At 35.6% G+C, this 72,089-nt stretch overlaps 7 protein-coding genes across 7 annotated transcripts; 5 read left to right on the forward strand and 2 right to left on the reverse strand.

Annotated features, from left to right (window-relative positions):
- The first annotated feature begins 4,848 nt into the window (after window positions 1-4,848).
- Window positions 4,849-5,990, forward strand: LOC110055890 (melanocortin receptor 5-like). Its single transcript, XM_020762314.2, has one exon. It carries the CDS (start codon window positions 4,927-4,929, stop codon window positions 5,824-5,826), a length of 900 nt encoding a protein of 299 aa, XP_020617973.2. The 5' UTR covers window positions 4,849-4,926; the 3' UTR covers window positions 5,827-5,990.
- A 22,555-nt stretch (window positions 5,991-28,545) lies between these two features.
- Window positions 28,546-29,910, reverse strand: LOC149096124 (melanocortin receptor 5-like). The gene is made up of 2 exons (XM_089281421.1): window positions 29,899-29,910; window positions 28,546-29,382 (listed from the first exon to the last, which is right to left on the reverse strand). Exons 1-2 carry the CDS (start codon window positions 29,908-29,910, stop codon window positions 28,546-28,548), a joined length of 849 nt encoding a protein of 282 aa, XP_089137547.1.
- Window positions 29,911-32,194: 2,284 nt separating this feature from the next.
- Window positions 32,195-35,062, forward strand: LOC149096125 (uncharacterized). Its single transcript, XM_089281422.1, has 3 exons — window positions 32,195-32,446; window positions 33,245-33,275; window positions 33,842-35,062. Exons 1-3 carry the CDS (start codon window positions 32,195-32,197, stop codon window positions 34,579-34,581), a joined length of 1,023 nt encoding a protein of 340 aa, XP_089137548.1. The 3' UTR covers window positions 34,582-35,062.
- Window positions 35,063-36,662: 1,600 nt separating this feature from the next.
- Window positions 36,663-38,045, reverse strand: LOC149096126 (calcium homeostasis modulator protein 6-like). The gene has a single exon (XM_089281666.1). It carries the CDS (start codon window positions 37,983-37,985, stop codon window positions 36,924-36,926), a length of 1,062 nt encoding a protein of 353 aa, XP_089137792.1. The 5' UTR covers window positions 37,986-38,045; the 3' UTR covers window positions 36,663-36,923.
- Window positions 38,046-43,369: 5,324 nt separating this feature from the next.
- On the forward strand, window positions 43,370-44,590 carry LOC149096127 (melanocortin receptor 5-like). Its single transcript, XM_089281600.1, has one exon. The coding sequence runs from the start codon at window positions 43,661-43,663 to the stop codon at window positions 44,588-44,590; it is 930 nt and encodes a 309-aa protein (XP_089137726.1). The 5' UTR covers window positions 43,370-43,660.
- A 2,450-nt stretch (window positions 44,591-47,040) lies between these two features.
- On the forward strand, window positions 47,041-50,379 carry LOC149096128 (uncharacterized). Its single transcript, XM_089281330.1, has 4 exons — window positions 47,041-47,249; window positions 47,589-47,680; window positions 48,629-48,816; window positions 49,583-50,379. Exons 1-4 carry the CDS (start codon window positions 47,229-47,231, stop codon window positions 50,137-50,139), a joined length of 858 nt encoding a protein of 285 aa, XP_089137456.1. The 5' UTR covers window positions 47,041-47,228; the 3' UTR covers window positions 50,140-50,379.
- A 14,336-nt stretch (window positions 50,380-64,715) lies between these two features.
- On the forward strand, window positions 64,716-67,645 carry LOC149096129 (tetratricopeptide repeat protein 28-like). Its single transcript, XM_089281506.1, has 2 exons — window positions 64,716-66,418; window positions 67,073-67,645. Exon 1 carries the CDS (start codon window positions 64,855-64,857, stop codon window positions 66,415-66,417), a length of 1,563 nt encoding a protein of 520 aa, XP_089137632.1. The 5' UTR covers window positions 64,716-64,854; the 3' UTR covers window position 66,418; window positions 67,073-67,645.
- Window positions 67,646-72,089: the final 4,444 nt, after the last annotated feature.

Genomic DNA, 72,089 nt, shown 5'->3' on the forward strand with positions numbered 1-72,089 from the left:
AATATGGCTTCAGCGAGACAATCTTCTTTGATCGCGAGTAGCGTAAGCAACAACACAAACGCAAGCCGAGCAAAATCTGCTCCTCCAATTATGGGCCGAAAATCACGAGCTGCTGTAGAGGGGAGAGTCGAGAATATGCAGCGTGGAGAAAATTCTGGAGTGTACTCTCACATGAAATCTAATAAAATACTTAATTGAGAAACAGAGATCTTGTGACGTATATTTCAATCAGTAACGTTTTGGTTCCAAAATGCTGGTCTAATGCGACTACTGCGAAAACTTGGATTTTTCGAAATTTTTTGCCAATTTGTTTTCCTCGCGAAAAATTGGAAACATCTGAATTCGCTCTAGTGCGACCCGAAAATTAAAAAGGAAATTTTTTTTGGAGTTGTTTCAGTTCTCGGCGTGGCGCCAGCAACATGTCACCTAGCGACGCGAGGTGAGAATTTCAAAATACGAAAGTTCTAAGCCAAAAGGCATCATATGCAAACATCTTACATCTGTTTTTACCAATAAATTAAATTCGAGGCCGCCAAATGCCCAAAATATTTTCGATTTCTCTAGCACTTTCTTAAATTCAACGACAGAATCAAAGACTATTTTGCGGGAGATCACTGACCCACAGGCAAAATTTTGTGGATCAAAGTTGGAGATAATTATCGCGGCGTGAAAGGTCAAAATGGCAGGCGACTCGTTTAAGTGTTCGAGACGCTCTCAAAGTTTTTTGTTTTATTTACCCAAGTTAGATTTGCGATAAAAACTTGGCAAACTAGAGGAATTGCCAGTGTACGTATCCGTGTGGAGAGAGTAGGGACTTTAAGATATGGTAGGGCTAGGCTGTAGTACGACGGCAGATAGTGAAGATCACTTCCGGTGACGTCATGACGCGCATTCCAGTACGGCCTTCCCGCCGTAGCCTTGCTTTCTACTACGGGAAAGTGCCTGGTTTCACGTACTCTACACTACGTGAGTATAAGCCTGCTGTTTACTTCTCATTTTAACGCTTTTTTCACTGTTTGAACAGCTTAGTTTGAAGATAAAGTTCTCAATCATAAAAATCAGTTCTAAGATCATTGTTTCTTTGTCATTCGTAAAGAAAAATTGAACGATTTTAACACCCACCGCGAGATGATAAATTCAGTCATATTAGTATCGGGCCGAACAGCCGCAGATAAGAAAGCTTCGTATGTACTAATCTGAGCTATAATTGTTTATAACTGTTCAAAATGTATTTTATTATAATCTAAAGTTTTGTATTGTTGGGCTTATCACGTAATCGTTGTACGAACAAACTGTCCGTGCTGAAATCGAGCTTTTTTTATATCAGAGTTTATTTTTTTTGTTTCGTGGTTGGAATTACAGGTGGTTCTATCAAGTTCTAAAAGGCAAATCTGAGTTCTGGGAGATGTAAGACGGATACAGGAGAAGGAAATCATTGTCATTAATCAAGCCTATTTCGTTTGAAAGTAGAATAATCTATGGTTTCCTTGAAAGTAGTCATTTTTGTAAAGACACTTAAGGCTGCCGCACATTAGCCGATTTTTTTTTGTCGTAGAACTGCAGATTTTTTGTCGGGGTCAAATCGGTTTAAAATTTGTCGGGCCATCAGCTTGTTGCACACTAGGAGAGTTTTTGTCGCGACTAACCGCGTAGACGCCTGGGGCCGAGTCATCCAAAATCAAGATGGCGTCTATTCCACTGACGTGTCTCTTAAGACATTTCCTAATTGGTTGAGGCGCGCGCGAGCCCCGACAAATTGTCTTGATCCACCGCACACTAGCCGACAAGGCCGGACAAGACGGTTGAGATCTAGCACTGTCAGATATCGCCCGACAAGCCCAGCTCTTGTGGCAGACTTGTTTGAACTCACCACACACTAGCCGACAAGCGAAGACTTTTTGTCGGCCGACAAAAATATCGGCTAGTGTGCGGCGGCCTTAACTGCACATACCGTTGCCGCATAGCAAAATCTTATAATCATTTGAGTTTGGCGGGTAAAACGTCGTTGTCAGCCTAGTGCCTCACGGCCAAAGTAGCCGTAGTATCACCTCCCCGTAGCTTATCTTAAAGTCCCTACTACTGACAGGATTGCTACGTGGCAAATACACCATTTTAGAGAGTACACTTCCAACCGATTTTCTAAGTTGCAACGCAAATAGATCTCCTGATTCGAAGGTCCAAATAATTGACCGTATTGTGTGGATTTGTTCAGCACTTGAGAATTTATGCCCTCCGATGGTACCTTTTGACTAATCTTGTAATATAATTTATAACTGACTGGAATAATTTATTGTTGTCCACAATGTAAAAGAACCAAAGCAAAACAAAGGCAGTTTCTCCAAGCGTAGCAATGATTGTTGAATACAGTAAAATCCCACCTAATAAGAACCAAAATCTTTCCAGGTCAGGCTAAATTATATTGTCTTATATATTTGATGCATAATATCATGAGGAAAAGTCTGTTTAGGCTATTCGATCAATAAGGGATTTATCCTGTCAAAATGGTGTAAGCCATGAGATTGTAAATACTGATGTATAACATAGATCTAAATGTTAGTTAAAACAATATTTGTGGATATAAGACAATCATGTTGTCATTGGCTGTTAGTTGTATTTACATGAGAGTATGAAAAAATATGTAAAATTCATGGTTAAATTACATGCAGATTTGACAACGCTAAATTACTGCTAAAAATGATAATTTAGCACTATGGGTTGTCTTTTCCAACCATGCCTATTATTTTGCCTTTCTAGCGCTTTTGGGTTATGAAGAATTCCTTGCTTCAAAATGGTTATCCGAGAGGCTTTATTAACTACAACGTTAATGATGTACTGAACAAACATAAGGACATGCCTTCAGAACCTACACTCACAGTCCCCAAGAAAGATGTAATCCTTGTTTTACCTTATTTAGGTTTCCATAGCGATACTATCACACGCCGAATAAAATCTTGTGTCAATAAGTTTTATGGTTTCGTCAACCTCAGGGACGAACATTAGAACCCATGTTTTTTGGACCTTTATTCCCGAGAATTTAAGGCCGCCATTAATTTTCCTTGTTCCAAGTCCTGGTTGAGAATTTGAGAAAATGACGTCATTTTCTCAAAAATACCACGCGGGTTGAAATTATAATGACAATTAGCAAAGCAACTCGCATAAAGAATAACAAAAACTTTGACTGATATATTCGTGCAATTTTCTACATTAATTGTTGTTATAATTTCAACCCGTGCGGTATTTTTGAGAAAATGACATCATTTTCTCCAATTCTCAACCAAGCTTTCGAACAAGGAAAATTAATGGCGGCCGTAATTCTCGGAAATAAAGGTCCAAAAACCGCGAGTTCTAATGTTCGTAATAGATTGAAATTTTGCAAGATATCTTGGAAATACCTATTTTGTACGAAAATGTAAAGAAGTGGATATCGAGAATTTCATCACAGTAGCACTTTAAATCTTCTCATATTTTGTAACCGTCACTTCTGAAGATGTATGTTGTAGCATACGAAACGTCAAGTTTAATATACAATGTGAAACCTGTTTTTTATGTCTGTAACCGCTGTTTGTTTTCTCTTTCACCTACAAGTTAATCATCAACTCACTTTAATTTATTAAAATGAAAATTAAGTTGTGCCGCTTTTTACACCAATAAAGATTCCGTATAAACAAAACGTGACATTCCCAACGCTTTATGCGTTACTTTAAGCGTTATGATTATCACACTTAAAACGCAGTTTGCGTCACTTACTCAGCCACACGCTCCATGTATGCGGAAATTAGCTTTCTTTCTTTTTATTGTATAGTTGCGGGGCAGGCGTGTTGCAATAGAGTTTACCGACCTGTGTTTCTTTCAAAACGGAAATAAAATGGTTTATTTTTAGCTCTAATTAACTCGCATCATAATAAGCATGGATTCTGCTATTTGAAGGTTTGGTTTCAAAACCACCGATCAAGATGGCACAGATATGAGTTGAAGAATGCAGGTTTCTTCCAATACGCGGCTTGTCTCATTGAACAAGCTTCAATTTTTTCGCTACGTTTTCACCAGACGCAAACTACCTTAACCACCTGCAGTTTTCCCGCCTCTGTCAGTCCCAGCGTTGCGACCGCTTTGGCGCTAAAATGCAAATCAAATGGTTGGTTGGTAATTTAAGCTATTTTCAATTGCAGGATAGGTTATTCCAAAGTCAGTTGTCCCTGGAGACACGAGTTTTATTCCCAGTGTTAAAAACAATATTTTACATGTTGTGCTTGTTTTAAAATACTGTTTTTAGTGGAGCTTCAGCCCCTACGTATACAACCCTGTATTCCTGTCGTCCTGATCAAGGTACATCTTAACTTCGACAAAACAAAACGTTTAATGCCCAAGAACAACTAAAAACAGTTTGATCGGATAACACGGAACATATTCCGGAAACCCAGATGGCTAATCAATCACTTTGGACTCAGCTCATACCTTATAACTTCCTGTGCCGCGGATCAAGTATTATCCAAGCATAGCATGGATTAATCCGTTAAAATAAGAAGAAAACCGATAAACACTCTTCCCATGGAAACGTTTTTCTCTAAGTGACCACATTATTACATCTTTGCAGCACTGAGAAACTTTGCTTCTGGGAAGTAAAAGAAGTGATTTGAATAGGTGACGAGTTATTTATTCCACTTTTGATTGTCATACAGCAGAAGTTTTGTAAATGAAGTCTTGTCTATGTCACTACGTTTTCATTAATTAAGACAGAACTGGGAAAATTCATTATTGTAGATTTGTCAGTTTTTACATGCACAAATACAAGCTGCCAGCTTAGAGCTGCCATACATCCACTCCGCTTCGCAAAAGACTCTTTTCCCCGGAACAAAATTAAAATTTGCCGTTTCGACGCACGAGCAGTGAAGAACTTGTCCGTAGAAGAAAAACTTCATAAGGGATATGAACCAAACAAGCATATCAAAATTACAAATAGGAAGAGTCGAATTTCTTTCAACCTTCAACATTTTTCTGTCCATCGCTGCATCACTGGGCAATGCTCTGATCCTTGTTGCTCTTCATAAAAAGACTTCTCTTCATCCACCGACAAAACGTTTGTTCCAATGTCTGGCGATCACCGATCTCTGTGTTGGAGTTATTTCGCAACCACTTTTTGCCGTTTTCCTTTTGTTGTCTGTAACAACTGGAATGAACGGGAGATTTATTTTCTACATCGATAAGCTATATAACGCCTCAAGCTTTGTTTTGTGTCAAGTATCGATCTTAACATCTGGTGCAATAAGCGTGGACAGACTTCAAGCCCTGTTATCTGGACTGAGATACAGACATGTTGTAACATTATCACGAGTTCGCGCAGTTATCATTTGCTTTTGGTTGATTGGTATATCATGTGGATCGATGTACTTTTGGAATGTTAATGCTGCCTTTACGGTTAGCTTTACTCTTAAAATAATTTCTCTAGCAACCTCTGTCTTCTCCTACTCGACGATTTATCTGAAGCTTCGACAACATCAACTTCAAGTGCACGCAGTCCTGCAAGGAAAACCTAGCGGCAGACAAGTGCCTCTGAACATAGCACGATACAAAAAGTCGGTTTCAAGCGCATTATGGGTGCAGTTATTGTTAGTTACATGCTATATCCCGTATATCGTTGTGCGGGTTATGCTCATAACATATGGCCAAATATCTGGAAGTAAATTTGAAATTGCTCGCTACGTTGCAGCAACTCTTATCTACCTAAATTCGTCTCTAAACCCGATCCTTTACTGCTGGAGGATCGGCGCGGTACGTCAAGCAGCTAAAGACACTATCAAACAACTGAACTGCTGTAAATCAGACTAGATCTTGCATTGAGCTGGGAGTCCTAGGAGTGGACTCGGTGAACAGCCGCGGAAGTTTTTACTTTGAACGTGATCAGTACAGATGGGGTGCATGTATTGCTCTATTGTTTCGAAAGGAGATCAGATTAAAAACACAGAAGGCATTTAAAGCCTTTGCTAAAACGTAACCAGTGCAAAACATCTATATATATCATTCAGCGCATCCGAAATCTTCTGACAAGTTGTTAATTGCTTTTTGCTTTGAATTTGCCGTTTGCGCAAAATTTCCACAAAATGCTTCCTAGGGATTAAACAGTATATATGGTTTATAAGTTCCTTAAATTTAAAAGTGAGTGTAGACCTAGCAAGCTCATATCTATACCTTTTGAACTGTAGCAACAAGCGAAAGTATTTGCATTAATTGTGTTGTGGACATGCAGGTAATAAACTATAACTTTAACATCAGTTTATTCTCTCATTTCATTTCATCCGCAATGTGTACTAGTCTCAGGGCTGCAATTTCAATTTCGCTGAATCAATATTTACTGAGAGAAGTGAGACAACATCGAAGTGACACTATTGTGGTTGTTCTGCAATTAAGTTAGGGTAGCTACTTGTGTTAGGAATAGGAATTTAGATACTATTTCAAAAACGAGTGCGATGGTTTCATCAGGTTTCCAAACGTGAGGAAACAATAAAACCACTCGGCCTGTGGCCTCGTGGTTCGTGTTTCCTCACGTTTGGAAACCTGATGAAACCCGAAGCACGAGTTTTTGAAATTACTTCTCCAAGGAAGAAAATTAGTTTAAATTATCATTTAGAAAAGGTTTCTCAATTCAAATATTATATTTGAGGCGTGAAATTGTGATTCTATCACTTAATTGCTGCTCTGTAACAATTTTTTCTATTCCGAGGCAACGTGTACGTCTAGTCTGTTAAATGCAGGCGTAGATAGTAAATTAGTACGCCTTAGAACTAGGAATTTCTGACGTTAGTACCATTTTAGGTCGGGAGTGTACAGCAAGGTTGAAAGCAAACCAAAATACGAGCTCGCCACCATTGAGCGAGAATTCATATTTAGAAAAAGAATGGCCCTTTCTGTTTTGGGGAGTTTAACAACTGTACCGTTACATTTAACTTCAGCGGTAAATATAAATTTAAGTTTAAAGTTGTTTTGTAAAATGTGTAATTAAATAGAGTTGTTTATCGTCATGTGTTTTTCTTGCTTTATCAATATGCAGATGGTTGGGTAAGAGCTCCATGGATAATTAATGAGTTTGAGAACTTTATTTAACGTTCAATATATACCCCCTTCAATAATGCGAGTAAGAAAAAAGTGCTGATTTTCAAATTAAAGCTCTTGATAAGTCAAGATTTATCAAGAGTTCATTACTACAATCGGTAAAGCTGAATCCGAAATTGTTGTCTTTGTCTCCGACTTTTCCAATCATCCCCAATCTGAAAACAGCCTGAAAAGTACCAGATGCCAATTCAAACTGATGGATGAAGTTGTTCAGTTCGATCTTGTTTCCCGGCCTACTGCATCTTATTAGCAGGGAATTTTCAGGCCTGGAAGGATGCGATTCCTCATAAATCATACGGCAATTAAAGTCATGTTAATTCAACAAATGATAATAATAATAATAATAGTAATAATAATAATAATAATAATAATAAAAATGTCTAGAAGACCCGCACCTGTAGGAAAAAAAAACTTTCCTCTCCTTTTGCCATCTGTTTATAGCATTTTCATATATTTTCATTTTTCTTTCAAAAATTTAGAGCTGGAGAGAAAAAATATATATATCACTATGGGTCATAGAAGTAGATTCAGATTTTTGCTTAAAACTGAGGGGGCTATAGTGTTGTCAGAAATGTTTAGATTGGTCAATGGTCGGGTCACATCAACCGATTTTTATATCCTGATTTTTATATCAATCGACACAAAAGACAAGAAAAGATAACTCTGTAAATAGAGTATTTGTTACATAGATGGTGTTAACTACTCCGGTTGGTTGGCAAAAAGTTTTATTCCTTGAACACACACACTAATAATGAATGAATGTCGAGCTAAACTCACAAGTTTTTATACTTATGTAAATCTTAGCGAGTTCCAGAAGTGTCTCTGCGTATATTTGGGTTTGCGGGACAATACAGACTAAATTATCGAACACTCTACTTTACGACTATACCTGATAGGCGACAGAATGAATAGAATTACATAAGCTGATTACGTAACAGATGGACATGGGTTAAGAGCTAAGAGGTGCATACTAGTATATACTCGGGACAATAGGGTAGTTTACACTAATAATAATAATCACAATCATTAATCATCATCATCATAATCATAATCATCATAATCATCGTAATCATCATAATCATCGTATTCGTCCTAATCATCGTAATCATCATAATCATCATAATCATCATAATCATCATAATCATCATAATCATCATAATCATCATACTCATCGTAATCATCATAATCATCATAATCATCATAATCATCGTAATCATCGTAATCATCGTAATCATCATAATCATCATAATCATCGTAATCATCATAATCATCATAATCATCGTAATCATCATAATCATCATAATCATCATAATCATCCTAATCATCATAATCATCGTAATCATCATAATCATCCTAATCATCATAATCATCATAATCATCGTAATCATCATAATCATCATAATCATCATAATCATCATAATCATCCTAATAATCATAATCATCGTAATCATCATAATCATCATAATCATCATAATTATCATAATCATCATAATCATCATAATCATAATCATCATAATCATCGTAATCATCATAATCATCATAATCATCATAATTATCATAATCATCATAATCATCATAATCATCATAATCATCATAATCATCATAATCATCATAATCATCATAATCATCGTAATCATCATAATCATCATAATCATCACAATCATCGTAATCATCATAATCATCATAATCATCGTAATCATCATAATCATCATAATCATCACAATCATCGTAATCATCATAATCATCATAATCATCCTAATAATCATAATCATCGTAATCATCATAATCATCATAATCATCATAACCATCATAATCATCATAATCATCGTAATCATCATAATCATCATAATCATCATAATCATCCTAATCATCATAATCATCATAATCATTATAATCATCATAATCATCATAATCATCATAATCATCGTAATCATCATAATCATCATAATCATCACAATCATCGTAATCATCATAATCACCATAATCATCATAATCATCCTAATAATCATAATCATCGTAATCATCATAATCATCGTAATCATCATAACCATCATAATCATCATAATCATCATAATCATCATAACCATCATAATCATCATAATCATCGTAATCATCATAATCATCGTAATCATCATAATCACCATAATCATCATAATCATCCTAATAATCATAATCATCGTAATCATCATAAACATCGTAATCATCATAACCATCAAAATCATCATAATCATCATAATCATCATAACCATCATAATCATAATAATCATCATAATCATCCTAATAATCATAATCATCATAATCATCATAATCATCATAATCATCATAATCATCATAATCATCATAATCATCGTAATCATCATAATCATCATAATCATCATAATCTTCATAATCATCATAATCATCGTAATCATCATAATCATCATAATCATCACAATCATCGTAATCATCATAATCACCATAATCATCATAATCATCCTAATAATCATAATCATCGTAATCATCATAATCATCATAATCATCATAATCATCATAATCATCATAATTATCATAATCATCATAATCATCATAATCATCATAATCATCATAATCATCATAATCATCATAATCATCACAATCATCGTAATCATCATAATCATCATAATCATCGTAATCATCATAATCATCATAATCATCACAATCATCGTAATCATCATAATCATCATAATCATCATAATCATCATAATCATCATAACCATCATAATCATCATAATCATCGTAATCATCATAATCATCGTAATCATCATAATCACCATAATCATCATAATCATCCTAATAATCATAATCATCGTAATCATCATAAACATCGTAATCATCATAACCATCAAAATCATCATAATCATCATAATCATCATAACCATCATAATCATAATAATCATCATAATCATCCTAATAATCATAATCATCATAATCATCATAATCATCATAATCATCATAATCATCATAATCATCATAATCATCGTAATCATCATAATCATCATAATCATCATAATCTTCATAATCATCATAATCATCGTAATCATCATAATCATCATAATCATCACAATCATCGTAATCATCATAATCACCATAATCATCATAATCATCCTAATAATCATAATCATCGTAATCATCATAATCATCATAATCATCATAATCATCATAATCATCATAATTATCATAATCATCATAATCATCATAATCATCATAATCATCATAATCATCATAATCATCATAATCATCACAATCATCGTAATCATCATAATCATCATAATCATCGTAATCATCATAATCATCATAATCATCACAATCATCGTAATCATCATAATCATCATAATCATCCTAATAATCATAATCATCGTAATCATCATAATCATCATAATCATCATAACCATCATAATCATCATAATCATCGTAATCATAATCATCATAATCATCATAATCATCATAATCATCATAATCATCATAATCATCATAATCATCATAATCATCATAATCATCGTAATCATCATAATCATCATAATCATCACAATCATCGTAATCATCATAATCACCATAATCATCATAATCATCCTAATAATCATAATCACCGTAATCATCATAATCATCGTAATCATCATAACCATCATAATCATCATAATCATCATAATCATCATAACCATCATAATCATCATAATCATCGTAATCATCATAATCATCATAATCATCATAATCATCATAATCATCCTAATAATCATAATCATCATAATCATCATAATCATCATAATCATCATAATCATCGTAATCATCATAATCATCATAATCATCATAATCTTCATAATCATCATAATCATCGTAATCATCATAATCATCATAATCATCACAATCATCGTAATCATCATAATCACCATAATCATCATAATCATCCTAATAATCATAATCATCGTAATCATCATAATCATCATAATCATCATAATCATCATAACCATCATAATCATCATAATCATCATAACCATCATAATCATCATAATCATCGTAATCATCGTAATCATCACAATCATCATAATCATCATAATCATCATAATCATCGTAATCATCATAATCATCGTAATCATCGTAATCATCGTAATCATCATAATCATCATAATCATCATAATCATCATAATCATCGTAATCATCGTAATCATCGTAATCATCGTAATCATCATAATCATCATAATCATCATAATCATCGTAATCATCATAATCATCCTAATCATCATAATCATGCTAATAATCATAATCATCATAATCATCATAATCATCATAATCATCGTAATCATCGTAATCATCATATTCATCATAATCATCATAATCATCATAATCATCATAATCATCATAATCATCATAATCATCGTAATCATCGTAATCATCGTAATCATCGTAATCATCATAATCATCATAATCATCATAATCACCATAATCATCATAATCATGGTAATCCACATAATCATCGTAATCATCATAATCATCCTAATCATCATAATCATCCTAATAATCATAATCACCATAATCATCATAATCATCCTAATAATCATAATCATCGTAATCATCATAACCATCATAATCATCATAATCATCATAACCATCATAATCATCATAATCATCGTAATCATCGTAATCATCACAATCATCATAATCATCATAATCATCATAATCATCGTAATCATCATAATCATCGTAATCATCGTAATCATCGTAATCATCATAATCATCATAATCATCATAATCATCATAATCATCATAATCATCGTAATCATCGTAATCATCGTAATCATCATAATCATCATAATCATCATAATCATCGTAATCATCATAATCATCCTAATCATCATAATCATCCTAATAATCATAATCATCATAATCATCATAATCATCATAATCATCGTAATCATCGTAATCATCATATTCATCATAATCATCATAATCATCATAATCATCATAATCATCATAATCATCATAATCATCGTAATCATCGTAATCATCGTAATCATCATAATCATCATAATCATCATAATCATCGTAATCATCATAATCATCCTAATCATCATAATCATCCTAATAATCATAATCATCATAATCATCATAATCATCATAATCATCGTAATCATCATAATCATCCTAATCATCATAATCATCCTAATAATCATAATCATCATAATCATCATAATCATCATAATCATCATAATCATCGTAATCATCATAATCATCATAATCATCATAATCATCATAATCATCGTAATCATCGTAATCATCATAATCATCATAATCATCACAATCATCGTAATCATCATAATCACCATAATCATCATAATCATCCTAATAATCATAATCATCGTAATCATCATAATCATCATAATCATCATAATCATCGTAATCATCATAATCATCATAACCATCATAATCATCATAATCATCGTAATCATCGTAACCATCATAATCATCATAATCATCGTAATCATCGTAATCATCATAATCATCATAATCATCGTAACCATCGTAATCATCGTAACCATCGTAATCATCGTAATCAGCGTAATCATCGTAATCATCGTAATCATCGTAATCATCGTAATCATCGTAATCATCGTAATCATCGTAATCATCGTAATCATCGTTATCATGGTAATCATGGTAATCATCGTAACCATCGTAATCATCGTAACCATCGTAATCATCGTAACCATCGTAATCATCGTAACCATCGTAATCATCGTAACCATCGTGATCATCGTAACCATCGTAATCATCGTAACCATCGTAATCATCGTAATCATCGTAATCATCGTAATCATCGTAATCATCGTAATCATCGTAATCATCCTAATCATCATAATCATCATAATCATCATAATCATCCTAATAATCATAATCATCATAATCATCATAATCATCATAATCATCATAATCATCGTAATCATCATAATCATCGTAATCATCATAATCATCATAATCATCGTAATCATCATAATCATCATAATCATCATAATCATCGTAATCATCATAATCATCGTAATCATCGTAATCATCGTAATCATCATAAGCATCATAATCATCCTAATGATCATAATCATCATAATCATCATAATCATCATAATCATCATAATCATCATAATCATCATAATCATCGTAATCATCCTAATAATCATAATCATCATAATCATCATAATCATCATAATCATCATAATCATCGTAATCATCATAATCATCATAATCATCGTAATCATCATAATCATCATAATCACCATAATCATCGTAATCATCGTAATCATCATAATCATCACAATCATCGTAATCATCATAATCATCATAATCATCCTAATAATCATAAACATCGTAATCATCATAAACATCGTAATCATCATAATCATCATAATCATCATAATCATCGTAATCATCATAATCATCATAATCATCACAATCATCGTAATCATCATAATCACCATAATCATCATAACCATCATAATCATCATAATCATCATAACCATCATAATCATCATAATCATCGTAATCATCATAATCATCATAATCATCATAATCATCCTAATAATCATAATCATCATAATCATCATAATCATCATAAGCATCGTAATCATCATAATCATCATAATCATCGTAATCATCATAATTATCATAATCATCATAATCATCATAATCATCGTAATCATCGTAATCATCATAATCATCACAATCATCGTAATCATCATAATCATCAAAATCATCCTAATAATCATAATCATCGTAATCATCATAATCATCATAATCATCGTAATCATCATAATCATCATAATCATCGTAATCATCATAATCATCATAATCATCATAATCATCGTAATCATCATAATCATCATAATCATCACAATCATCGTAATCATCATAATCACCATAATCATCATAATCATCACAATCATCGTAATCATCATAATCACCATAATCATCATAATCATCCTAATATTAATAATCATCCTAATCATCATAATCATCATAACCATCATAATCATCATAATCATCATAACCATCATAATCATCATAATCATCGTAATCATCATAATCATCCTAATCATCATAATCATCCTAATCATCATAATCATCATAATCATCATAATCATCATAATCATCATAATCATCGTAATCATCATAATCATCATAATCATCATAATCATCATAATCATCGTAATCATCATAATCATCATAATCATCATAATCATCATAATCATCCTAATAATCATAATCATCGTAATCATCATAATCATCATAATCATCATAATCATCATAATCATCATAATGATCGTAATCATCGTAATCATCATAATCATCATAATCATCATAATCATCGTAATCATCGTAATCATCATAATCATCATAATCATCATAATCATCCTAATAATCATAATCATCATAATCATCATAATCATCATAATCATCGTAATCATCATAATCATCATAATCATCGTAATCATCATAATCATCATAATCATCAAAATCATCCTAATAATCATAATCATCGTAATCATCATAATCATCATAATCATCGTAATCATCATAATCATCATAATCATCGTAATCATCATAATCATCATAATCATCATAATCATCGTAATCATCATAATCATCATAATCATCACAATCATCGTAATCATCATAATCACCATAATCATCATAATCATCACAATCATCGTAATCATCATAATCACCATAATCATCATAATCATCCTAATATTAATAATCATCCTAATCATCATAATCATCATAACCATCATAATCATCATAATCATCATAACCATCATAATCATCATAATCATCGTAATCATCATAATCATCCTAATCATCATAATCATCCTAATCATCATAATCATCATAATCATCGTAATCATCATAATCATCATAATCATCGTAATCATCATAATCATCATAATCATCGTAATGATCATAATCATCATAATCATCATAATCATCATAATCATCGTAATCATCATAATCATCATAATCATCATAATCATCATAATCATCGTAATCATCATAATCATCATAATCATCGTAATCATCATAATCATCATAATCATCATAATCATCGTAATCATCATAATCATCATAATCATCACAATCATCGTAATCATCATAATCACCATAATCATCATAATCAACCTAATAATCATAATCATCGTAATCATCATAATCATCGTAATCATCATAATCATCATAATCATCATAATCATCATAATCATCATAATCATCATAATCATCGTAATCATCATAATCATCATAATCATCACAATCATCGTAATCATCATAATCACCATAATCATCATAATCAACCTAATAATCATAATCATCGTAATCATCATAATCATCGTAATCATCATAACCATCATAATCATCATAATCATCATAATCATCATAACCATCATAATCATCATAATCATCGTAATCATCATAATCATCGTAATCATCATAATCACCATAATCATCATAATCATCCTAATAATCATAATCATCGTAATCATCATAATCATCGTAATCATCATAACCATCATAATCATCATAATCATCATAATCATCATAACCATCATAATCATAATAATCATCATAATCATCCTAATAATCATAATCATCATAATCATCATAATCATCATAATCATCATAATCATCATAATCATCATAATCATCATAATCATCATAATCATCGTAATCATCATAATCATCATAATCATCATAATCTTCATAATCATCATAATCATCGTAATCATCATAATCATCATAATCATCGTAATCATCATAATCATCATAATCATCACAATCATCGTAATCATCATAATCATCATAATCATCCTAATAATCATAATCATCGTAATCATCATAATCATCATAATCATCATAACCATCATAATCATCATAATCATCGTAATCATAATCATCATAATCATCATAATCATCATAATCATCATAATCATCATAATCATCATAATCATCATAATCATCGTAATCATCATAATCATCATAATCATCACAATCATCGTAATCATCATAATCACCATAATCATCATAATCATCCTAATAATCATAATCATCGTAATCATCATAATCATCGTAATCATCATAATCATCATAATCATCATAATCTTCATAATCATCATAATCATCGTAATCATCATAATCATCATAATCATCCTAATAATCATAATCATCGTAATCATCATAATCATCATAATCATCATAACCATCATAATCATCATAATCATCGTAATCATAATCATCATAATCATCATAATCATCATAATCATCATAATCATCATAATCATCATAATCATCATAATCATCGTAATCATCATAATCATCATAACCATCATAATCATCATAATCATTGTAATCATCATAATCATCATAATCATCATAATCATCCTAATAATCATAATCATCGTAATCATCATAATCATCATAATCATCATAATCATCATAATGATCGTAATCATCATAATCATCCTAATAATCATAATCATCATAATCATCATAATAATCATAATCATCATAATCATCATAATCATCATAATCATCATAATCATCGTAATCATCATAATCATCATAATCATCATAATCATCATAATCATCATAAGCATCATAATCATCGTAATCATCGTAATCATCATAATCATCATAATCATCACAATCATCACAATCATCGTAATCATCCTAATCATCATAATCATCCTAATAATCATAATCATCATAATCATCATAATCATCATAATCATCGTAATCATCATAATCATCATAATCATCGTAATCATCATAATCATCATAATCATCATAATCATCATAATCATCGTAATCATCATAATCATCATAATCATCGTAATCATCATAATCATCATAATCATCATAATCATCATAATCATCGTAATCATCCTAATAATCATAATCATCGTAATCATCATAATCATCACAATCATCACAATCATCGTAATCATCATAATCATCCTAATAATCATAATCATCGTAATCATCATAATCATCATAATCATCATAACCATCATAATCATCATAATCATTGTAATCATCATAATCATCATAATCATCATAATCATCCTAATAATCATAATCATCGTAATCATCATAATCATCATAATCATCACAATCATCACAATCATCGTAATCATCATAATCACCATAATCATCATAATCATCCTAATATTAATAATCATCGTAATCATCATAATCATCATAATCATCATAATCATCATAATCATCATAATCATCACAATCATCGTAATCATCATAATCATCATAATCATCCTAATAATCATAATTATCGTAATCATCATAATCATCATAATCATCATAATCATCATAATCATCATAATCATCGTAATCATCATAATCATCATAATCATCATAATCATCGTAATCATCATAATCATCATAATCATCACAATCATCGTAATCATCATAATCACCATAATCATCATAATCATCCTAATATTAATAATCATCCTAATCATCATAATCATCATAACCATCATAATCATCATAACCATCATAATCATCATAATCATCGTAATCATCATAATCATCCTAATCATCATAATCATCCTAATCATCATAATCATCATAATCATCGTAATCATCATAATCATCATAATCATCGTAATCATCATAATCATCATAATCATCATAATCATCGTAATCATCGTAATCATCATAATCATCACAATCATCGTAATCATCATAATCATCCTAATCATCCTAATAATCATAATCATCGTAATCATCATAATCATCATAATCATCATAACCATCATAATCATCATAATCATCATAATCATCCTAATAATCATAATCATCGTAATCATCATAATCATCGTAATCATCATAATCATCATAATCATCGTAATCATCATAATCATCATAATCATCATAATCATCGTAATCATCGTAATCATCATAATCATCACAATCATCGTAATCATCATAATCATCATAATCATCCTAATAATCATAATCATCGTAATCATCATAATCATCATAATCATCATAACCATCATAATCATCATAATCATCATAATCATCCTAATAATCATAATCATCGTAATCATCATAATCATCATAATCATCATAATCATCCTAATAATCATAATCATCGTAATCATCATAATCATCATAATCATCCTAATAATCATAATCATCGTAATCATCATAATCATCATAATCATCATAACCATCATAATCATCATAATCATCATAATCATCCTAATAATCATAATCATCGTAATCATCATAATCATCATAATCATCATAATCATCCTAATAATCATAATCATCGTAATCATCGTAATCATCGTAATCATCATAATCATCATAATCATCATAATCATCATAATCATCGTAATCATCGTAATCATCATAATCGTCATAATCATCGTAATCATCATAATCATCCTAATAATCATAATCATCGTAATCATCATAATCATCATAATCATCATAATCATCCTAATAATCATAATCATCATAATCATCATAATCATCATAAGCATCGTAATCATCATAATCATCATAATCATCACAATCATCGTAATCATCATAATCACCATAATCATCATAATCATCCTAATAATCATAATCATCGTAATCATCATAATCATCCTAATAATCATAATCATCGTAATCATCATAATCATCATAATCATCATAATCATCCTAATAATCATAATCATCATAATCATCATAGTCATCATAATCATCATAATCATCGTAATCATCATAATCATCCTAATATTAATAATCATTGTAATCATCATAATCATCATAACCATCATAATCATCATAATCATCATAACCATCACAATCATCGTAATCATCGTAATCATCATAATCATCATAATCATCCTAATAATCATAATCATCGTAATCATCATAATCATCCTAATAATCATAATCATCGTAATCATCATAATCATCATAATCATCATAATCATCCTAATAATCATAATCATCATAATCATCATAATCATCATAATCATCATAATCATCGTAATCATCATAATCATCATAACCATCATAATCATCATAATCATCATAATCATCATAACCATCATAATCATCATAATCATCGTAATAATCATAATCATCATAATCATCATAATCATCATAAGCATCGTAATCATCATAATCATCATAATCATCGTAATCATCATAATCATCATAATCATCATAATCATCATAATCATCGTAATCATCGTAATCATCATAATCATCACAATCATCGTAATCATCATAATCATCATAATCATCCTAATAATCATAATCATCGTAATCATCATAATCATCATAATCATCATAATCATCGTAATCATCATAATCATCATAATCATCATAATCATCATAATCATCATAATCATCGTAATCATCATAATCATCATAATCATCATAATCATCATAATCATCGTAATCATCATAATCATCATAATCATCACAATCATCGTAATCATCATAATCACCATAATCATCATAATCATCCTAATATTAATAATCATCCTAATCATCCTAATCATCATAACCATCATAATCATCATAATCATCATAACCATCATAATCATCATAATCATCGTAATCATCATAATCATCATAATCATCATAATCATCCTAATAATCATAATCATCATAATCATCATAATCATCATAATCATCGTAATCATCATAATCATCATAATCATCGTAATCATCGTAATCATCATAATCATCATAATCATCATAATCATCGTAATCATCATAATCATCATAATCATCGTAATCATCATAATCATCATAATCATCATAATCATCATAATCATCGTAATCATCGTAATCATCATAATCATCACAATCATCACAATCATCGTAATCATCATAATCATCATAATCATCCTAATAATCATAATCATCGTAATCATCATAATCATCATAATCATCACAATCATCACAATCATCGTAATCATCATAATCACCATAATCATCATAATCATCCTAATAATCATAATCATCGTAATCATCATAATCATCATAATCATCATAACCATCATAATCATCATAATCATCATAACCATCATAATCATCATAATCATCGTAATCATCATAATCATCATAATCATCATAATCATCATAACCATCATAATCATCATAATCATCATAACCATCATAATCATCATAATCATCGTAATCATCATAATCATCATAATCATCATAATCATCCTAATAATCATAATCATCATAATCATCGTAATCATCATAATCATCATAATCATCATAATCATCACAATCATCGTAATCATCATAATCACCATAATCATCATAATCATCATAATCACCATAATCATCATAATCATCCTAATAATCATAATCATCGTAATCATCATAATCATCATAACCATCATAATCATCATAATCATCATAACCATCATAATCATCATAATCATCGTAATCATCATAATCATCATAATCATCATAATCATCATAATCATCGTAATCATCATAATCATCATAATCATCACAATCATCGTAATCATCATAATCACCATAATCATCATAATCATCATAATCATCATAATCATCATAATCATCGTAATCATCATAATCATCATAATCATCATAATCATCCTAATAATCATAATCATCGTAATCATCATAATCATCCTAATAATCATAATCATCATAATCATCATAATCATCATAATCATCATAATCACCATAATCATCATAATCACCATAATCATCATAATCATCCTAATATTAATAATCATCGTAATCATCATAATCATCATAACCATCATAATCATCATAATCATCGTAATCATCATAATCATCATAATCATCATAATCATCCTAATAATCATAATCATCGTAATCATCATAATCATCCTAATAATCATAATCATCATAATCATCATAATCATCATAATCATCATAATCATCATAATCATCATAATCATCATAATCATCATAATCACCATAATCATCATAATCATCCTAATATTAATAATCATCGTAATCATCATAATCATCATAACCATCATAATCATCATAATCATCGTAATCATCATAATCATCATAATCATCATAATCATCCTAATAATCATAATCATCGTAATCATCATAATCATCCTAATAATCATAATCATCATAATCATCATAATCATCATAATCATCATAATCATCATAATCATCATAATCATCGTAATCATCATAATCATCATAATCATCGTAATCATCATAATCATCATAATCATCATAATCATCGTAATCATCCTAATCATCGTAATCATCGTAATCATCGTAATCATCATAATCATCATAATCATCATAATCATCGTAATCATCGTAATCATCATAATCGTCATAATCATCGTAATCATCATAATCATCATAATCATCATAATCATCATAATCATCGTAATCATCATAATCATCGTAATCATCATAATCATCATAATCATCATAATCATCGTAATCATCGTAATCATCGTAATCATCATAATCATCATAATCATCATAATCATCGTAATCATCATAATCATCATAATCATCATAATCATCGTAATCATCATAATCATCATAATCATCCTAATCATCATAATCATCGTAATCATCGTAATCATCGTAATCATCATAATCATCATAATCATCATAATCATCATAATCATCGTAATCATCATAATCATCATAATCATCCTAATCATCATAATCATCGTAATCATCGTAATCATCGTAATCATCATAATCATCATAATCATCATAATCATCATAATCATCCTAATCATCCGAATCATCGTAATCATCATAATCATCATAATCATCATAATCATCATAATCATCATAATCATCTTACTCATCGTAATCATCATAATCATCATAATCATCATAATCATCATAATCATCGTAATCATCGTAATCATCGTAATCATCATAATCGTCATAATCATCGTAATCATCATAATGATCATAATCATCGTAATCATCGTAATCATCATAATCATCGTAATCATCATAATCATCATAATCATCATAATCATCATAATCATCATAATCATCGTAATCAGCATAATCATCATAATCATCGTAATCATCATAATCATCCTAATCATCATAATCATCATAATCATCATAATCATCGTAATCATCGTAATCATCGTAATCATCGTAATCATCATAATCATCGTAATCATCGTAATCATCGTAATCATCGTAATCATCATAATCATCATAATCATCGTAACCATCGTAATCATCGTAATCATCGTAATCATCGTAATCATCGTAATCATCGTAAGCATCGTAATCATCGTAATCATCGCAATCATCGTAATCATCGCAATCATCGTAATCATCGTAATCATCGTAATCATCGTAATCATCGTAATCATCGTAATCACCGTAATCACCGTAATCATCGTAATCATCGTAATCATCATAATCACCATAATCATCATAATCATGGTAATCCACATAATCATCGTAATCATCGTAATCATCATAATCATCGTAATCATCGTAATCATCGTAATCATCGTAATCATCGTAATCATCGTAATCATCATAATCATCTTAATCATCGTAATCATCGTAATCATCGTAATCATCGGAATCATCATAATCATCATAATCATCGTAATCATCGTAATCATCGTAATCATCGTAATCATCATAATCATCGTAATCATCGTAATCATCGTAATCATCATAATCGTCATAATCATCGTAATCATCATAATGATCATAATCATCGTAATCATCGTAATCATCATAATCATCGTAATCATCATAATCATCATAATCATCATAATCATCATAATCATCATAATCATCGTAATCAGCATAATCATCATAATCATCGTAATCATCATAATCATCCTAATCATCATAATCATCATAATCATCATAATCATCGTAATCATCGTAATCATCGTAATCATCGTAATCATCATAATCATCGTAATCATCGTAATCATCGTAATCATCGTAATCATCATAATCATCATAATCATCATAATCATCGTAACCATCGTAATCATCGTAATCATCGTAATCATCGTAATCATCGTAATCATCGTAAGCATCGTAATCATCGTAATCATCGCAATCATCGTAATCATCGCAATCATCGTAATCATCGTAATCATCGTAATCATCGTAATCATCGTAATCATCGTAATCACCGTAATCACCGTAATCATCGTAATCATCGTAATCATCATAATCACCATAATCATCATAATCATGGTAATCCACATAATCATCGTAATCATCGTAATCATCATAATCATCGTAATCATCGTAATCATCGTAATCATCGTAATCATCGTAATCATCGTAATCATCATAATCATCTTAATCATCGTAATCATCGTAATCATCGTAATCATCGGAATCATCTTAATCATCATAATCATCGTAATCATCGTAATCATCATAATCATCATAATCATCATAATCATCGTAATCATCATAATCATCATAATCATCATAATCATCATAATCATCATAATCATCATAATCATCGTAATCATCGTAATCATCGTAATCATCATAAGCATCGTAATCATCGGAATCATCCTAATCATCGTAATCATCGTAATCATCATAAGCATCGTAATCATCGTAATCATCATAATCATCGTAATCATCGTAATCATCATAATCATCATAATCATCATAATCACCATAATCATCATAATCATGGTAATCCACATAATCATCGTAATCATCATAATCTTCGTAATCATCATAATCATCGTAATCATCATAATCATCATAATCATCGTAATCATCATAATCATGGTAATCATCATAATCATCATAATCATCATAATCATCATAATCATCGTAATCATCAGAATCATCATAATCATAATCATAATCATCATTATCATCATTGTCATCATTATCATCATTATTATCATTATTTTCATTATTATCATTATCACCATTATCATCAATATCATCATTATTATCATTATAATTATTATTATCATTATCGCTATTATTATCATTATCATCATTATTATCATTATTATTATTATTATTATTTACATTATTATCATTATCATCATTATCATCATTATCATCAGTATTATCATCATTTTCATTATTATCATCATTATCATCATTATTGTCATTATCATCATTATCATCATTATCATCATTATCATCATTATTTTCACACGTGTTCATAGGTTTTTCCTTTTCAAAAATGTAGGGGAAAAAAGGAAGCGATCACTGAACGTCATAAAACTGGTTTGGAAACTGATAAGTGATTAAAGATGATAAATTTCAAGCTTAGTAATGAAATGTGAAACGTGAATTTATCAATCAATGACACGAGCGTGGGGCAAAGAAAAAATCTGAGTCCCCTACATGAATCGAGCCCATGACGTCCGAACACCGAGCATGACCCCTCGAGCGACGAGATCTCAGAGAGAGCAAGGTCATTTAAACCGAGATCATTTGTGACAGGCGTCCTACGTAATGCTGTTACGATCAGCACTGTCGAAGTTATCGTGAGTAGTATCGCTTCTCTGGCCATGAGCAGACCGGGCAGTGTGTATACAATCGATACTAGTCGTACTAAATGGAATATAACAAGTGACTAATGTCAACTGCACCCACAATACGCTAGAAACTGACTTCTTGTATCGTGCTATATTCAGAGGCATTTCTCTTCCGTTAGGTTGTCCTTGTGGGACTGCGTGCACTTGAAGTTGATGACGTCGAAGCTTTCGATAAATCTTTGCATAACAGAACACAGAGGTCGTTAAAGAAAATAGTATGAGGGCAACGACTGCACTAAGGCCATACTAAGACTCTAAAGACACATGGATGCACATGATGATGTACAAATCAACTAAAAACGAGTGATAGCTGCATGGACTCGTTGTAATGTTACAACTTGTCTGTATCTCAGTCCAGATAAAAGGGCTAGGAGTCTGTCCACGCTTATTGCGCTGGGTGTGAAGTCTGAAACTTGATAGAAAACGAAGCTTGAAGCGTTACACAGTGTATCTATGCAGTAAATAACTTCGCAGTCTATTTCAGTTGTTACATGTACAGTTGTTGTTGTTGTTGACTTTTACAAAGTTTTTGTGTTTAATGCGCATACGCATTAAACAACTATGTTGAAAACGGTTCCGTGTTAAACCATCCCGAGTGTAAAACTTCGGAGGTCCCATGGGATTCCCGAAGAAATGAATCATCACGAGTGTTATTTCGTATTGTTGTCGTATTAAATCGGGAAGGCCGAACACCAAGTACATGGGCGCAATGGCGCCCTAATGCTGGTTCACGTCGTTCGTGTGCATGGGAAGCAGTGTCGTTTGAACGTTCAAGTAAAGGCGGCCACATTGCTACAACTTGCTGGGCCTATCATTGGATGTTGTGTTGTCGTTGTCGTGTTTCCTGTTTCGAATAATTTGGACAGCTTTCCGTCGCGAGTTGGTTTCCAATTTTCAAGGTAAGTCTAAGTTATTTTCCACTTCTCAGTCACTCTGTCGTTTTCTTCCTTTCTTCTAAAGTGCTGCACAGCTCTCGAGAATTTAAGCTTACGTACCGATAAATGCCTTACTTCATGTTACCCCTTGTTTTTTCATTTAGGTGTTGCTAACCGAGTTTCCTGGGCGACAGGATTTACTTTAGTCACGCAAGCCATTGAAATTTTCTTTAGCCATGGCTATATATAGTCGCATTGAGATGTGATTTCAGTCGAACTGCTGAACTCGCTGGAACTGTTTGTTATCGTGTTAAATGGAAAGATCAATCTGCGAGTATGATTGGCTACCTCATCACATGTTCACCGGGGATGCTGGAATTTGATGCTTGCGACTTTTATTTAACTGTGTTTTACTTTCCAACATCGCAACAAATTAAGCTTATGTACACTATTACAAACTGGAATCAAATGATGTTTTGGTTTATACATAATGAGGTTCTACTACTACATATCACACTGTTTGCATGGCAAACTGAATGCTGTGGAGGAAAGTCCAGACCTTACAATATTTGATATGATTGGTCCAACGACCACTGTGTCTGTAGACTACAAGTCAAAGAAATGAAATACTCTTTGATGAAAATGCTGGTAAGCAATGTGTTGAATTGTCTCATCAAATAGAATATATTAATTTGCACACTTATTTCACTGTGAATATGATTATTGGAAGTGACCTCTATAGCTCTTCAAGATTTTCTGTATGAACAATAGACTATTTTCTGTAGACTGATACACGTAGCTAACTGACTTACATCCAGGGGGTCTATGACATTTCCAGACTGCACACTTTTTATTCATTATCGCATCCTCATTTCCATTACCGTAAACCGTAAACAGGCTGCTAACCGTAAACAGGCTGACCTGAGCACTATTCAGGCTAGCCTGAGTGATATTTAGGTTGACCAGAGTGATTTTTAGGCCAACCAGGCCACTATTTAGGCCTAAATGTAGTTTGCAGTCTGCAAATGTCATACACTGCATTCCATGTTTGTTTTCAATTTTTAATAGAATGTATACATGTACAATACAATACAATAACTTGCAATGCTCTATTCCCTCTATGAGAGGTGCCTGCAGGGAATCATGGTGTAGTATTCATAAAAAAATATCAACCAGAGATGATTAATGCAACTACCATCATGTTTCCCTGCAGGTGCATCTCATAGAGTGAATGGCTATTATGGCATACCATGCAATGCAATACAGCACATATATCTTAATAGATGTTTTGATGTACAAAGTATTGCTCTATATTGTTATGAGTCAATGTGCTGTATTTTGATGAGCAGGTCAATGCACAAACAATGGGTGAAATTATACTTCGATACAGCACATGAAATCGTCGAACAAGTGATTTATTATCCAAATGTTGTAGTCGATAATTATTTATCAGCAAAAGAGGGAGAGTGTGACAGTTTTGCATGACTTTCGCAGACTTGAAAAGTAGGATTTCTGCTATAAAAATGACTAATTATACAATTTTGCTGTATATTTGTACTCTTTCACGTGTTGTTTGGACCATATTTTCTGCAGTTCAATAATTATGTGAAGTTGTGAATTATGTTGAGTTAACAGACCCAGTTAAACAAAGCAGCAATGAGTTTCACACATAATGTAAAATGCAAATTCAAAATAAATAGTGCTAACATGTGCCTACAGATGCAAAAGCAGATGAAATACCAACATTTTGACCTAATGTACAAACAAGTTGTGGACAGTTGCTTTGGAAACATGCTCTTACACTTTGAGTTAAAGTTGGCACTGAGCAATTTTGATACTAAGAACAACGCAAGACATCTGCACCATGCCATGTCAGATGTGAGCACAAGAACCTGGTAAACCAAAGTCAGGCACACTGAGCAATGGGAAATGGAACACTCTGTTCTCCATTGTTATTTATTTTTTATCATTGAAGTATTTTCCTTTGTATCAACATCTCATCGATATGTTTTATGTGAGGAGTTGAGCTAATTCACAGAACTCTTTGTGCAACTTCTGTATTCTGACAACCACCTGGAGACTCTGATTCCGTCATCAGGAACACTCTTCTGTCCAGCAGATATTCTACAAACCACTACCAATTGATCAACATGTAACCTTACAACAAGCTATTCTAAGAAGTATAAAAAATGTACAGTGTATTAGCATTATTGGTTTCTTTTTATTACGCTTACAGTTTCATTTTAATGAAAGAACTTAGTAAATTCTCCATGCAAATTGATGTTGTTCAACGTGTCTATATTTCCTTTACAGTCATGGTAAAAACTTAATATCAGAACTTCAGTGTAATCCAGGACTTACAGGCTTAGTAATTCCAGGAAACCATCTTGACACTTCATGTACAAGTTAATTTGACATCCCTCGGTAAACAAAGTCTTCTTCTGTCAATAATAATAAAAAAAAAAAAAACTGAAAACGCATTAAAAACGCGTATGCGTTTCGGACCTATTTTTTTAAAGTCTAACTCAAAGCTTGGAATACACGACACAGTAACCTGAACCAACTAATCTTGTTATTACAATTCAAAATGAAATATTTATCCTTTCAAGTCTATGCCCTTAATTTAAAATGAAAACTAAAAAGATCGATGCTAAAATCCAGAAAAGCACTTTACCAGGAGGTGCCTATAAACATGATATAGATTGTTTTGTCTCTTGTCAAAGTTTGACTTATTGTATACGGGAAATACAGCAAAAGATGCAATCTTCAACTTTTCCAAAAATGTTGCAAGCGCCAAATGATCAACGCTGTTTCGAACTAGTTACTTTTGAACAAGAACACTTAATTTGTGTATTTTAACACGTTGTCCTAAAGAAACACTGAAGGACAGGAAATCTCTGTTTGTATTCATCGCGGTCAGAGTTGAGAAAAATCAATCAACTTCCTGGTATGAACTATATTGAATTACAGCAGTTCAATTGCTTGATCGTGTCCTTGGCTGCCTGTCTCACTGTTCTGATCCGCCAGCAGTAAAGCATTGGGTTTAAAGACGAATTTAGGTAAATAAGAGTTAATGTCATGTAGAAAGCAATATTATATGAACTTGCAGATAGTTGGTCACGAAGTGTTAAGAGAACAACCCGCAAAGCGATAAACGGAATATAGCAAGTAACTAATGCAAACTGCACCCACAAGACGCTGGAAACTGACTTCTTGTATCGTGCTATTTTCAGAGGCACTTGTCTTCCGTTAGGTTGTCCCTGTGAGACAACGGGCACTTGAATTTGATGCTGACGAAGCTTAAAATAAATCTGGGTGTAGGAGAAGCCAGAGATTGTTAGTGAAAATAATGTGAGAGCCAAGGCTACAGTTAAGGCCATACTAATACTCCATAGGGATATTAACGCACATGATATACCAATCAGCCAAAAGCAAATGATAACTGCACGAACGCGTGGGAATGTTACAACATGTCTGTCTCTCAGTCCAGATAACAGGGCTAGGAGTCTGTCCACGCTTATTGCGCTGGATGTGAAGATCGATACTTGAGACAAAACGAAGGCTGAAACGCTGCATAGTATATCCATGTAGTGCATAACTTTCATATCACCTGTTACAAAGGATAAAAGTAAAACGGCGTAGAGTGGTTGCGTAATAACTCCAACACAAAGATCAGTGATCGCCAGACATCGAAACAAAAGTTTTGTTGGTGGATGAAGAGAAGTCTCTTTGTGAAGAGCAACGAGGATCAAAGCATTGCCCAGTGATGCAATGATAGTGATGCATGTCTGCTGTTAACCACAATATTCTTGTTTCGTTTAGCTCGGTTGTCCTGAAGTCTTTGTTTGCAGTGAAGTTCGTCATTCTTGTTCACTGGCTCTTGCATGTAAGTGTGTTGTGTTGGAAAAAAGCTTTAAATGGATGTGCCTTATGAAAGAGCATTTTAGACATTTCCTGTACGAATATCTTTATTCACCGTTTTTAGGGTGAGCAACATTAAGTTAATGGTCAAGAGCAAATACAGGCCGGAAGAACTGACAAAAGATTGTTAAAGATTCCATGAAACACCTGGCTTAGGACTTCAAATGTTTCCTTTTCAACGCTTTCTTTTATATGTTATTGAATTGACTTTTACGAAGTGGTGTTTTTCTTTCTGTTTTGCAATAACTAAAGACGTATTCTAATAGTCATAGCTCGTTTCGGAATATCCTAATAAAGGTAGAACTTCAGTCAGAATGCTTTCCTATACACTTTGTCATGTAAATTTTGACGACAGCTTTTATTTAAGTAAATAAGGAGTTATTTGCCTTTTCTTGCATTTTTTGAAATAATAAAACAAAATGTAATAAAGTTTTATAGTGGATCATGATGGTTTGCACGGATTTAGAGAGTTTTGTTCACTTGGGCGCTGGTTTCTTGAACATTATATTTGAGCGTCAATCTACAAAAAAAAAAAAAAAATAGTCTGGGCCTATAATATGCTTCTAAGATATAAGCCCACATGGAAAACACTTAAAAAACTTCAATTTAAGCAGCACATGCAAATGTTTTCAACTTTCTTTATTAACTTTAATTTAACTTAAGTAATAGCTTCCTTAATCCCCATCTACTTAGCGAACAATTTTTTGCCGAAATATCTTGAGGAAATCATATACAAGTTAGTTTGATTTTTTTTTTTGTTTTCCAAATGGAACTTTGTAATTAAACGTAGGGGCCAAACCATCCCCCTAATGTTTCATGAAGGCTATATTTGCTTGGTTTATATATTTCTGAACCAAGTTTGGCAGATGAGCTTTCTTTGTTCCCTAGTTTATTTTAATCTGGAAGTTGTGACAAAATGTCAATTTATGACGTGATAATTGATGACTTCACCAAAACCTGCTATAATTTTTTGTAAAATCTGATAAAAAAAGATTATGTCATTGGAAAGGCCTTGACTTAAGGAGTAAAATGCCGGAAACCGTTTTTTGCTGTGATGATTATTTTTCGAGATATGGTAAGTTAAATATTTTTTTGTTGTCCCCCCAGAATTTGCTTAACCATACTGTCCTTCTTAAGTTAGTCTCTCTGGTTTATTTTTTCCAGTTTTATTCTAGGAAGGCTAATAATCTAGAAAGATGGAAAGCTTGATGTTGTCAAAAATCGTATGGTTTTAGAAATTTGATTTTCGGCTTTGTTAGGATAGTATTAACAGTAAAAAAAACGGGTGACGTTACAGGTTATGACGGAACAAAACTAATTTTAACGCAATAACACTAGAGGTATAATTTTTAATTCCGATTTTCTTCTTTATTTTTGTTTTAGTCATCTGGCACATCACATGTGCAACATAGCTGCATTTGCTGGAACAAAATTACGGCTCCAATTCGGGGATTTTGCTCAAGAGGGGGACCCCATATTTTGCAGAGTTTTTTCAGGTTTCAACTCCCCCTGATGCTCTTTCGAACACATTGTAAAAATTATGCATATTAAAAACTTCAACAGTGGCAAACAACATGACGTCATCACTGTGACGTCACAACTTTAAAATTTACTGACATTTTTCACGTAAATATGATTGGCAATAGGTCTCCTGGTCATCTGCTAAGCTTGGTGTAGAAAGAGTCCATACTTTTTAAGTAATGCGAAATAATGTGAAATACCCAAGAACTGATGAAACATTTGGGGGGTGGTTTGGTCCCTACGTGATTTTGTCACAAGAAAGTGGTTTGTTCAATGCCTGGTGGAGGGGTGGAACTCTGGTGTAAAAAGGACGGCTCCCCAATCCAACTTTAGGAAATAATTTTGCTGTGTACGTGAGCTCCTGTCAAGGGAGGTCTAGGTCAATCTAGTAGATCCAGTACTACTTTACCCTCACCTCCCAAATAAAATACTTTTTGCTCATTGATGATTCGGTGGGAAATCATTTTGTTTCCCCAGACTTGAAAGCCATTGAAAATCAGCCATCTTGATTAACGCGCGCTCGCTACAGCTGGTCTGCCTCTCACCGGTTGGGAATTTTAAGCCTATTACCTTTAGTTGATATATTTGTTTCCTTCATTTCAACTGGCATGCCTGTGAACTAGCTAGGTGTAGCTAAGCGCATTGACCACTATAGACCACAACATTTGAACATTTTTGAACAGCTGTCGCTATTGAACTACAACTATAAATTTTATTATCTAGGATAGTTTATTTGACAACCTGTCGAAAACATGTTTGTTTAAACCATCCCAAACTCATTCTAATTTAACCACCAAATCATTGAATATTCTCCAGCGAGCCGTCTCTAAGGTTCAAGTGAGCATGGGTCTCGTGGCCATACCATAGCAACGAAAGAAAATGGCATGGCAACGAACCAGCGTGTGTGGTTTCACGGATTAATTTCTTGTTGTTGTTGTTCTCGGTTGCTAGGATAATTATTACACAATGTAATGTTAAAAGTCGGGAGTAACTTGTCATTATAGGAAGCAATATAATTCAACAAATGTAAAGAGATAGTAAATCAAAGAAAGGCAAAATAAACATCGAAATGAAATTTATATTGTCTTCGTCACAAAATACTTGGTTGCCATTGAAATGCTGACACTTAATTGATTTATGAAAATAGGCATTGTAAAGAAAATGGCAGAAGAGCATCACGTTTTCTTTAAAATTGAAGAAAACGTCTTCCAACCTGATGGATATCCTATATGGGAAGGAGCAGCAGATTCGCTTATGTTCTGTTCCATAATGTGTGCGAGGCAAGCTGGCTGTAGCAGTGCAAATTTTGTACAAAGTCAGAGGGCTTGTTCCCTTTTCAGACAAGAACAAACACCTCAGTACGCAAAGAGGCTTTCACAGCAACGAGGTTCCTTTTATTTGGAAAAGGTTTGCCATTAATGTGTTATTGAAAACCAAACTAAAGCACAGTCTTCTAAATTTTGTGACTTTAATTAAGGCATATCAATTCTTTTATTTGTGCGATGTCGAGGAGTAGATCTACTCTCTGACGTAATAACTACTAGTAGTAATTCCTAGCTCTCCTCTGGGAGAATAGGGCCATAACGTATTAAACTGGCGTAAAAATGGCGGTAGAAACTTTTTGCCTTCGGCTCCTCAATTTATGCCGAGGTGATGATATATTACATTCCAAAATTAAAAAAACAAACAAACAACAACAACAACAACAACAACAACAAGCATTATGATGAAAAACTAAAATTATAATGTCATTTTATTGTTAGACATTTCCCGTTATTCAACAACCTTCGGATTGACGTTTGCAATGACTAACTAACAGACTTCAAAGTTCTATTCTGCTAAACACGACCCTTCCTCCATCACACTATGAAAACCCACTGCGAAGCTAAGCTGGTTTGTTTTTAATTTTTAGTAGCAGACAACAACAAGAAGAAAACACTCAATAAACTACAGCTTAGATCATTCCGCAAGCGGAATTACCATTTTAGTTGCGTACTGAGATAACAGCTTTCTGCAATATTCCAGAATATATTCTTATTGCAGAACAAGGTCTGTCTAACATGCTATTCAGTTAGTGCAAGATAATCACACTCTTTAAGTTGAATTTCCATTTTGTTTCCAATGATAATAACACTAAAAAGGATATTTAAAAGCTCTGATCAATTAAATTATATGTCTATTTATTCGCAATTCATTTTCTACTCATGGTAGGTTGGCAATACAAAGGTATCTCCATCACCAGGTAAGCGTAATAAATGACTTATCTTCATTTCACAAATATCTATATGACCTTGACAACACACTTCTTTTACCACCTTCAGCCATATTTTAATACTGATTTTTTTATCTAAAGAACACCATCGCGATAATTTTTCAACTGTTTTAGCCAAAGTAGTGGCTAGATTATGACTGAGTACCATCGTTTAATGACCGAGATGGATATATTTAGTGAATTTATTGTTGAGGGGAGATAAAAATGTGGCTGGCTACTAACCATAACGTCTACCAGACTTTAACATCGAAATCTTGTGTATCGGTTACCCATTATTGAACTTTTATCGTACCTTCCCGACCTTTCTTTTTTTCTCTTTTAAGTTTGGACTTTCGAAGTGATGTTCATGATATTGCCCCTTTAACATTGCAGCTCTGACTGTCAAATCATGAAAATGGTATTGAGTTTTCTCTTAATTTCAATCAATTAGCAGCTATCTTTTTTCCTGTCCAGTTTCTGAATTTCCCTTAAAGGAATTTGAAAAATTATAAAATAATATACACTCTGCTGTAAATAAATATTTTTGACCTTAACTCGTTGGAAGCAAATAAAACGATTAACAACGAGTAAAACTGCTCTTTTTGCAGGTGCCTCCCAATTGTCGGCAGTTCCTTCGTGTCAGACCCTCCTCAACCAAGCACCCCGTACTCCCTCGGGTGTTTACTGGATTGACCCTGATGGTGGTTCCCAGACCAACGCGTTCAAGGCATACTGTGACATGGAAACTGATGGACGAGGCTGGACTCTAGTGTGGGGCTATACTTTCACAAATTACGTCCACTTTAGAGATGGCTCAAACGCAGTCACACCGAGACCAAACTGGCCAGTAAATCCTAAAGTGGATGTTCCAATCTCGACAACTCCCCCATTAAACGAAACAGACTACAACGCCATAAACTTCTCGCTGTGGAAACACCTTGGCAGTCAGGTCCTTATCAAAAGCAACATAAACAACTGGCTGAGGTGTGATCCAGGAAACGGAAGTTTAGTGGAGTGGAAGAGCGGAGACGTAAACTGTCAAATCGTCAGAAGGGTTACTGATACATGCAGGAATAAACAGGCTCCTTCCAGCTTTGCTCCGAAGAAGTATGGACCGATGTTTAAGACGACGGAGAGCATGTACTATTATTATGACGGTTACAAGGGAAATAACTGGCCTACGCATGATCCTTGTGGAGAAAACGAGGGAAATCATATGAAAAACGTGGGTAATCCACATGGCAACATTTTCATTCGAAACCCTAACAGCTATGCTGCAGGTGCAAACGGCTCTTAAACTATACATACTACAGACATATTCACCTGCAATCTAAATCAAATAGAAAATGTTACATATACACCGCGACGACCAAAAATAATTTTGAAAAAAGTTAGAAAGCGAGTTACTGAAAAGTGAATATTGTTGGGATTACTTACGTATTGGTTTTGTTGTTTTGTCGCGAAGGACAATTAAAAAGACAATAAAAATAAAATAAACAGAACTGAGATATACTTATTTCTACATGATTATTGTATTGCAAAACAGCAATTTTATTCAAAATGAGTAGCATACATCGAACTAACAATGGTTGATATTAAGGTGTTGACTTTTCTTTTTCAAACAAACGTAATAAATAGTTCAAATAGTACTGGTAAATTTACTCAGGATCTCACAATTAAATTAATATAATAATTAACTAAATAATTACAAATTCTTATCCTGTTTCACAGTCACTGTTTCTATGTAGATCTCTGTTCTACTTGTGCGTGACCCGATGTACTGCGCGAAAGTCAACGAATTACAGAAAATTATTGGTCAACTTAAACGTTGAAAAGTACAGGTTCTTGTCAGGGGGATTTTACTGTAAATACCAACAAGGCCGTCATTTCCCTATCAGCGGTAACTAAGTTCAAATTAAAGAGGAACAGAACTACATTCAAATGCACTTCATCGAAGAACATATGATAATTAGTACTAAGCTCTCTCTTATTTTGAGGGCTCACTCCCTCACTGAGAGGGGTGAATAGGTTTCGGATCGACGGATTTGACCTTAAAAAGCGCACAGATTTTGGATTTTTGCGCGGATTCGCGGCTTTTGAATACACAGTGGATCTTGGATCAGCTGTGCATTTCGGCGCGGATTCCGGATTTTGCCTGTCTTGATGCTCAATTCGGATCTTGGGTCCTGAACGAAATTTAGATCATAGATCGATCTTTCTTCAGCCTTTGTCGGTATGGTAATGTGTTCATCCAAATTATTTCTTTTTCCGAACGAAGCTGATTTAAACTCAGGTGCGAGACTGTTATTGGAATTGAATTGTGTTATAGTCATCAAGCATGCACGTTGTCTTCTTTATTATTCGAGCGAAATTAACAATGTCATTCACATTTACCAGTTTACCTTTGAACTTTTACACTTCTGTTTCCGGATGTGGTTGTGATTTTGGAATTAGAACAAAAATATTGGAGATCAACGGATTTCAGTGAAGAATGATCATCGCAGTTAATTTTCCAATTTAATTTAATTGCTTAAATTGGAAAATTAACTGCGATGATCATTCTTCACTGTCATCTACAACCGCAGTTCAGATATGAATTATTTCATATAAACTTCACATCATTTCACTCCTCACGGGAAGATATGAACTCAATTAATTGACCTCGCTTCCAATGTGTGGCTTCATAGCTCAGTTGGTAGAGCATCGCACCGGTATCGCGGAGGTCACGGGTTTGAATCCCGTTGAAGCCCTGATTCTTTTCAGGCTTCTTCTTTCCATTGCTTAAATTGGAAAATTAACTGCGATGATCATTCTTCACTGTCATCTACAACCGCAGTTCATATATGAATTATTTCATATAAACTTCACATCATCAACGGATTTGGCGAAAAAAAGGCATGGATCGGCGGATTTGCATACCCTTATTCACCCCCTCCTTATTGAGTGCTAATTTTTGTATCAGAGAATTTTGCAGAAGTAAAACCAAACTCGCTAACATGTCAAGTCAGTTCTTACACTTGCAGACGCTTGTCTTAATATTCTTCGATTTAGGACGTGTTTATTCTCTCTCGAGATTTCATCTTCCAAACCCAAGGTTCCAAGTGGCTAGCTCTGACATGGATAGTGATGGAAAGAGAAAAAAAATAGTTCGAGGAGCTCGAGAAGATATTCTTTGCTTTGAATTTTGAATCTTGGTTTTCCTTGGTATTTCTCTGCAAGAGTGTATTAATTGCACCTAATTTTGGCGCCATCTTAGTTTTTTATTAATTCATGTAGGAAAGGAAAACGAAAAACGAAAATGAGCTAATATTGGTAAAAAAAATTCTCTAGTGAGGTGTAGTCTCTATTCAGTACTAATCACTAAACGTCACGCAACACTTCGTCATCTGTAATCGTTTATTTATATCCCTAATTTATTTACACAAGCCTGATCAATGAAGTGTAAAATTTCAGCATTTGGTGAGTATTTATGGGAAACAAAAATGCAATGCAACTATTGCTTTGTGCAATCATGGTAAAATATTGAAGAGAAATATCTTCCATCGTTTGCTCTGTGGAGTCACTTATATAATATAGGATTAGAAGAAACTATAGTGCATTCTGTTATTTCCTAAGCTACGCCTCAAGTGATTTCAACTTTCAGATAGTTTCAATCACGGCGTTTTGTCGATGAAGTGTAACTTTCGAAACTGCTTGCCTCCCGTAACTGCAATTAGATGGAGCTGGATTTGTCTCCCCAAAATGAACATCTTGTACCGATCGACTGGGACTTACAACTCCATAGCTCTTTAGCTTTGCAATTGGTGGACCATCGGTTACTTCAAACCCGCAGTGTGGAAGTTGAAGTGATAGGCTGTCCGGTCGGATAGCCTCTGTTGCTCTGACTGCAGGACTCTCAGGTGATGGTATGACAAAGTACTTCCCGTATTTTTTGACGACATCATTTGCCACCGTTTGAATGCGAGCATCAAACCTTTTGATCCTAGCGTTCTGAAATGACTTCTCTACGTTCTCTTTGGCGTTTTGCTTTGCACACTCTTTCGCCATAGTGTGAAACTCTTTTAATGCCGCCTCGGCCTCTATATATCGGTAGTATTCCAAACTCGGCATTTTAAGTTCCTTTCTTTTTCGAAGGCATCGACGAATGCAGACAGAGGTGAAGAGAATGCACATTGCCATCAGCATCAGAGACCAGCCTGTTATTTGACTACGCGATTTGTAACTTTCTTCGAGCTCCCTTGAGCGGAAGCCCAGTGTAACATGGCATTTATCAGTTGTATTACCCACTGTGTCCTCGCTGTCGAGAGGAGGACCGAAATAAGCGCACGTGTAATACTGCTGTTGTAGAAATGATATCACTAGCCAAGCCAACGGGGCAATACCTGCGTTTACGAAAATATACGGTGTAGCTAAGAATGCTTTCAGATACCGACGGCCTGGTGATTGTGTCATGTTTTTCTTCTTGATTCTTCCCAGTTTCCACAAGTCTCTGTCCACCAGGATCCCGGCGAGAAACAACAGCAAAGCCGGAGCCCAGAGAAATGCCAATCCATAAGGGAGGTGTCCTTCACACGGGCAGTTGAACACAACGCTTTCGATCAGCTCTTCTAAGCCTATTGTCAAAACTGCCATGGATCCATACAACAAGGATCGCTTGGTGTTTCTGAATAACACAGCTGCGCTTGCAAGTAAGGTGGTCATGTTCCCACGGCTGATCACCAAACTTATGATAAAAATACGAACGACGGGAGCTTATATATATATATATATATATATATATATATATATATATATATATATATATATATATATATATAAAGGAGGAGGGAGGATGCATATCGCAACGGAAGTATATTTTGGGTCGCGATAGTAGGGGCTTTTTTACGGAGTAAAACGGACCGGAAATAAACATCAAAAAAGGAAGCTCCGAGGAAAACAACAATATTTTGATTATGTATAACAAAGCAAATAAAAAGAAAAAAAAAAAAAAAAAAAAAAAAAACCTATCTGAGTTTGAAGTGGAATAATTAATTTATACCAGATATCGGAGGCGAATCGTAAAGACCTACTATGCACTGCAAGCCAAACTATGAAACGTTCAGTGAATCATTATGCATCATCAAATTCCTTATGAAAATTTTACATGCTTTACTCCTCGACGCATCTCAGTATAAATTAACCGCAATGGAAAATACGATTTGTAAATCGAGATGGGGTGAGAAATATTAGATAATCAGTTAGGACTTATATGCTGATTAACCGTTTAAACAACCTCGAAAAACAAGGGCTGCTTTCAGTTTCTAAATGGACATCCATGCCCAATTCACCCAATTTTGGGGGATTTTATTTAATGTAGTTGAAGAATTGACTCACAGGAAGTCGATTCGTGCGTTATCAATTAACCTTCACCGTTCTTTAAGCTTGAAAGGGGGTAAACTACCGGAAGTCGAGTGGCATAGACAGTAACAACATGAAGCTTTGTCGCTCTTAAGAAGAGAGTGGAACAAGTGGTATTAAATGTCGACGAGTCGACACGATTCGCAATGGTCCACTCGACTCGTCACTTTTGTGCTAAGTCGATCCGTCTCACCGGAAGTCGAATCACGCCAGGGTTAAAGGGTCGATACGACTCGCCACATTCGATCCCTTCTCTGCTGAATTACTTCATAGCGAATATTTTATCGGTACGGTCTTGAAGCCATGGAGGAAATTGTGAATAGTAAGAACCAGAAAATCGTGTTCTCGGTTGAGAGTATTTTTGGTTTCGTACCGCGTGCTGGTAGATGAAGTATCGAGCATAAGTTTCGATATAATAAAGTGACGAAGCCTCAAACGAACTCACGCGTATTATTCAAACCCACTAACTTTTGACATTTCGTCAGGAATCAATGCCGAGCAACATTAGAAACTGCGCTATCGCTCTTTATATTTGCAGAAGTTAAGAATACAAACTGCAAACTGGGGAAATAAACGAGGAGTAGTTATTGGTGCAGTAATATCCGATTAACGAAGCCGAGACGCTGTGTTACATTGAATTGAAGTCGTGATTTGAACTACTATAAATACCTTTTTTATGCAAATATGGATTCACATCTGTGTGTCACTTGTGGATTTTGGTAATAATTACAATACAGTTTTGGAATTCTAGCTTAAAGTTCTGTTGCTGTAGCTTTTGTTGCCAGTAAATGAAGCTAAATATGACAGTGTCAGCTGGCCACTCATTTTTCTGCACGAAATAATATTTATTACATAATAATTAAATGAATGCACGCGCTCTGATCGGTCAATCAGCTATGGTTTATTGTGCCAGTAAACTCATGGAAATTTCGCGTGGTATAAAAGCAGTAGACCGCAAGTTTCTATGGTTTAGAGGCATGATAAGCCACGTGGGATGTTGAAAGAACACTCGAAGAATTCGTAAATCACAAATCTGCGGCTCGTGATTTACGAATTCTTGGAGTGTTCTTCCAACAACCCGCGTGGTTTATCAGCCTATTAACCATAGAAACTTGTGGTCTATTGCTTAAATAACTGATTGACTTACTATCGATATTTATCCTTTTGTGATTTATTGACTGATTGATTTCTATGTGTGTTGCTTCATTTATATTTAATTTATTTAGTATGTGCCTGGAATGACAAATTATTGGAAAATTAATACTTAATCTTGTTCTTTTTCGACTTATTCTCTAACAAATTTTAGTAAATGTGTCTGCTTTATCGTAGGATTCGATTCAATTAGTTGTTTAGTGCGCCTCATTGCTGTACGTTGACTCCAAATTCCTTTACTAATCAAATCGGTATGTAAAGGAAGCGCTGGGTAGTTAAAACAGCAGGCTCAAGAACGTTCCTAGCGCGAACGACAAGTCATTCGAAAGTATTGCCAAACTCATTTTATATTATACCTTTTTCTTTCTAGTAGTTACCTACTCGATCGTATAATTAAGACTAGAATACGTCAACCCAATATACGGAATAGCACTAGCGATAAGCCTACAAGTACGCATTGCGGACCTTTATTAAACTTAAGTAAGAGACAATGAACACTTACGGAAATGATCACAGTAATAGCGTCATATATAACTGGTTTCAAAGTTGTCTTTTCTCTTACCAGAACATAACATAATCTAAGTTAGGAACATAACTAGAACATAAGTCGGGAATATGTACACTCAGTGATATTGGTTGGTAAGTCCCTAATGAGCATTGGTAGAATTCTACTAGTATACTAATGCAAATGCTGCAATCTGATTGGCTGAGCTACTCGTATACTATCAGCCATTAGAGTGCAGTGGCTGTCGGTCGTCCACGAAATGCGACGTTTTTATCGTTTTTTCTGAAGTTTTGGAAGAAAGTTTAGATGTAAATGGATAATTACATTCCTGAGAAGACTAAAAGAAGGACATTAACGGATTCTTGGCTCTAAAAACTTGAAATTATTGAAAAAACGGGTGCGCGCGCGTAAACAACTGTAAATTTACCAAGGACAATGAATGCGTAAACTTCAATAAAGCGTTGAAAAACAATTGGAAACCGTTATTTGCGTTAATTTCAGTTAGAATTCTACTGAAACAATTAGATTATTCGCGATAGTTGATGAGGCCTTCGGCCTCATCAACTATCACCTCATAAAAATCTCGAGCTCATAATCTAATTGTTAATTAGTCACTCCCTATTGACTGAGTAATAAGTGATCCAAACAAAACCAAAATGGCCGGAGGAAACTCGCGTTTTGGAACCAAACCTGTGAATAACAGGACCGATGTTTATCATGGTGAGAGTTTCACTTGTTACAGTTCAAAAGACCCATTTTTTTTTTGTCGGGAGAGAAAAACTTTACATAGCTAAGTTATGCGCTCTTATTCTATTTTTGAACAAAAGAAACACTGAAGATAACGATAAAAACTCCTTCTAACAGTAGCATAAACATGTTAAAAGCCTGCATGCCTGTCATATGCTAATTTGTTCCTGCTCCCAGCACGGTCGTTCGTGTGATTGCTGAAAGTTTGGGACGTACCGTTTTGAATGTCTGAGAATTTTAAAAGCATCGAATAATTTACTTTAATTCATCAAATTACTAGTGCCTGCATAAAAAAAGTGAGCGGCACTTCGCCGCAAAATAATAATAATAATAATAATAATAATAATAATAAACATAAACAACAAAACAAACCAAAGTCAACAACAACAGCACTTCGCAAGCAAAATTGCAGCGATTACGAACCAGCTACATTAAGCGACTTTCAGCGAACCGAAGTTTTCTTGTTTAGCCATATGATAAACATATCTTATTAACCGAGCTTGATTGGTCTGTAGATTAGTCAGTAAAGTACCGTACGTTAACGTACGGCTTCGCTCACTCAGTTTGACTGTGATGAGTACAGTTAAAGAGGTCCTGTCGCTCACGGTTTCTTGAGGAGGGCATACTAAAATATAGACTACGTACGTTGCGACTGAGCTTTTGTTTACAAATAACCGGTTCGAAACACCCCCCATCTTCGCACTGCTTCCCAAAAAGTTCCCTGAATTGTGACAAAATGACCCCAGGGACAAAATCATCTATATATTATTGTTTACAATTTCCTCTTGAAAAATTGCTTTCTCTGGGTGTTAGGTCGATATTCATCATTTGAAAAAAAGTTTAGGAATCATATGAGACATTAAAAAATATATAGTTATGTTACACTTTGAATTGTAGCAAAGAGCAAAGTTACTCTCGTATAACTGCTCTCTGTTAGGCTTCACAATTTATTCCAAACTGTCGCTGATATTCGATCTTGTTTCCATTTTAAAGCATTAACTATGTTGTGGATATGCAAAGAATAAAATAAACTTTAATCTTAGCACTAGTTTAACTCCCTTTATTATAATATGCGAAATGTATATTGGCTTCAGTGCTGCAGTTTTATTTTCGTCAGTCAATATTGAAAGACATGGGACAGCATTTAAACACACAAAACACAATTTTGCTGTCTTGATTAGTCTGAATACAGATCTAGCTAATATACATAACTTGTGTTAAAAAGGGAAAGAAATGACTTCTGCCTCAGGTTGTTGTTGACGAGTATCTTGAAAAATCGATCTGGCATATTCCGACTTAACGTCAGTCAGCGTATTTACCTAAGAATTGCACCGATGGACATGAGTAGAAACTTATAATGTGTATACATGTAGTTAGCGAGACGAATTTCATAATCGAGACAATTGCAATTGCACACCGCGATTGCTTGAAACTTCAGGCTTGGAAAAAAAAAAAAAAAAAAAAAAAAAAAAAAAAAAAAAATATATATATATATATATATATATATATATATATATATATATATATATAAGAAACACGCAACACTTTTGGCAACAGCCCGGATGGCTAATCGTTCATGACTCAACCCATGGCTTATAACTTCCCGTGTTGTGGCAGAGCACAATCGCCATACATGTATAACATGCATATGGACTTATTCCTTAGATCTTGCTGTAGAAGAAAAGTATGTTTTTGGCAACTTCGTTTCCATATAGCTGCAGCAGTGAAAAAAGTAAACCAATTTTTCTATCGTTTACAGGTATAGGTGACCGTATTGTTAAGATAGGATCTGAATAATTTAACGAACCGTGAACTATTCAAAGTTTTATTGTCACTAAAACAAAGTTCTGGCAATTGCGACAGGTCTATGTCAAAATTTTTTAATTAAGACGATCGATCTAAATAAATACAATACGGTGGATTTGTCAGTTTTTACTTTAAGAAAAACAAGCTGCTAGCATAAGAGCTGTTATACAGTAGAAACCCGGTAACTCGAACTCGGATAACTCGAGCTCCCCCGCTAACTCGAACCAAGTTCCACTGATTTTCCTTGGATTTGACCTCACTTTTCAGTCATTTTAACTCGGTTAACTCGAACTTGGATAACTCGAATTCCCCGCTAACTCGAACTAAATTTCGTCTCCCTTGATAAATATCTCGAGTTCTGGTTCACATACCTCATCAGGGATGTCATCCCATTAGCTTTTCTTGAAGTGTAATCGGTAACAACGTTCAAAACTATAAACGCTACAGCAATTTGATTTCAATTAGTGCAACCGACCGTTCACATATTTGACAGTCATTTCCCGATGTTGTGAGTCATACTGGATGCGTTGCCTTTAGCTGTCACAGTATACTGAAGTGCTGAAAAATCCCTAAATTATCAATTATTAACATGGCAAGTTGGATATTCAATCGACCCCGTTAACTCGAAGCCCCGCTAACTCGAACTGTTTTTCGTTTCCCTTCAGAGCTGGAGTTACCGGGGTTCTACTGTACATCCGCTCCGACTTCCAAAAGACTTCCACACAAAAGACTTCCAATCAGTACAACGTCGAAACAAAACGCACAAGCAATGGAAAACTTTACTGTAGACGGAAACTTCACAAGGGATATGAGCAAACCATTCATGTTACCATTGCAAATAGGCGTAGTTCTTTCAGCCTTCAACATGTTTTTGTCCATCACTGCATCACTGGGCAATGCTCTAATCCTCGTTGCTCTTCATAAAGAGACTTCCCTCCATCCACCGACAAAACGTTTGTTTCGATGTCTGGCGGTCACCGATCTCTGTGTTGGAGTTATTTCGCAGCCACTTTTTGCCGTTTCTCTTTTGCTGTCTGTAACAACTGGAATAAACTTGAAATTTATTTTCTTCATAGATAACCTATATATCGCCTCAAGCTTTGTTTTGTGTCCAGTATCGGTCTTCACATCCAGCGCAATAAGCGTGGACAGACTCCTAGCGGTGTTATCTGGACTGAGATACAGACATGTTGTAACATTATCACGAGTTCGCACAGTTATTATTTGCTTTTGGCTGACTGGTATATCATGTGGATCAATATTCGTTTGGTATGCCAATATAGCTTATACTGTAGCCTTTGCTCTTACAACCTTTTCTCTAACAGCCTCTTTCCTCTCCTATGCAAAGATTTTTCGCAAACTTCGACAACATCAACTTCAAGTGCACGCAGTCCCACAAGGACAAAATAACGGAAGAGAAGTTCCTCTGAATATAGCACGATACAGGAAGTCAGTTTCCTGTGCGATATGGGTTCAGTTGGCACAAGTTACTTGCTACACTCCGTTTCTCGTTTTGGTTATGGTTATGTCATATGGTCGAATGTCTGCAAGCAAACTGGAAATTGCTCTCGAAATTACTGCAACCCTTACCTACCTCAATTCATCTCTAAACCCGATTCTTTACTACTGGAGGATCGGCGCGGTACGACAAGCAGCCAAGGACACGATCAAACAATTGAACTGCTGTAAATCAGCCTAGATCATCCACTAGAGTGAATTTGGTAAAGAACGAAATATATATATTCTTTAAAATTTTTCTTGGTTTTAATAACAGTGGAAATGATCGGAAGTAAACAACCAATGAGTTGACTGAGCCGCTTTTACGAATGCGCCATCGAAACAAAAGTCTGACATTTTTGGACTTGGCCTTGGACAAAACACCGGTCAAGGAGAACGAAGACTCTGGGCAAGTGCTTGTTTCCCGCCTGTGTCAGTCCCGGTGCTGTCACCGCTTTGATAATAAAATGCAAAGCAACCGAACATATAATCCTTACCACTCGTAAATCAGGTGAATAAATTGCTACCGTCATGGCAGCGGGTTTCTCAAGTAAAACGTCGATCATTTACAATCAGTTGTCTCTTTTTACGCCTTTAATCACAGGAAACAGGCACTCGTTAGACGAACATGCTGTGCCGTTATATTAGTCAGCAGTTTTTTTTTAAAGAATACCGTAAACTGGCGCTAATTAGCCCTGAGCTTACACTGCTTCGTAATAACTTTTAAATGGGTTTATAAACGGAGGGGCTTTTAACCGAGAGGGCTTATGAACGAGTTATAGCTGCACATGTTCATCGAAATACGTTTTTGATCTACTCATATTTAAGCTTTAAAACATCATATGAAACGAATTCAATGTCAGGAAAGCTAGAGCTGGGCTTACATCCGGGGGCTTATTCTGAACCAGGTGTATTTTTTGGTTTACAGGCAGGTGGGCCTATAACCATACGGGTTATAAGCGCGGGGACTTACAGTGTATAAGCGGCAGTTTACGTATTGCAAAATGTCAGTTATATTCAAAGTGTTCATGTTAGTTTATGATTATGACTATGATTATGATGATGATGATGAAGATGATGATGAAGATGATAATGATGATAATGATAATAATGATAATAATGATGATAATGATAATAATGATGATAATGATGATAATGATGATAATGATAATAATGATAATAATAATAATTATGATAATGATGGTGATGATGATGGTGATGGTGATGATGATGGCGATGGTGATGGTGATGGTGATGGTGATGACGATGATGAAGAAGTAGAATAATTTCAGTGGTCACTAGTCACAATTAAATAGTAATGAAGTAATGGAGATCAAAATTTGCATTGTGAATTCTGTTTGTTGGATGCTACTATCTTTGAAAGATCTGTAAGTCTCATCACAAAAGAAATTAACAGTAATCGAAGATGTTTTGTTATTAAAAGTTAAGAAATCCACTTACAGGTCAACATTTAGAATTTTTGTTGTAAGTTCACCCTTAGTAGGCTTACCTGAAAACATACAATAACATGTACATGTAGAAAACTGCACTAGGGTGCGCAGAAAACCAATTTTCAGGACATAATTAGTTAGATGTAATAGCGGGAAGGTTATTCTCACTAGTTCCCAAAAAATTCATTTGTTGCAAAAATTTGTAATTTGAGTTTCCTCAAAAATGTCCCCAAGACACCTTACTTGCCTAACAGCAGGTGAAGAACAGAATTCACTAGGCCAACTGGAAAATCCCTAAATAGCCCACTCAGGCTACTGAACAGGACTCTCTTTCCCCCTATGCACTGATCTGATTAGTGAGGTCATTCCATAAAGGAGATACCGTATTTATTTGATTAAGCACCCACCTCGAATAAGCGCCCAGCCTGAAGGTAGAAAAAGCTAATAAGCTCCCAGCCTCGAATAAGCGCCCACCCCCACCACTCCACCCCCAAAAATAACTTTTTAAACGCCCAAGCTCAAATAAGCGCTCACACCTCCCCCCCCCCCCCCCGAAAAAAAAATTAATAATAATAAAGTGCGCAAGAGGAATACAGGTATTGATTATTACGGTATTTCTTTAATGGCTTACAATCTCTAGTTTCATTGTCTGAAAATTTTATGATGTTGATTGAGAATTCTGATAGCTAAAGAGACTTCTGCGAAGACCCAACAATGAGTTGTTAGTCCTGGGCACAAACTGACCAATGAACAGTTACAATTTATATGCTTTAATATTTTGTCATGTTTTGTTCATATTTATTGTTTTGTTACAAAATAAACTTTTTAGTTGCTGAAAATGGTGAAAATTTAATAAGCGCCTGCGCCCACCTTGAATAAGCGCCCACCCTGAAAGTCCAAAATTAATAGGCGCTTAATCAAATAAATACGGTACCCATCTTTGAGGAAAGTGATATAAGATGCAGTCAGTCCTTGTAAATGTACACTTATTTAGGAAATCTGTTTCAGAACAGTCTCACTTCAGACCAAAGGTGACATCCAAGGGGTTTCATAGCAACATTTGTGTCACCAAAATGACCATAATATGTTGACAAATAATTGGCATTTTTTCATGTTGTAATAATTATTATCGACTGAAAACCAGCATCAGTACTGATTCATGAATCAATCAATCAATCAATCAATCAATGACAAATTTATTTAAGTCTCAGTCTTAAATAAAAGAAGAATTGCTGAAAACCATGATTGTGAGCCACCTTAGGTAATTTATAGGTGTAAGAGCCAGGGCTTAGCATAACCATGTAGTCCCTGCATTTTAACAAACATTTTCCTTGCTGCCTCATTCACAGATATGACAAGGATAAAAAGCTGTGGAGAGTTGTTCATTCAATGCATGCATCAATGGAGGAGGTAATCTGTTATTCCTTTGATATTTTTGCATGGCTGCAAATCGTGATTGATTTTTCTTGCAACACGAGCTCTGTTTGCACTTTTTAGATGCAGTTATTGCAAACTACAGTATGGCCAGTTTGGCAGAGCTTCAAATGACTCTGTGAGGACTCGTGTTACTACTAAATTTCCCCCAATTCATTTTAGAACGGTGTCTCTATTTTTTTCATTTTATCAACAGAATCTACTTGTGTTAGAGGATAATAACTGAAAGAACATAAAAATATCACAAAAGAAGAAGTATGTGTGGCAGTTGTTGAGTCATTATAGCAGTTTACACGGAGTGTGTTTATCTTTTAGATTCAGGATCTGGTGGGTTACCTGAGGCCATATCATGTTTATCCTAATGTACCACCAGCGGGACTGGATACATTAGAGGACGCTTTTGAACGGTTTGTTGACAAACACTGTAATTAACAATAAGCCTCTTATAGACCTGGTCACAAGGTACAAGGGTAGTCGCTTGAGTTACACACCTAGAACAAGGCTAGAAGAACCTAGGGGGACCTAGAACAAGGAAACAGTTACGCAAGTTAAGTTTGACTTTTCTTTGTTATGCAAGTCATACAGCATAACTTGTGGGCCTATAAGGATCCAACCATTGCCAAAATGCAACATTTCTGCAAGTCAAACAACGTGTACGGTGGATGTTTTTCAATAGGGAGCACAAGCTATAATCTCCTACACAGGCCCACTTTAGCTTCATCTTGCAATCTTTCCTCATTGGGAGGAGTGTGGGACAAACAATGAGAATTTCTGTGTAGGAGGCTACCGCAGAAACTGGAACAATTACTTATTGTGTCAGGAATTTCATTCTTTAATTGAGAACCTTTTTCCCCGAAATTAAAAAAAAAGTAACATGATTATTCTCAGACGACTGGTCCAATCAAGTGCAGATCACCAGTAAACTGAAGGGATATATGTAACTTTAATGGTGTACCTCTTGTACAAAGGGTTAGCGAAGGGGAGACACACTGGCCTAATGGTGAATACCCTGGACTTCAGATTGAGTGATCTGTGCTCACCCCCTGGTCGGAGTTATTACATTCATTTGATTCTTTACTCTCACAGTACCTCTCTCCACCCAGGTGTATAAATGGGTACAGGTGAATTTACTCCTTAAGGGTAACCCTCCACTGGGCTTAAGCATCCTATCCAGGGGGGAGGAGAAATATTCCTACAGCTACCTTACCTTACCTCACCTCAGTTACAGTCCCTTATGCTACAGAAACCAGAGTAAGCTCTGGCAGTATAGAGCACTTGGCCCAACACAGATTTTACCTTTCTTGTAATCTTAACTTTTACTTAGTTTCATTGTGACTGGCTATCACCTTATTTAGACTGAAGGGCCTAACTCGCCTTGAAGAGTGTGACTCGTGTAACCAAGATGACTCTGGTGAGGAGCGATTTCAAGAACATGCCGCCAGTCACTTTGGAAATTGTTTTGTGCAAAGTGAACAAAAGTCAGAGGAGAAGGCCACACTGACTGAACTACCACATGTATCTCGACCAACTCCTGACGAGAAAGGTCAGGCAAAGAACTTGTATAAAGTACATGTATTTTCCCATGGAAAAAGAGGCAAGAGTCTCTTTTACAGTAATTAATGCGCTCATCCTCTTGCTATGTTCCAAAAGATACCACAAAAAGAAAACATTTTAAAATGCTATATTTGTGTGATCCTTCATCTGCATGTTTCATCTCTCTCATGGCAAAGCAACAGATATTAGATTTTTGATTTTAAAATGGAACTCAAACTTGTTTTTAAAATCTCTTTTTCTTTGACTTTCTGTTTTTGTCTCCTTGAGAAAACGTAGAGTGGTTTCTGATTTTGGTTTTCCACAACTTCGCAAATGTCATAGTGTAAAGCGAGGAACCTAAGGGGGTAAAATGGCAACTGGGATTTGCCAACTTTTTTTCACTGGAAAAAAGGGATTTGGGTCATTGAGACTGGGACCACAGACAAAGAATTGGGAATGAGACTGGGATTTGAGTGAAATATAGGAAGGAAAATGGAATTTATACCCCCACACACCCACCCCCCTCCTTCAGGACTCTTGGTTGGATGATGAAGGTTCCATCTTCAATCGGTCAGGTCAGTGAAATTGAAAAACCCACTTTCGGACATGGAATTCTTATGACACAAAGACGATTGCTGTCTGGGTTCACTCTTGAGATGGTTCAAAACTGTTGCTCTGAGATATATTCCTATTTTCCTTTCCTAGATTCTAATTCAAATGCTAAAACCAATTTATGTTGGCATAATACAATAATGTATTTTTTCTATTTTTTTCAGTCTTGGCACTGTGCAAACAGCTGGGACTCGATGAAGAAGACAGTCTTGCACCCGTTCCAAAGAGACGTAAAGCTAAGACCCCTGGCATAGCTTTGGAAGAAAAGATATCCAGTGCTTTACAGTACTCCCGAGCTGGGACTTCCGCTTCTAAGAATGTAACAAACCAACAAGGGCGAAAAACGCAATTATTTTTCAAGGCTAAAACAAGTGAATATAGAGAGAGTAGGCAGACACCTCTTCAACTCGGCAAGACAACAGCATGCCCCTCTAGAACTGAACTGAAACATATGGGTGAAAACAGAACTTGTAAAGATGCTTGTGAGCAATCTGACAGTAGCACCCTGCCTAAACAAGAATATCTTACTATGGATTCTTTTAGTGCATTAGACGACAGGAGAGATACCACACTGGAAAATAATTGTGATCATTTCTTGGACGGAAAGACGAAGTTAGATCGTCCTGGTTCCTTTGAAAGACTTTCAAGTTTGGAAGAAAGGAGTAGCCAGGGGGGGGGGGGGGGGGGGGAAGTCGGTAGGAGGGGAATTAACAGGAAATAGGACAGACTTTAATGTACCTCCCTCCCCAGGACATATTAAGCCACTACCAGATAAGCTATCCCGGATTCATCGTTTGCTGCAAAGTGGCGAACCACTTCCGAAGTGCTGAAATTTTGAATGGAAACAGCACATGATAGAGCAGTTTTCACTTGAGTGTTTAAAAGTAATTTGCATTGCTACGCTACACGATTGGCTGAAAAAGTAAAACCAATTGTGACGTATTCACGTCAACTACCTGTATTTCAAGTTTTCATTGGTTCATTGGATCGTCTGTGTCCTTTGTGACTGGCTACAGAAATAACTTTTGGTTTTGCTCTTACAACACCTAGTAAGCCTTTCCTGAGTTGCTTTCTACCAGTCTGTTTCAAATGGAGTCCCAGTGCACAACCTTCCATATGGAAATGACTATGGAAATGAGTTTTATTTCAAGACAATGAACATACAAGGGAAAACTCGTTTCCATATGAAAGGTTGAGCAACAAGACTCGTTTTGAAACAGAGGTAAAGCAACTCGGACATTGGCAAACTGACAACTGCTCTTGATTATCTCTTTATTCACATTTCTATTAGTTGCGGGGCGAAACAAGTTTTCTCCATCCTATGAAGAGGTTTTGATCCAATATTCACATGTGCACTTGCGAGCTCTTTTTAAAAAAGCTGTCACATTAGCATAAATTCAAGAATTTCATTATGTTGCTTTTAACATTGTCCTGGTCACATTGGGGTCAATCCTTTTTGGAGACGGTTTTAGAATAGAGAACCTATTATTGTCCATATTAATAGGAATGCAGTGCAAGATACTTTGAGTCTTAGGTAGATTTTCTCTAAACAAATGCAGAACCAAAAACGCAATCCTGATTTTATATTTGGACATAATAATTGTATTCAGCATCGATTAGTTCATAAAACCATTGACTATTTAATTTATTTGAATAGATTTAATTTATGCTCATATATTCAATCATATATTATTAGATTGTAGATATGACATATGATAAGATAAATTATTATGATAAGATATTCAGATTGTGCAAATTACCACAACGATTTGCTCGTCAATTTGTAATTCAAATGGCCAAAAGGCCATGTTCGTATTCTCGGTATTGGACTGGAACTAGCTTGCAATGGAGGCTCAGGCTTGGGAATATCATTAAAAAGAGATAAATGTCATTTGCAGTTGAAGACTCTCCGCATCAGCCTCAATTGCAAGCTAGTTCCACTCCGATACTGCAAATACGAATATGGTCTATTCCTTATATGAGAATTGGGGAATTGGGAATCATGGCAGCTGTATTCATCAAAACAAATATCCAGTCCAAGATGATAGACAAAGCTCCCACGATTCCCTGCAGGCGTATCTATTAGAGTGAATTGGCCATTGTTTCAATAAGCAGTCAAATCACTGTGAATATTTTTAGCGCCTCTTTCGTGTCTTGGTCTATGTATTTTGTTTCTACGCAGGCAAGCATACCTCCATCCTTAGCGATCAAAGGGAAGTTAGTTGGGGCAGGTTGCAGTTAACCCGGTGAAAATTGAAGTGACGAAAGATTCAAGTGATGGGGGAAGATCCCTTGGGAGCTGCGCCTGTTCATATCATTTCCAAACAGCTCCGCCAATGCTGCCTCCCAATTGGGCACGAAAATAGCTTTGTATTTTCAGGGGTTCTTCCTGCGACAATTGTACTCTTTCGTCCGCATCGATTTTTGCCGAGTTTTGCTCGTTCCGCCCCAGGTAAATGTCCCTGAGTCTACGAGGAATAGTTTACCTTAACAGTTAAGACAACGTTCTTTATAGTTGCGGGCAACTCTTTAATTATTGCAAATTAATAAAAACGAAAATTTTAAAATCCCTAAGGTGGTTGTCTCTTACTGGTCTAACGCAGTCAAGTTCTCCCAGGTTCTCGTATTATTCATCACCAAATTTAATCCATTTTCACCACGACAATTTGCCATACTCAACATCACCAAATTTGATCGCTTTTCAGCATGACATTTTACCTTATTATGCATCACCAAATTTGATTGATTTTCACCAGGACATTTTGCCTTACTATATGCATCACTAAATTTGATCGAATTTCATCATGACATATATATTTCATAACTATACTCACAAAATTTAATCAATTTTTACATTTTGCCCTGCTTTTACAACTTGACAATTTGCTTTACTGTACATCACCAAATGTGCACGATTTTCACATTTGGACTTACTATACATCACCAAATTTAATCGATTTTCACCATGATATTTTCCCTTCCCATCCATAACTACATTTCATCGATTTTCATGAAGACATTCTGCCTTATTATTCATCATCAAATTGGATTGATTTTGATCATGACATTCTGCCTGACTATGCATTTCTTCCCTCCTAGGTTTTGTTTAAATTTATACAATTATAAGATAGCCTTAAGCTTGATCTGCAAGACGATACCATTTTAGTTAGTTATGACGTCATATGACCTCAAATGACGTAATTTGAACTTGGATCCGCCATCCTCGATTTCACTATTTTCTTAGATTGTCAAGAAATCACGCAGATTAATGCAAAATCAAGCCAAATGCTTGTTAAATGTACAAATTCTCGAATTGCGAAAATTTGATAAGAAAAACTGGAAAAAAGTGCAGAATCATGTAAAAATGTTGTATTTTTTCCAGCCCTACATGAAATTTGCGGTTGGCATGGCAACGTCAAAGAGGATGCACACACAACTGACATATGAAAATTTTCGCAGAGGATGAATGAACAGCTACCGAAAGTTTCTGCTCCTTACGGTAAATCGTATTTTCAAATATTTAAAAAAACCTTATTGGGGTTGGCATGCACCCTTCCCCAACCCACCCCCCACTCCCGCCCTTGCACGTCCGTAATTCTCCCTCGGTTAATCTTAGCACGCGTGTTGCGTAGATGTTTTCGTGGAGAATGAAAAAGCGTGTAAGGCTGGAATTTCTGGAAATGAAAGTGAGCTAAGAATAACTTAGGAGAGATTGCCATGGAAATAGTCTTACATGGGTGATAAACCGCTTAGCGTTCATCCTCTCTTTCTTATACGAGTAGGTACAGTCCATATTAAGAAAACAAACACGTACCCAGGTCGTGTTTTGTAATTTGAATTGCGACATAAAAGTGAAACACAAATGAAACATGTCGATTTTGTGATGTATATAAAAAATATATTTTATCGCCAGTCGAAATTGAAAACTTATCCCACGGTTCGAAAGTGTAATATTTCTCGAGGCATTGCTATTTTTTGTCAAGATTTCATTTCAGCTGATGCAGACTACAACTTTCATTCTGAGTTCAACTTAAATTTCGGAACGATTTTCAGACTGTTAAACCTTTTTTGGAAAGGTAGGTGTACAGAAATTTAAACGCAAAGTTTTGTCCCAGAGAATTGTTGTATACTTAAGATAATCTTTCCCATTTTAAAAGGACGGCAATTTTTTACATAAGTAAATTGTAAGTGCTCAAGAGCAAATCATAAACTCGGCAAATTCGATAAGCCTTGTAAGCATTACACAATGATATACGCGAGTGGAAAAGTAAATTCAGTCTTACATGTTCCAACTGAACTAAACATTGTTCTTTGACTCTTTGAACTGACAAAGTAAAAATAAGGGAATGAGAGTTCTTTCTTGCCAACGTCTAGCAATGCGTTTTTAGTTTAGCTGCTTGTGGTTAAAGGTTAAAACACGATGTAAAGCAAAACTGAACGAACCTTTGTTGCTTTTTCTTGCAGGGAAAGTTTCTCTTGTGGACATACCTGTTACGTTTATACTTTTTCATACTCTGAACAGAAGTGAAGTGGTGAGTAGAACCTTGATTTTCACTTTCCTTGGTCTTAGTCACCTAACTCTGTCGTGACTAAATCTGAACAACTTTCGTGTCCATAGTTGACTGTGTTATTGTTACTTCATAACGAAATGTTTTGACTCAATAAACAATAAAATTGTCAATGATAATCAACAATCATGTTTGACTGCGAATAACAATCATTCAACGGTACGGCTTTTAATTGTAATATTTATGTTTGGGAATTCTAATAATATTCCGCCAATTTTAGCTCTGTCATTTTTCGTATGCAAAATGTAGAATGAAAACGATAGTATTTACCTTTCTAAACATTCCAAAGAGTCTCCCCCATTACCGTCAGTTACAATGAACTAGCATTGTTTTTGAAGTTTTTAAGTTTGAAGTAAGCAATTAAAAAAAGCGGAAGGTGACTGCGCAATACAGTGTAGAAGAAGTTACATATCGTGTAGCAATGATTCTTTTTTTGTTGTCACTGTACATTAAAAAAAAAAAACTAAACAGTACTAATACGTTGTTTTCCTTTTAAAGGAAGATCCCTTTTGCTGACCCAGATTGAATTGGACGTCATTCGGATTTTGACATCTCAAGAAACGGTAAGGACAGTCAGTTAATAGAACAGACGTAAGATTTCGTCTATTCGAGTCTCTCGTTAGATGGTTTTACTGTGAATTTACTGAGAGTATTTAATTAAGCACTAACGCACTTTTTTTCCTTTCTAGGGGGAGACCCCTATTCCTGAGCAGATCGAGTGGGATCTCATTCTCATTCTCACATTCCACATAAAGGTTAGAAAAGTAAGTAGCTTTGGTCACTATCTGTATTCAGAGTAAATACGTGTTGTGCAGATAGAGGAAGATAGGGTTTGAATTTTCAGTGTAGAATTTATACTTGAAACGTCCATCTTCGACGACTTTCAGTTTTGTCGGTTGATCAGTCCCCTGTGGTCTTGTCAACTTTGTTTTGTTTTCCTCATTCGTTTTCTTTCAGTTTAACTTTGCAGTTCTGTCTTAGTCGGTCATCATTGTCACACAAGTGCATTTATCGTCGGCTGAAGCTTTTAGTTTTGCGCGTTAATCACTGTCTGTAATTACAACTTTGCTCATCTACTTTCCTCAAGGAATTTTCAGTTTGATGCGTTTATCTTCATGCAATTTAGTTTTTGGCATGGATTTCAGTTTTGTACGTCTGACATCCTTGTACTTTTTTGTGCGTCTTAACAGTCGCGTGATGCTAAAGTGTGAAACATGGACACTTTAAAGAAATCCATGTCTAAATAAACCTGAAATAATATTTTTGTATCCTTCAGACAAAGTCGTCTTATACAGTGAAACTGTTGGCTCCTGTATTTTTTCCACGGAGCGAAAGAAAAGTGGTGAGTACAAGCTTGGTACCATTTCAATTTGATTAACATTCATTAATAATAAGCAAAGGGAACGCTATGCAATTGTCCCTTTTTCAACAAATTTTAACTCAATAGTAAGATAAGATTTATTGTAGTCTTTAATCATGTTTCACTGGCAGCACTTTTTTCAAAATAAAGTGCAGATTCATTTTAATTTTTCTAAAGATGTTTTTGATTTTCTGAAGGCACTCGAAACATTGTTAAAAAATTCATATCATTTGTCGCCTTTTTCTTAGTCATTATTAAGTCGAAAATGTATTAAAAAGATTCCAGTCCAAAAAAGGCCCAAGCTATGAATACAATAGTGTAATACTTACGTCCTAATTATATCGAAAGAAAGTCGGGACTATATACCTAACCCAGAATGATTTGCATTTCACATTAAGAGTTTGAATTCTGCAACTTGAAACCTGAAGCAATTCAAGTTTAGTCTAAAATTCGATCAAATATATCTACCGAAACATAAATCATAATATTATTTATTCCTTTGTGTTATCTTGGAATAATGAACGCTCAACAAACGTTTCCGATGAATTCTTCTACACGAGCTCGCAAGACTTCCGTACAACCATTTGACCAATTCTTAACAAAGAAGAATATTCCTTCGCCTGGCCCACGTAACCCTAGCCTGTGAAAAAGAAACCGGCCAGAATTAAAAATCTTTCTTTTCCATTTTTCTTATTCGGGTCAATCTTGCCCGATATTAGTGCAAATTAAAATATTTTACAGTAAAAACCCGCATAAAAGAAGAAGTGCTTTGGGGGTTCAGGCTGATTTTATTCTAATATATCGGGTGTTTTCTGCAAAATCAGCCCGAAAATGTTCTTAGGGTGTTCTTAAAATTGTTTCTAAAAAATAAATACTGCATAGACTACTAAGAGATGAAATCAATGTGCAAGCGCAACATTTTAATTCATTAATGGATTTCATGTCAGCATGCTGTGTCTGCAGCAATTAATAAAGAATGTTATTGACAGAAGGTAACAGTCATTTAGTTACATAAATTAGCCAAGTCCAAAAACAATTGCTAAATGTATCCTGGAAATTCCCATACCTGCTTATATAAGAACAATTTTCATCTTTCAGGCTGAATGTGTTCTTATGTATATCGTACATTTTGGACCAAATTTCAGCCTGAGTGCTCTTAATCCACTTGTTCTTTTATGCGGGTTTTTAGTGTATTCTCTTAAGCCATTTCTAAACTAAGTCAGGAACTCCTACCACTACAATCCCGTCTCAGTTCCACTACGTTTGGGGAAACGTGTTGAATAGTTATAAATATAGTTTCTCATGACTTCACTGACAAATGAAGTCAAAGACAAATGCAATTAAGAGTAATTGCCACTAAAAATCAAAGAAATCGTGGCCACGGTCGACAAGTCGATTTCGCTCATAACTTGCCTGTTTGAAGGCCTAGGTAAGTAACTGACGGAAATCAAGTTAGTTTTTTGAAATATCCAATATAACGGCAGAAATTCACGAAAAACGGTTATCGCACCGAAAGTTCAGATTTCACTTCGCGATAATCCGAAATTTTACACTTTTCAGCTTCATGCTACACAGTCGTTTACATCGCTGTGAAACGTTCTCAACTTTAAATGTATACATTGATTCTTCCTTAATCAAGAGATAGTGATAATTTTTATTTCTTGTGTTTTCTGGCCGGACTGAGCCCCGATTAAGTAGACATACTTTTCTAATTAAAACAAAACTCAAAAGTTATGTAAATTCAGTGAGGAAAAGAGCTGACCGGTAGTGCTTCAAATCGTCTGATATTCTAGCAAAAGACAGTTCAGTCGATGAATTGTAGGCTTACGGATTCATTTTTGTGGGATCTACTAGCAATTTTGCATGAACGCCGATCAAAAACCGAGAAAATTGCAATTCAGCCCCTTTGAAATTTGCAATGTAACGCAACACGCTAAAATAGGTAAAAATCTTTTGTTGGCTTGAGTCAGGACAATCGAAGTCTATTAATGTCTTTAACGTTTGAAACGCTTTAGAAATAGTATTTAACTTAGAAATTGCCTGTATTAGCGAAAAAAACACGAGTAGAACCAAACGTAATCACTCCCTAACTCTCCCTGTTTTGTGTCACGCATGAAATGACAATCTGTGACGAAGGTCAAGTAATTTATGCAGCTTCGGGATAAGTGACGGAGTGTTTGAAGCGTTCAAAGTATTTCCCCACCAGTTGCTCTTAGATTCCCTTTGCGCTTAGATAACTCCTCCCAGAAGCAATTCAAATCTACAGGAGCAAGGATATTCGGGACGGCTAAAACGCACTGTTTAGCTTTCTCAAATAACAACGCGTACTAGAGCTTTACACTGCAGTCCACGGTGCTACTATGCAGCGAGTACGTGACGGACTTGGCAGATGCGTCAAATCTGTAGAAGATGATGGAGCTTTCTCCAGAACTCAACCTTCAATCGCTTTTTCAAATTATGCGATATTCAGCTATCAGTTTGCTTTCCTTTGAAGCTTCGTCCAGTACAAAAAGCCTACCTTTGCATTCAGCTCATTGATCGGGGTGGAAAAAGAGACGTCAGTATCAGTTTCATGATGAACTTGCAGGGCGAGAAAGGAAGAGGAAAGAGTTGAATTGCATTGACAACGCTGGGGTGGGGATGAGAAAAAACTCCTGATAAAAATTGCCTTGTCTACGAACCAAATTTGTGACGCCACAGTTGGTTTTCATTGCTATTTAGCACTGAAGCATGAAGCATTTTTGTAGTCAATGACATGTCGGTATATCTTTAACCTACGTTGTGGTTTACACTTCTGAAAAAGTTAGTGCTACCTACTCTTTATCATGCTTTATCATGCTTTATCATGTAGTCTTGTGGATCGTTTAATACCACCAACTACTGCCTCATTCAGTTGACGAGCCTTTCTTCGACCCTGGTTTAACAAGCTTTTCAGTTCAAATAAGTTAACAAGAAATAATTCGAAAACACAAGTATCCTGTGAGATGTTGGATGTGGCAACAAGGTGGCCAAACGTAATTAAGCAAATTGCGTGTGTGCAACATTGGTGATATTCTTGCGCGCGTCAATATTTTTTTCCTTGCTTCTAGTCCAGTTCTGGCCCTTTCTCTGTCGCGAAACGTCGGGAGAGAGCCGAGAGAGAGGGACCCTCCCTCTCGACGTTGCGTGACATGGAGAGGGCCAGAACAGGACTACCTTGCTTCTGGCTAGTCATTAAGGGTGTGACCGTTAAAACTACGGAAATTATTTATTTATTATTCCTAAAGTATTTGCTTACCTCGACATCCTTCAATGATGAAAACTTTTAGCACAAGGACTGGCGTGTTGCTTTTTATCTGGTCAGACTGATTTTAAAGTACAAGCCGGCAGGTGCAAGTCAAGGCGGAATATGCGTTGCTATCATTGAGGAGAGTTTCTGGTTCTTTGTTCATCAAAGACTTCAGTCGTCACTGGCGCGCCTGAGCCCACAGGGAAGAACTGTTCTGAATCTTCTATTAAATTCAGGGACTTGAATAAATTTCCATTTGCCGTGTGTGTAATTTCCACAGATCCTTGAGTGACATGAATCAACTTCTGGACCTGCACCTAATCAGGAGCCGGTCATGGGCTCCTGACCTAATCAATGAGATTGTCGATTCCAAGAAGTTTCTCGGTTTCTCGAAACGCACACATTCGCCAAAAATATTCTTCACGTATGTCTCAATGCGATAAAATCTGAAGGACTTGGTTGCTTTTGATATCCTTGTTACACTGTATGAGCGGTATGACCGTAACTGCGTGCCGGCACAAATTCCACCGTATTGAAGAACGAACTCGCGCGGGGCGTCTCTAACTCATTCAGCTTACTTCGATTCTTCTTTGATAAGTGCGTTGTTTGCTTGGTTATCGATACAACATTAACTTTTCGTGGAAATAGATAGCCTCCTACTGGCTAGCGACGGCATAAAGCTTGTAATCCCTAACATCGTTTCAATATGTATATACTATTGGGACCTTTTATACTTCGTTCGGCGGGTTAACTGGGCAATCTTCTCTTATTAATGCATGATTTCGCACATCAACAAACATTGTTTCCCTTGAAAATCGCTCGAGCGTGACATTGGGCAGCGAGAAGATGGAGAGTGCGATTTAAAAGTTTGGTGTTTCTTTTTCTCTTTTTTTAAACTCTTGTCGGCGATTTTTTAAGTTAAATACTACTTTTAAAGCTTTTCAAATGTAAAAGACATTAATAGGCTTTGATTGTCCCGTCTCAAGCCAACAAGAATGGCTTACCTATTTTAGCGTGTTGCGTTACATTGCAAATTTCAAAGGGCGGAATTGCAATTTTCTCGATTTTTGATCGGCGTTCATGCAAAATTGCTAGTAGATCCCACAAAAATGAATCCGTAAGCCTACAATTCATCGACTGAACTGTCTTTTGCTAGAATATCAGACGATTTGAAGCACTACCGGCCAGCGTTTTTCCTCACTGAATTTACATAACTTTTGACTTTTGTTTTAATTGGAAAAGTATGTCTACTTAATCGGGGCTCAGTTCGGCCAGAAAACACAAGAAATAAAAATTATCACTATCTCTTGATTAAGGAAGAATCAATGTATACATTTAAAGTTGAGAACGTTTCACAGCGATGTAAACGACTGTGTAGCATGAAGCTGAAAAGTGTAAAATTTCGGATTATCGCGAAGTGAAATCTGAGCTTTCGGTGCGATAACCGTTTTTCGTGGATTTCTGCCGTTATATTGGATATTTCAAAAAACTAACTTGATTTCCGTCAGTTACTTACCTAGGCCTTCAAACTGGCAAGTTATGAGCAAAATCGACTTGTCGACCGTGGCCACATTTTTAGAATTTTCTTTGATTTTTACTGACATTTACTCTTAACAGAGTTGGCGCCAAATTTGTTTTGACTGTAATTTTCATTTAGTTCTGACAGAAGTGTTTGACATGAACAACATGGACGAGGTTCTACAAGCCATCTCTATCGGCCTCATACTTGCTTGCTTCCTTCTCAACACCAATCGAGTTCTAAAGAGCATCGAAATATGCAAGGAATGCTTGGTCATCTTGAAACACAAAGTAGGAATCGAAGACGATAAAATAGCCATATTATTCTACAAGAAGTTGTATTTGATATTGTCGAAGGCTTATTGTGCTATCAACAACAACACAAATGCCATAAAATATGCAGAAAAAATTCTCGAGATTTACCGTGAAAGTGGTGAAAAATTTGCAGAATGTGATCTAACCTTCGATCTGGCAAAAATGTATTTCCGTCAAAGCAAATACGCAGAAGCGAGAAAACTCTACGAGAAAACGCTACTAATCAGTACAGAAATCCGCGACAAAAAGAGAGAAGCCGCCTGTTACGGAAATCTTGGAACTGTGTATCAATCAGTTGGCGAGTATGACAAGGCGAGAGAACATTTTGAGAAATCACTTGTGATCGCAAAAGAAATCGGTAACAGAAATAGAGAAGCCACCTGTTACGGAAATCTTGGAGTTGTGCATGAATCAGTTGGCAAGTATGACAAGGCGAGACAACATCTTGAGAAATCACTTGTGATCACAAAAGAAATCGGTGACAGAAATGGAGAAGCCGCCTGTTACTCAAATCTTGGAACAGTGTATCAATCAGTTGGCGAGTATGACAAGGCGAGAGAACATCTTGAGAAATCACTTGTGATCACAAAAGAAATCGGTGACAGAAATGGAGAAGCCGCCTGTTACTCAAATCTTGGAACAGTGTATCAATCAGTTGGCGAGTATGACAAGGCGAGAGAACATCTTGAGAAATCACTTGTGATCACAAAAGAAATCGGTGACAGAAATGGAGAAGCCGCCTGTTACTCAAATCTTGGAACAGTGTATCAATCAGTTGGCGAGTATGACAAGGCGAGAGAATATCTTGAGAAATCACTTGTGATCAGAAAAGAAATCGGTGACAGAAATGGAGAAGCCGCCTGTTACGGAAATCTTGGAGTTGTGCATGGATCAGTTGGCGAGTATGACAAGGCCAGACAACATCTTGAGAAATCACTTGTGATCACAAAAGAAATCGGTGACAGAAATGGAGAAGCCGCCTGTTACTCAAATCTTGGAACAGTGTATCAATCAGTTGGCGAGTATGACAAGGCGAGAGAACATCTTGAGAAATCATTTGTGATCAGAAAAGAAATCGGTGACAGAAATGGAGAAGCCGCCTGTTACTCAAATCTTGGAACAGTGTATCAATCAGTTGGCGAGTATGACAAGGCGAGAGAACATCTTGAGAAATCACTTGTGATCAGAAAAGAAATCGGTGACAGAAATGGAGAAGCCGCCTGTTACGGAAATCTTGGAACTGTGTATGAGTCAGTTGGCGAGTATGACAAGGCGAGAGAACATCTTGAGAAATCACTTGTGATCAGAAAAGAAATCGGTGACAGAAATGGAGAAGCCGCCTGCTACGTAAATCTTGGAAACGTGTATCAGTCAGTTGGCGAGTATGACAAGGCGAGAGAACATCATGAGAAATCACTTGTGATCACAAAAGAAATCGGTGACAGAAATGGAGAAGCCGCCTGTTACGGAAATCTTGGAACTGTGGATCAATCAGTTGGCGAGTATGACAAGGCGAGAGAACATTTTGAGAAATCACTTGTGATCGAAAAAGAAATCGGTGACAGAAATGGAGAAGCCACCTGTTACGGAAATCTTGGAACTGTGGATCAATCAGTTGGCGAGTATGACAAGGCGAGAGAACATTTTGAGAAGTCACTTGTGATCACAAAAGAAATCGGTGACAGAAATGGAGAAGCCGCCTGTTACGGAAATCTTGGAGTTGTGTATGAATCAGTTGGCGAGTATGACAAGGCGAGAGAACATCTTGAGAAATCACTTGTGATCACAAAAGAAATCGGTGACAGAAATGGAGAAGCCACCTGTTACGGAAATCTTGGAACTGTGTTTCAGTCAGTTGGCGAGTATGACAAGGCGAGAGAACATCTTGAGAAATCACTTGTGATCACAAAAGAAATCGGTTACAGAAATGGAGAAGCCACCTGTTACTCAAATCTTGGAACAGTGTATCAATTAGTTGGCGAGTATGACAAGGCGAGACAACATCATGAGAAATCACTTGTGATCACAAAAGAAATCGGTGACAGAAATGGAGAAGCCGCCTGTTACTCAAAGCTTGGAACAGTGTATCAATCAGTTGGCGAGTATTACAAGGCGAGACAACATCTTGAGAAATCACTTGTGATCACAAAAGAAATCGGTGACAGAAATGGAGAAGCCGCCTGTTACGGAAATCTTGGAACTGTGTATAAATCAGTTGGCGAGTATGACAAGGCGAGAGAACATTTTGAGAAATCACTTGTGATCACAAAAGAAATCGGTAACAGAAATGGAGAAGCCACCTGTTACGGAAATCTTGGAGCTGTGTATGAATCAGTTGGCGAGTATGACAAGGCGAGAGAACATTTTAAGAAATCACTTGTGATCAAAAAAGAAATCGGTGACACAAATGGAGAAGCCGCCTGTTACGGAAATCTTGGAGTGGTGTATGAATCAGTTGGCGAGTATGACAAGGCGAGACAACATCTTGAGAAATCACTTGTGATCACAAAAGAAATCGGTTACAGAAATGGAGAAGCCACCTGTTACGTAAATCTTGGAACTGTGTATGAGTCAGTTGGCGAGTATGACAAGGCGAGAGAACATCATGAGAAATCACTTGTGATCACAAAAGAAATCGGTGACAGAAATGGAGAAGCCACCTGTTACTCAAATCTTGGAACAGTGTATAAATCAGTTGGCGAGTATGACAAGGCGAGACAACATCTTGAGAAGTCACTTGTGATCAGAAAAGAAATCGGTGACAGAAATGGAGAAGCCACCTGTTACGTAAATCTTGGAACTGTGTATCAGTCAGTTGGCGAGTATGACAAGGCGAGAGAACATCATGAGAAATCACTTGTGATCACAAAAGAAATCGGTGACAGAAATGGAGTAGCCGCCTGTTACTCAAATCTTGGAACAGTGTATAAATCAGTTGGCGAGTATGACAAGGCGAGACAACATCTTGAGAAATCACTTGTGATCACAAAAGAAATCGGTGACAGAACTGGAGAAGGAACCTGTTACGTAAATCTTGGAACTGTGTATCAGTCAGTTGGCGAGTATGACAAGGCGAGAGAACATCATGAGAAATCACTTGTGATCAGAAAAGAAATCGGTGACAGAAATGGAGAAGCCGCCTGTTACTCAAATCTTGGAACAGTGTATCAATCAGTTGGCGAGTATGACAAGGCGAGAGAACATCTTGAGAAATCACTTGTGATCACAAAAGAAATCAGTGACAGAAATGGAGAAGCCGCCTGTTACTCAAATCTTGGAACTGTGGATCAATCAGTTGGCGAGTATGACAAGGCGAGAGAACATCTTGAGAAATCACTTGTGATCACAAAAGAAATCGGTGACAGAAATGGAGAAGCCACCTGTTACGTAAATCTTGGAAACGTGTATCAGTCAGTTGGCGAGTATGACAAGGCGAGAGAACATTTTGAGAAATCACTTGTGATCAAAAAAGAAATCGGTGACAGAAATGGAGAAGCCACCTGTTACGGAAATCTTGGAACTGTGGATCAGTCAGTTGGCGAGTATGACAAGGCGAGAGAACATCTTGAGAAATCACTTGTGATCACAAAAGAAATCGGTGACAGAAAAGGAGAAGCCTACTGTTACAGAACTCTTGGAAACATGTATGAATCAGTTGGCGAGTATGACAACGCGAGAGAACATCTTGAGAAATCACTTGTGATCACAAAAGAAATTGGTGACAGAAATGGACAAGCCGCCTCTTACGAAAACCTTGGAACTGTGTATGAATCAGTTGGCGAGTATGAAAAGGCTAAAGAACTTTGCGGGAAATCGCTTGCGATTCGAAAAAGAATCGGTGACCGAAATGGAGAAGCCGCCTGTTACGGAAACCTTGGACATGTGTATCGATTACTTGGCGAGTATGACATGGCTAGAAAACATCTGGAAAAATCACTTGCGATCGCAAAAGAAATTGGCAACAGAAATGGAGAAGCCTCCAGCTACTCAATGCTTGGTTCTCTGTATCTATCAGTTGGCGAAAAAGATGAAGCTAAAAAACACTTTGAGAGAGCATTAGAGATCAAAAGAAAAACTGGTGACAAGAAAGGGGTAATTTCGTGTTGCAATAGTCTCGCTGCTTTATTTCACTCTCTGGGTAGATATCCCATGGCTAACAGTTATAATCGGGAAGCACTTATGATCGCATCAGAAATTTGACACAAGGCTGAGAAAGCCGCCTCTTTATTAATGCAAGGATATATCTGGTGCTCAATTGGTGACCGTGTCAAAGCTAAGGAATATTGCGAACAAGCAATTGCGATTAGTAAAGAAATTGGACACCGAGCAACAGAAGCCAATTGTTGCTTACTGTTAGGAAACGCTCTTTTCAAAGATGGGGAACATGTTAAGGCTGAAGAGCATTTTATGAAGTCGCGTCGGATAAGTGAAGACATCGCCGATATTTCAAAGCTTTTCCAATCGCTCTACGGACTAGCACGCTTAAGAGTGCAAGAAGGAGAGAATCAGGAAGCTATCTCCTACTTACTTGCTAGTATCGAAAAATGCGAGAAAATACGCGGCTCCCTACAAGATAACGATCAATGGAAGATATCGTTCTCGGACAGCAAGATTTCTCCCTACCGTAATCTCTGTGCATTGCTTTGTAAAACCGAAAATCCCGAAGCAGCCTTGTATGTTTCAGAGCTTGGGAAGGCAAGGGCTTTGGCAGATTTAATGTCAGCTAAGTACTCTATGAGGAATCCAGTCTCCACTAATCCTCAAACATGGTCCGGTATTGAAAGCATAATGGACAAAGAACTTAATTGTTCTTGTCTATACGTCTCCTATTCTTCTGACAGCATATATTTTTGGATACTTAAAAGAAGCGGAGTCAAACATTTCCGAAAGATCAAAGGAAGTGAAGCTATTGCTCACGAAGGATTTGCCCAGAATATGGAGGACTTTTTTGCCACCAAAAGCTTTAGAAGTTTTGACATGTCACCTAAGGACCTACCCAAGGATGTGTCTTTAAATGTCGTACAAGGGGAGTCAAAATCATACGAGGATGACAGCCATGAAGGTTTCCGATTTGGAAATGAAAGTAAAGAGAACCAAGGTCCAAAAATGAATCTTCCTCTGTGTTACAAACTAATCATCGCTCCTGTGGCTGACTTGCTTGACGGCTCGGATATCATCATCGTTCCTGATCGTACTTTATACAACATTCCATTTACCGCATTGCCTGATGAAAGTGGAAAGACGCTATCCGAGACTTTCAAGATCCGCGTCGCCCCTTCTTTAACAACTCTCAGGCTCATCCATGACAGTCCAGCAGACTATCACAGCCAGACCGGTGCACTGATAGTGGGGAATCCTGATGTTGGCGAGGTGATTTTCAAAGGACGTCTTACGCCCGTTTCGCGACTGCCTAGTGCAGAAGAGGAAGCAAAGATGGTAGGAAGAAAGCTGGGTGTTGAGCCTTTACTAGGACAGCAGGCTACTAAACAGGCAGTACTTCAAGCGATGGAATCAGTGGCTCTGATACATTTGGCTGCTCACGGTGATGCAGAGAGAGGAGAAATTGCCCTGGCACCTTCTATTCGCATTCCTAACGGTATACCTCGAGAAGGACTCTACTTATTGACAATGTCGGACATTTCAAAGGTTAAACTGCGAGCTAAACTGGTAGTCCTTAGCTGTTGCCATAGTGCACGTGGAGAGATTAAGGCCGAGGGAGCGGTCGGAATTGCTAGAGCATTCCTAGGATCTGGCGCACGCTCAGTGTTGGTGTCACTGTGGGCCCTAGAAGACAGCTCAACAGAGAAGTTGATAAGTCATTTCTACGACCACCTTGTTCGTGGCGAAAGCGCTAGTGACTCTCTTCACCAGGCCATGAAGTGGATGAGATGTAACGGCTACTCTGACGTGAAGCAATGGGCGCCTTTTATACTGATTGGAGATAACGTGACCTTTAATTTTGGAAAGTAAGGTAAGATTACTTGAAAAAGTGTTTTTTTGTTTCCTAACAAAGGGTTCCTAGTAATTGTGATTATTATTTCATTATTATAGTTTTTTGTTCTTCTCCAGCGGACATGGTGTTCTATTATAACTGACCTGCTTTCGATGAGAATAGAGACCATGAAATTACCCAATAACCTGAAATGCAACGTTTAGTGACCAAATTTCAGATATAAATCGTATTCAGCTGTAAATGGTACAATGAAACTTCCATGGTTCCAGCTAAAGTCTGAATGACAATGATTTTATACTGCGTTTTATCAAACAAATAACGAAGCCACTACCATATTATTTTAATTGTGTCTTGTAATTGCGAAGTACATTTGAGAAATTTAGGAAGCACAAGCCACAAGGTAATGTCTTTCACATTTCTCAAGTGTTTTCAGTTAATCGTAACGTTTTATGGGAGACTGATTTATTTCTTTGATTTATTCACTTTTTATATAGATTTAACGGTGGTGCCACGATAATACACGAAAAACACGATTATTTACGTTTTATACAAATGTAGCTTTTCAGGCAATCAGCTAACGCCTTTTTTAGAGAACGTTCAACTGAGATTGACTGAAGTAGCCGAATAAGCCTTTTTCATAGCTTTACACTTTGTTTGTTTGTTCTCTTTCAGCTGTCTTGGTTGAACTGACTGACTGACTGACCAGCGGAAACAAGTGAGAAAGACAAAGCACAATGACCTCAAGAGACAGTTTTCAAGCCAGTGGTGTGTCTCAGTTAGTAATGCAATTTAACCGTTTTCAACAGTTTTGGTACCCTTTTAACCATTCAGCAGCAGGATTAAAACTGGGATAAATGCTACGCAAAACGTTTCAACTTTTTGTTTAGTACAAATGTATTTTTGAACCAAAACCTAGTTTTACTCACAAGTATGCAATGATCTGCTAGGGCTATTATCTGCAAGTTGTTTTCAGTCAAAGAACAGTTGAAACTTGAGGTAGCTCAGAACACTTTGCAGTACTTTCCAAAACTATGGTTTTGATAAGTCATTACAAGCACTCTTTGTCAGTTGATGCTACAATCATTGAGCCATAAAACTGCCCAATCATTGATAAACACGTTGTTATCATTTTCGTGACACTATAGGTTACCATAGCATCAGTATGACCTGTACTAAAGACACTCTTAATTTTAGCTTTTAGTACTTATATTTATTCGAAAATTTAAGGTAGCTCTGAGCCCCATGTACAGAATTTTTTTAAACTTTGCCAATAATTGCATCTTGTCCTTATCAAAATTCTATAATAAAGAATATATGGGTTTCACGGCACCGTTTTTGAAACATAAATACCTAAAACTAAAGTTAAGGGTGTTTTTAGTCTATCGTACCTCTGCTATCGCGACACAAATTGTCCTGTTATATTTGTAGATAAGGCACCTAAAACGACTGACGCTATGTAACAATTGTCAACATGACTTACAAAGAGAATATTATTCTAAGCAAATTAAGTTGGGTCGACAACGTAGTGTATAGGGCATTTCTTACCGAACCAGCTTTCAGAGTAAAAGAGCTTTAGGACGTAAATTTTTGATCAATTATTAGTAGTCTGTAGAAGAAACATAAAAAGCCAAACAAATGTGAATTTAAATTTCTACTAAAAAATTAAAGCTGAAATGAAATTATTTTTACCAGTTAGGTTTGTAATTACATTTAATTTTGTAAACAGTTCGCCGGGAAGCGTTGACCCTTAGTAAAATATACATTAAGAATTTAGGAGTTTTAAGTAATTATAATTATAAAGCAGTGTGAGGAACTATATTTGCGTGGCATTTATTGCGAAAACGTGATCATAAGGCTATTATTGTTGATTTAAAGGAGTAATAAATTAAAATAAAACTCTAAAGAAGAGAAGTCCATTTATGTAAACTACTTCCCAGAATGAACAAAGCTCTTGCTAGTATGTAGCGATGCGGGATTCTCACAAAATTTCTGCGACGTTGAAATTGCGAACTAAAAGGGGACAGTTTCGAAGGACAATGGCCTCTGGAAATTTTCATTTCGGATTCGAAATACCGTACACGGGGTAACAGGAAAAACACAAGTCTTTCCCTTTTGGCTACTGTTGCGTGAGTTATCCATGTTTTGTTTTATAATCTTAACAATTCGATTATTCCAGAGGGGAACAGTTCAGAAAAAAAGGGGAAAAGTTTGGTCTTTATCACCTTGCACGTTCTCAGCCATTTTAATAAACCTGATCGTTTTCTAAAAACGCAAGTTGTCGAAAATTTTCCAGCGCAAAATTTCATCATGCGAAATTAGGTTTTGAACGAAAAACGTGCTTTCATTGAAAGCGAAAAAGACTTGTCTGACTTGCGCAAGATTGTTTGTTTTCATTGTAATGGGTCAAAACTGCAACTTACTTTAGAAGACGTCGTGATGACCTAAACTCGTGGGGGAAATCCCTTCACTCTTATTAACAAAACGAGTTGTTTCATTGGTTACAGTGTGCTTCTCTTTTATTTGTCATTTCGGGTTGTTGTTGGGAAGACGGCAACAAAGAAATCTACTCCGGCCAGTTGTTCGGTAGAAAAAGGTGATACGAGAGCGTTTTAACTCGGGTGTTAGAAGTTGTGGTCATTCACTATGGTTTTGCATTTTCACGTTTCTTGTTTAGTTACTGAAACTCTCGCGCCATTTCCTCATCCAATCAGAAGTAAAGCCAACTGAATCGTAACTCGCTCGCGCGCGTTTTCCCGCGCTTCACGTCGATCACGTGCTTAATGCGATATTTGATTGGTTTACTCGATCGCTCGTGTCTTTTGTGATTGGTCACGTTGGCTTGGATTTTAAGATTCAAATGAAAATCTCTCTGTGCAGAGCTTTTGACTAGAGTTAGCGCTTGCATCTTAACTATTCTATATTCTTCTTAACTATTTAACTAGTTTACGGGGAAACCACAAACTTCGGTTTTGCTGAATTAACCTCACCGCTCGGTCAATACAGGAAACAGAAGACCGGACATTCGAGGTTGATAAATAGTATATCATATGACAATTGATTTGGCCAAAGATTTTTGAAGAGGATGGGGTTAAAGCTCCAGTAAGCTTCCTTTCCTTCTCGCAAATGACTCCACGAGTTCGCAAAAAATTATTGGTTTCGCGATGACAAATTAATTTCCGGTCTGAAATTTATCATTGGAAAACTAACTCTAACACTTGAAATCTGTTTCTTGAAAAAACTCGTAGAAACCTCGAGAAAAACTCGCAAACGTGTTTCTACGTTTCAAAAGTATATAAACCCACACAGTCATTCTACGGAAAAAAGGCAATCCTGTTGAAAAAACCGTCGACATTTTGAAATGAAAAATGCTAGTGATTAACAATACTCGAGTATCATTCATCAGAAGACAAGACAACTAGAATTCAGCAATAAATTTTGCGAGTATCGCAAAAAAAAAAACCCGGCTAACTTGAGCTGTTTCATAAAACATTGAAACTTATGAAACGATGATATGTTTTTTCAGTAGTTCGAAATCTCTTGCCAGATCTGAAGAGTCGAATATTTCTTGAGCCTCACTAGAATCGATAATCACGAATTCAAAACTTTCAGGGCCTTCCTCTTTGTCTGAAGCCATTCCTTCATCCTCGTCCCCACATTTGTAGTAATAGTCATTGTCATCTTCATCGTCATCATATTCGCTCGATTCAGGATCTACGGAGTCCTGCGACCCTAGATCAACCGTAGACATCTTAAACCTTCGAAAAGCTCTACAGGAAACTATAAAAGCATGGATAAACTACTGCTATTAACCCCTGAAAACTCTCGTCTTTTTGTTTCGTTTCCTCAGAAACGAAACGGTATTGTTTTCAGTTCAGGGGTGAACTATTTACATAATTTGTAACATCCAATCAGAGTAAAGTTCGTAATTGTTAATGTAAATACGGCGGCAAAATTTCAGCCAAAACTCGGTCCATCGCACCAAAATGTTTCATTTGCAACATTTCGATGAAACTCTCGTTTCTCGGTATTATCTTACACAAGAAAACTGCGAACTGGACTTGATAGCGATTGTGAAAAAGAAATATGTTTTCGAAGTAGAGACACCGCCACACCACGCGATTTGTCCATCAATGCCGATGGAAGCAGTTAGTTTTGTTTAATTCAACAAAGAAATGGTACAGTTTTCCGTTTCAGAGTGATTTAGTGACATAATGAGTATGAATGTTATCAGGGTAAACGCTTGTAATTCACAAGGTAAACATGTCCAGCAAAAGTAACTTCTCGAAACTAAATTTTATTTCGTGACACGGAAAGAAAAGGAAATTAAAATGCCATGCATGTAGAAATAATTGACGACTTAAATGCTCCTGAGTCTTACTAAAACGATGTATTCTAAAGAAACGAAGATATCTGTTTCCCTGCTTGATTTAAATGTGATTAAGATCACAACTACGGCGACATAATTTTGGTCAATCAGAACACTTGCCAGTTATAACAATCCCGCCCCTACTCTGTGGCTGTTTACGGGAAAAGAACACGCATTTAATTTGGTGCGTTTGGACGATACTACAGATACCATATATTGTGGAAGGTAACTAATTCATCATATTGTAATTTAATTAACGTTGGTATATTGCAAAATAGGCACAATATGGCTGTTTTATGAGGTTTTCTTCATATCGTAGGTGTCGACATTTTCCAGATCTAGTTGAATTTCTCGAATTTCCGCCACAATTCCAGTAGCTTTACTTCTTAGAGCGCGCTTTTAAAAATAAGAAAATTTGTATGTCGACATACCGCGGCATTTTAAGAGCTGGTTTCCATGAAAACACCGATAGCATTTGTATTTTAGCTTCATAATATTCAAGCGAAAGTGGAGGAATAATTGCACAACTGCCGTCACACATGAGGCATCCTTTTTGAAAAGAAAAATATACTGCGTCACTGACAACAAAACGTAGAGTGCCGCATCCATTCGAATCAAGGACTGCCCGGCACAGAAATGGAAAAATTATGCGTCAGGTCCTTTTGCCTCTTAGCTTTATTTAGCCTCACACACAACACTTTAAATTTCTGAAAAATTTGGCTGGGCTGTGCGGCCCGCTTCCCAAAGCACTTACCCTATTTAAGACCAAAGTCTTATCTAACCTATTTATGGCCTGACCGTTAAATTAGTACCCTGTTTCAGACCTGCCGTAGTTCTCTAGTTCAGAATGATGTTAAAGGTATTGTGAATGGCTTTAGTTGCTGGTCTTATCGATAATGATGAAAAAAGAAGGTTCTTCTAAAAAACATACCTAATTCAAGACTAGAGTGCAAAAACCATACCCAGTTTGAGACCCAAATGACCAATATCGATACTCTACTTCTGACTAAAATGTCTTAAAAGAACATGTCCTTCTGACGCTGGACATACCTATATAGCCGATATAAGAGAGCACCCCCCGCCCCTAGGGCAGAATCAAAGTGAAGTATCACAAGTAAATACATTTCGAAGCGTGTTGACTGTAATAACTGATACATGTGTAGACAACTTAAATTAATTAGCCCTTCATCTTTTACAATAGGTTCAGTACTAAACCTCACCTGGACGAAAACCCCAGGCTCTGGCAACTGAACAGATCAGTGCGGTGCAAGGCGGCGCATTAGCACATATCCCCCTCACCCCAGGACTTCTCATGCACAGGAT

This window comes from Orbicella faveolata, unplaced genomic scaffold, assembly GCF_042242905.1.
Source record: "Orbicella faveolata isolate gen_17 unplaced genomic scaffold, um_ofav_v1 contig_48, whole genome shotgun sequence".
Classification (NCBI taxonomy): Eukaryota; Metazoa; Cnidaria; class Anthozoa; order Scleractinia; family Merulinidae; genus Orbicella; species Orbicella faveolata.

Coding starts and splice junctions, on each gene's coding strand:
- LOC110055890 (XM_020762314.2), top strand. CDS start 4,927: ATGAACCAAACAAGCATATCAAAATTACAAATAGGAAGAGTCGAATTT.
- LOC149096125 (XM_089281422.1), top strand. CDS start 32,195: ATGGCAGAAGAGCATCACGTTTTCTTTAAAATTGAAGAAAACGTCTTC. Junction 32,447..33,244: donor TTTATTTGGAAAAGGTTTGC/CATTAATGTGTT, acceptor TACTCATGGTAG/GTTGGCAATACAAAGGTATC. Junction 33,276..33,841: donor AAAGGTATCTCCATCACCAG/GTAAGCGTAATA, acceptor TGACCTTAACTC/GTTGGAAGCAAATAAAACGA.
- LOC149096126 (XM_089281666.1), bottom strand. CDS start 37,985: ATGACCACCTTACTTGCAAGCGCAGCTGTGTTATTCAGAAACACCAAG.
- LOC149096127 (XM_089281600.1), top strand. CDS start 43,661: ATGGAAAACTTTACTGTAGACGGAAACTTCACAAGGGATATGAGCAAA.
- LOC149096128 (XM_089281330.1), top strand. CDS start 47,229: ATGCATGCATCAATGGAGGAG. Junction 47,250..47,588: donor TGCATGCATCAATGGAGGAG/GTAATCTGTTAT, acceptor TTTATCTTTTAG/ATTCAGGATCTGGTGGGTTA. Junction 47,681..48,628: donor TTAGAGGACGCTTTTGAACG/GTTTGTTGACAA, acceptor CACCTTATTTAG/ACTGAAGGGCCTAACTCGCC.
- LOC149096129 (XM_089281506.1), top strand. CDS start 64,855: ATGAAGTCGCGTCGGATAAGTGAAGACATCGCCGATATTTCAAAGCTT.